The sequence below is a fragment of the Typopeltis vanoorti genome, chromosome 15 (genome assembly GCF_054136105.1).
Source record: "Typopeltis vanoorti isolate ZY-2024b chromosome 15, IOZ_Tvanoo_1.0, whole genome shotgun sequence".
NCBI classification, from domain to species: domain Eukaryota; kingdom Metazoa; phylum Arthropoda; class Arachnida; order Uropygi; family Thelyphonidae; genus Typopeltis; species Typopeltis vanoorti.
Genome location: NC_143563.1, coordinates 96,343,312 through 96,415,400, shown reverse-complemented (window position 1 = coordinate 96,415,400; position 72,089 = coordinate 96,343,312). Strand labels below are relative to the sequence as shown.

At 31.8% G+C, this 72,089-nt stretch overlaps 1 protein-coding gene across 2 annotated transcripts; it reads right to left on the bottom strand.

Annotated features, from left to right (window-relative positions):
- Window positions 1–23,475: 23,475 nt before the first annotated feature.
- Window positions 23,476–70,662, bottom strand: LOC150099006 (homeotic protein ultrabithorax-like). 2 transcript variants are annotated; one of them, XM_090404729.1, is made up of 2 exons: window positions 69,932–70,662; window positions 23,476–28,777 (listed from the first exon to the last, which is right to left on the bottom strand). In XM_090404729.1, exons 1-2 carry the CDS (start codon window positions 70,407–70,409, stop codon window positions 28,392–28,394), a joined length of 864 nt encoding a protein of 287 aa, XP_090260855.1. In that variant the 5' UTR covers window positions 70,410–70,662; the 3' UTR covers window positions 23,476–28,391. The 2 variants fall into 2 exon arrangements, with proteins under 2 accessions (XP_090260855.1, XP_090260857.1); XM_090404731.1 differs by having other exon boundaries at window positions 69,938–70,662.
- Window positions 70,663–72,089: the final 1,427 nt, after the last annotated feature.

Sequence of the window (72,089 nt, the reverse complement as noted above, 5' to 3'; positions counted from 1 at the left end):
TATACAGTATATACATATACACTTGTATAAGGATTGCACGATGACATATAGAAAATACGTGACATATAAAATTGATTCCATAGGGATACGCGACGAAAAATCTTCGCAAACGTCTCTTACTCGAAACAACCCCCCTCTCGTCTCCGGGGACATTCCTTCATTCATGAATAATATAATACGTCCTCTAGATATTTTATTTGATTTTCTATAAATTATTCCCCAGTTTTAGCGACGAAACACAAATGCAAAACTCCAGATAAGTTTCACTATCATGTATTTAGTTTTGAACAATATTTCTAGTTAGATTAACAATGCCATAGAAGCAACATTTGGCTGGACTTAAGAGAACTGTTATTTGTATAACAAAAAAAGCAAGAATTGTTTAATTAATTCCCAAATAATGGAGCCGAAAGGCTTCAGTTTGGCATAAGAGATATTATGACTTCGTCCATATTTTATAGTCAGATATAGAAATTTTCAATTTATTTCTACAAAAACTATAAAATATAGGTGAATCTATAATATTCTCTATTTTAATATTATAATATTTGTATTACCTATATTGTTTATGTTTTTCTATGACAACTTTTGTAAAACCCTTTTAAAAATATAGACGCGATTTATATTTCAATATCATATTGCGTTTTTTTTTTTTTTTTTTTAAATGCTATTAGTATATTCGTATTCGTACATTGAAAGGAAGCATATTCGGAAAACATAAGTAATGCATTTGCTAACATTATCAACAGATACGAAAGTTCTTGAATGATTATGAGAAAGACAATTCGAAACAATCCTGTTTTATGGATTTGTCGTATTTTTAGAATACTTACTCTTAAGTTTCATCTAATTATTTCACCTTAGGCTACTTTCTTTTTTGTATTAACGTATTTCAGTTTGAAAAATTAGCGGAAATCCTTGCTATAAGTTAACAAAAGCTTAGATCACGTGTCATCCGTTGAAATAAAAAAAGACCGCGGGGTGAATGAAGGTTACCAAAGGAACATTTCAAACAATAGCGACAGGATGAGATAAATTTTTGTCCATTTTTTTTTCTCTTTTCGTTAACAGTTCAAATATCTTGGAAATGACCAGTTAACCACCCTCTTATTGAGAGTGTATATGAACTTTAGGAAGAGGAGGAGACAGCGCAACTGAGTGAGGATGTAGCCTTTCTTTATGCATGAACATTACCATCTGGGGGTAAGGGAGGAATAAATATCGGGAACTATTTACGATGGCATTGTTCGCCCGTTCCGGATATCTGCTGGCCAAGGATGCTGGGAAGTAGTTGGGGCAGATGCATCCGAGTTATCAAGATGATATGGCAGTATTCCCTTCCTTTTAAGCAATAGAAATGCTATTTTACAAGGACGTATCGTTATATTTGGTTTTCTATGACTACCTGGGTCAGTTTAAGTGTTTGAACTTCTTTTCGAAATTATATTTCACACGTAAGTACTGTTTGGTTTGTTACTGTAGGTTTAGAATTGTTTCCAACAATGGAACATTTGTATTGTTACAGACAATATAGAAATTAACAATACTGTTAGCAGTGCCGCGTGATTTTACCAGTGATAATAACATAATAATGAGGAACCTTCAAACACGAGGACTGAATAGTGTGAATGATCCAGTCTTCAATCCTTGAATAAGCATATTTATTTGGTGCTCATCTAGAATTGATGATATTTTCCATTCTCAATAATTATATCAATAAATGATTATAAACTGAGAAATGAAAGCACTCTCCCCCCCCCCCCTTCACAAGAAAGTTTATATCACATTGGTGTGGTGGTTGCGTTAACCAACTTCTCACTTAGCTGCACATACTCTTTCAATATTCTTCAAACAAGTGATCTTTGCTACATTTTCTTTGGTAGCTTCCAAAAAAAAAAATATTTCACCCCCCCCGACGTAATTTTTTGCTTTTAAACTACTATAGATACTTTTTTTCTTTTTTAAAAAGCTATATTAAAGATATGTACATATTTAAGTTTGCTGTACGTCGATATTAAACGTACTTCTCCCTATTAACTTTTATCAAGTATGTTTTAATCTTACCATCATACACTTTGACAACAATGACATACAGAATTATAAAGTACTTATTAGGAATATCAAAGTTAAACTGCCTAACCACTGATGGTTCTTTATTGTTATTTTATAAATGTTTGAATGCCGTGCATGCAGCAATTTATTTAAATAATTCTAAACAATTGATCTATAAGTTAATTGTAAAAGAAATTATAATTAATTTTATTCTATTTATATATGATTATATTTTAATAATTTGCCTATTTAGTAGAATCAGTAGCTACACCATTTTTTTTTTTACCATATGGTAAAATAGGTCTACATGAAAAATAGAGGTAGGTTGGCGTTGTTTCTTTTATAGTATATGCTGTTGCTTTTTCAAATTGATATATAGGTTGAATATTTTATCACGGAGCATATTTTGACCTCAAAAAATATTTCATTAAGTAAATTGTGTGTTAACCTCTTATTATGACTTCCTTTAACGAAGATATAATTTATGGAGATACACAGAGCATAAATTACATGTTTGTGACACCCCATACAGACACTGGTCTGTAAATGTCTGCATACTACGGCTCAATAGTCTTATCTGAACAGTTGACATCCGGAAAGTTTACAATTTGTTCTCGCTATGCAAATTAGACTTTATTTGGTAGCTTCCAAAACGAACGATATTATATTATGCTTCCGTTGTACATTTTGATTATGTTAAATAATGTCCATTAGACAGTAAGAGTGTTGGAAAATAACTCATCCTGTTTACTGTTCGCTCGTGAACATAAACGCTTTTGAAATCTTGCTGGAGTTAAAGATAGCGAATGTATTTAAAGAACATTAGAAACAGCGTACCTTTAACTGCACTCTAAAGATGAAGAATAGAATTATGAACGAAACAGTTATTGAATCTGCAAAAGGAAACTGTTGGACGTGATATACTGTCTTAGTTGTAAAAATAATGAGCAAATGAAAAATAAAAATAAATAAAATGAAACATAAATCACTACCGTAGATTATTTTCTATTATCTGACTTGTCTTTGCAAAAATTTCAATTTTCTAGTGCATTTTTGTATTACAAATTTGCTGGACATTTACGTTAATAAGAACTTCCAGTTCTGATTAGTAACGAGTTACCAACACACCCAGCTTGACATTTCAATCATATTATTAATAGAATGGAACAGTATTATAGATAAATGCACCATTATTGTATAAACAGAAATACATTTACGTCTAAATGAAATAATTTTAGGATATACTAAGCGTGTAAGTTAGAGAATGCTTTTCTCTTAGCTCTTCATAATACCTGATTTTTTTTTGTTTAATGAGAAATGACCCATAAAAATTTGCAGATTTATATTCTAACTGCTGTATAAATAAATAATCCGGGAACTATACTGTAGAGACCAAATATGGAACTTTTCAAGTCATTTTAAAATTACAGTAAATACGAGAATCGTTTTGATTTTCCAACATTAAAATACTGTGGCAGAAGATGAAAATCATCCATTCTGAAAGATTAATCGGTTAAATACATTATAATAATTATAAAAACGAAAAAGGAGACAAGAATTATCCTCCGAAAACAAAACGCAAACTTCTTTGCATTAGAAAGTTGGGTAGATGTAGATATCCAAAAGTTAACAATACAAAGGTTTTCGTCTTTGAAGTTCGCTAAGTCTTCGAAGTGAGATTTTAATTCCTTATAAGAACTGGCTTAAAGAGACGAAGCAAGAATGCTTTTCATTTTCACCGTTTATTAAGTAATAATAACGTCCTTATAAGGACTGGCTTAAAGGGGCGAAGCAAGAATGCTTTTCATCTTCCCCGTTATCTGTAGAGGACAGTGTAGGGATAATGTGTTATTGAGCTATTAAAGCTCTGATCATGGCAGGAGGGTAACAGCAATAGCCGAGCCTCAGTTAGAACTTCATTGGCTACAGCATTGCCATCCATTACCCTCCAAGGGTATTGGATTGAATGAATCAATCACCGCATCTCACGGTCGATTGATTCCTTCAACAACATTTTTCCTAATAATTCCAACGTTGGCCGAGAGAAGCATCAAGAAGAAAGATTAAATAGTATTACATGTGGTGTATTTATATTACCCTCTTCTGTTAATTTTTAAATTTGAAATAACGAATAAAAAATTGAAAACTGATAATATTTTTCACATGCTTTAGTTGTATATAAATTTTATTTCCTTTTAACTCATGTCTAACTGGTCATGATTGTACAATATGCATAATCAATAAGAAACGTTATTTTTAATCTTGGATGCGGCCTTCTAATATAGGAGCATTCATGAAATTACAAACGACCACCTTCAAAATGAACTTTCGAAGGGATACTCTTAAAGCAGGCTGAGCGTTAATATTTCACTATTACTATTTTCTTTAGTCGAAAAATTTCTACATTCCATATTTCCATCACATCAAGAAAACAATGTGCGGGCTTAAAAATAATTTATATTAAAATTAAAATATTAAAAATAATTAATTCTTTTCATATTTTTAAAATTCTTCTGCATAATTTTAATTAGCAAAAGAAATATTTCTAACACCTTTTAAAGATGACAAAGACTAAGTTTAAAATTGAACAAAAGATATCTACTTCAGTAAGCATCTACAATTTGATGATTATTTGATGATTATGTATTATGACAAACATTGTGTGTATTTATAAGCATTCGTATTGCATTATCAGATGGTAAGGATAAACTGTTTGTTTACTATGTGGAAATGTTCTTATTTTTTATCGCAAGACCCAAAAAAACTTTTGAAATCAAAAATTCTGCTGAAAACGATAAAAATGTAAGAAATCCGTTTATAGCAGAGAGTTAGTAGATTTGCTAGAAAATACAAAACACCTAGCCCTCTTTCATATATTAGTTATGCAGAGTGTTTGTTTTAGTCTTTCCCAAATCGTAGGCGTCTACAAACATTTATAACCTTAACATGAAAGCAAGCCAAATAACTTATTTCTAACTTCTCGTAAACCTTTCCAATTGCAAAAGAGTATCTTTCATTTGATATTTTGTAACCTACTTTTGGTACTTTTACTTGTAAACAAAGACACTTGCAAATGTATAAATAGAGGCAGTTTAACTAAAAAAAAAATAAAAAAAACTTGTGTTGTTACTTTGTTTTCCGCCAGAGGGCGCAGTTCAACACTAATGGCTGACGGTATATATTGCCAGCCCTATTCAAATAAGCTGCCGAGACCGGTGTGATTGCACACCACCTGATTTATGGTTCTGGGCATCGAGGGGAAGTGGTTTACGACACTGAACAAAGGGGTTGGGCAGTGACTATGATATGCCCCAGGGAGAAGCTGATAGAAGGATGGATTTGTAGACACTCGCTATAAGTCCATTGGCTACAAAACTACCCAGTCTCCTCCCTACTTGGGTATCCATATAACATATAAGAAGGGAGGTGGTTTAAAACTGCAAGAAGTTTTATTTTGTTAAGAGAAATGTTAAATTTGTTAGATTTTCCTAACAATCTTATATTAAATTATATTTGGCTCATTAATAAAAATTATATTATAATTTAATATGTGGATTAACAATAACAATCTAACAAACGCCTACAAAACATCAACTAGTCAATCACAAAATATTGTCTGTAATGTCATATGAATTGTTATCATTTGCATTATATAGTATATAAATTATCATACCTTTGGTATATTTATAATACAATAATAGCTGAAGATATAAAATAATCTGAAGCATGGTTGCACTTCTCTTGTATTTGGGTATGCATTTTCTTATTAAAATATATATTTCCATCCATTAATTCGCTACAAGAAAGTAGGAAAAGTTAACCATGCCTTAAATTATTTTTGTCTACATCTATAAATCACGTAGTGTACAGAAAACAAAGAGGAACAGTTGTAAGGTAAATGTACTGAATTTTAATCAACGTCTCCACGGGTGTCTTTAAACGAATGTGCAGTGTCGGCATTTTAGAAAGTTTTCCTTGTTTCTTTATTATGTCAAAAGTCAATGACACCCCCTCCTACAAAGAGATATAAATTCTAAACAATAAATGTGTACTGTTGTCGGCATAAGAGAGTTATAAATGAGCACTTTTTATTAATCATATAGACTACAAAGAAATTTAGTTGACTTCATGCGTTTCTGAGTGATTTAAAAGAAGTTAGGTTATCATAAACGATTAACATCCCTAATAATTCCTGGCAAATATTTTATTCTCCAAAAAGCTTAAAAACTTAAGTTACTAAACTAATTTTTAAAGAATTTCAAATGAAGAATACTAATTCCAGTACTACCTGCGCGCACTTTGCTAATAAAATGCTCTACTCATCGAACGTTGCCACTAATCAATTATTTAATTAATTAATATATCGGATTTGTGAACAGTTCACAAAGGAAGGAATAAATGTTATAAATGTGAGTCCATTGAATTAAGAACCTTAAGGAAAATCAAAAAATGAAGTATTTATTTTTATTCGGAGATTGTCATAGGTATAAATTTAAAAACATTATTAGACGGAATAGTAAAATATTTTAAAATAATTCCTGACCATATTTTGAAAAAAAAACAACCTTCGTATTATATGGCTTTCTCTCATCATCATCACATCACATCTTATCATCATCATAGTCATCTTAGCATGCATTACAATCAATCACACATTGATTGGTTTGACTAAATCTATAATCCTCACTCTGCGTTAAGATCAGTCTTACTAACACTCATACGAATTACGAAAATTGTCAAAGAATAGGTAGGCTGACAATGCATTACACTGTACACTCACAGATTTCAGTCTAATTTGAGTCGAGTAGAGTACAGTAGACACACCATACTAACTTATTCTCCTGTTGAATGAGAACTTGATTGTTGGTATGTTGCATTTTTTATAGATGGTAATCTTTTCCCAAACATTACCTTATGCGGTTTTAAATATCTACGGGACTTACTTCAGACGAGTGTCGAAAGGATTGGGAGTGGGGGAAGAGTGGGATGACTCATCTACAGACCACTTTTCGTCCAGTAGTTTGGTACTATGAGTCATATAACCACTTCAGTCCTGGCTGTTGATAGCTTTTATGTGGTGTTTGAGCTGGAGTTCTACTGGGAGATATCGCCACGCTTTGCCCATCAGTACGGACTGTCCAAGTATTTAGAATGGAATTATGTGAGCTGATTCCCAACCTTTGAATTTGAATCTAATGGGAGTTTGTGTAATGTTCTAAAGATTTCCTTGCGTCTAAAGATTTCCCTGCCTGCCCTCCCTTCGTAGCTGTCTTTTTTTTTTATTTATTTATTTAAATTTCTTTTAATATCTTCCCATCTACTTTTATATATATGCAAGCCAATTAGCATATGACTGATTTATCACTCCTATCAATGATTTTTTGCTAGTTTTATTTTACTGAACTGAAAGGGGGGGGGGGCTCCTCATTCCTCATATAGGTTTTTAACCATTCGTGAGGAGGAGAAGATGTGAATTTAAAAGCAAAAACAAAATGGCAGCTATAAATTGACGCTCTCTAAATAAATTAAGTACACCTGTGGAATGACGTGTTTTGCAGCTGCTAAGTTTAAAACCTCGTGATGACTGAAGTGAACAGACTACTAGTGAAATAAGCACATATTATAGTCTTCTCGCCCACTATTAAAAATATTCCTAATTTTTCTTTTGTAGATGTAACAATAGAGATTTGCATTAATATCACGTAATTAAGTTTGACTTGGTGGGTGAGGGATATGAGTACATCTGCTGTTTGCAAAAAGAAAAAAGTAATGTACAACCACCTGGAAAATACACATGTACACTGTACGACAATATTCCATTTATAGTGATATAAAATATGAATAAAATATTCGTCTCTTGACCATGTATGAAATGATTATTATCAAGCAGGTGTTAGGAATAAACCATTGTTTTATAAAGGTAATAATATGAGAGAAAGATGTAAATTATTTAGGAAATAGAATCCCAACACATAGATAGCCAGTAATAAACCTTGAGGAGAGATAACAAAGTGTGATAATTCCTCGAGGCACTTGCCTCAGGCGTATGAAAGTGTAACAACAAGTATCACAAAAAAGCAGTGATTTTTTTGAGGACATGACCTATAAATATTTTTTTAAAAAAATCCGTTCTGAGACAAATGATAATATTTTGCTACGAACACAGAATATTTTAAGAAGGGATATAATTAGCATTTTGCATGGTTAAAAAGAATACATAGTCACTGCGCCGCTGAAAAGATCATGTAGGGCTTATTGCCGAACATTTACTTAGTACGAATGTGAGAAGATCGAATCTCCTTTAGGCAGGGATGAAGAACCTTTCATAGAGAAATATAAAATGACCAAAGTTAAAAAAAAATGTCGTGGCATCTGCTACGTCTTTAAGATGCCGAAGTAGCTTATCTTTCTATAGAGAACGTATATAAACATGATGAAAACACCAGCACCCCCTATTTCCCTATGTTCAGTACATTATAACAGGTGGATCAGCTTCATCCACTTCGTCATCAGAGCAATAAGATGAAATACATTAAATGATAAAATTGAACTTGGACACGCGTAGATGGGGGATGAATCCATTTTAGACATGATTATCAACCGTGATTTTTATGACTACACTGCAAGGAAGCAGGAAGAAAAGGGAGACAATAAATAACTTTGCCATTACGCGGTCTGCTGCCATTGGAGCGACTTGCCTAATGGAGCCGTTCGAACCGCTGAGTGAGGAAGCGCATTAAGGTTCCTAAATAATGCACCCATTAGGCAGATGCCTTCATAAAGCTCCAGCTGAATATTTACAAGCCAGTAAAGGAACACTTAAAAAGAAACTAACTTCTAATCAACGGAAAGGCTAGTGGTTATAGCGTGGTGTTGTATACAGAAGATACATCCAGTGACTTGGTAATTCAACCACGGAATCCTTTCTCTAAGAACTACAAAGTTGAAGAAATGATGGAAAATTTTCTTTTGTTATGAAAATATATAACTAATTACAATAAAGTAATAAACTGTTCACTGTCCTCCTCTCTCATGTTTTTTTTTTGTAATTCTAAGAATTTGACACTGTTGACAGTATTATTAAAGTTTACATTATTTTTATGAATTAAATTTTATTGTTATATAAAATAATAATTTAATTTATATTTCAACAAAAAATTTATATTTCTTATATTAAATAACTTAATTTTTTCCTTTTTAATTGAAAAATATAGAATAAACCATTAAACTTTTGATATCAAAATATTATATTTAAAATAGAATGGCGAAAACTTAAAGGGGCGAAGCAAGAATGCTTTTCATCTTCCCCGTTATCTGTAGAGGACAGTGTAGGTGTTATTGAGTGTTATTATTTAATTAAAGCTCTGATCATGGCAGGAGGGTAACAGCAATAGCCGAGCCTCAGTTAGAACTTCATTAGCTACAATATAATGAATCAATCACCAATCTCAGTCTCCTTCATCACCGTGATTTCAGCTTTCGCCATCTATTTAAGCCAGTCCTTATAAGGAAGCTGAAATCAAGATATAGAAAAATAGAATGTCCTTGGAGGGTAATGGATGGTAATGCTGTAGCCAATGAAGTTCTAACTGAGGCTCGGCTATTGCTGTCACCCTCCTGCCATGATCAGAGCTTTAATAGCCCAATAACACCTTATCCCTACACTGTCCTCTACAGATAACGGGGAAGATGAAAAACATTCTTGCTTCGCCCCTTTAAGCCAGTCCTTATAAGGACTTAGGAGCTGAAATCAAATATTCTAATAGGCTTTTAATTCCCCAGTACGGGTCTTTTTGTCCAAGTCAAAGTTTAGAAGATTGTGAGGCAGCCATCTTAGATCACTGACAGAGCAAGGTTATCTTAGGGAAAGAGAGAGTATAGCAGAAAACTGCCTCCATTTCGTAGTCCCTAACACTACATGTTATTGTCTAAAACAGCGAGTTCCACGGTTGATTTTCAAGGTTAAAAAAGTTTCAAGGAGGTGTAAACCCTACTTATTTGTGTCAAAGTGATCAACTTAGTAACTAGCTGAAAAAGGCTTAGAGAAGTTCCAGCAGACATCTAGTATAACGATCTTTTTTCTAGCCATCTAGCGCTATTGAAGTAAATGTAATTTCCGCAGATACACATGTACCAAAGCATGTCGAAAATTTAAAAAATAAAGTAAAAGAAACTTGTATGAAAGAGAATATAAATTAATTATTATTATTATCATTAAAATTATTTTTATTATAATAACTTATAATAAAAATAATGAAATCAAATTTGCCAATATATTAATAATATAAAAATAACCCAACTCCACACGTTCCATGTCAATCATATTAGATTTATAATATCAACATATTATAATAATACCAACATAGAGAACTTATATCGCAAGATTAGTAAGCTTATTAAATGTATTATAATTATAGTATATTATGATATTAGAGAACGAAGTTCCAAATATTGGCTCTCAAATGCTTCAAAAGAGCCCAGTTTTTATTTATTTATTTTATTTTAAATTGCACGAAGTTTTGAGGATTCATGGATGTGGATATTCAGGTATTCTATATTATATAATATAGACTATTATATAATATAGAATACTGTAAAAAAACTTTGAGGAATATTAAAACAACTAGAATAATATGTGAACGCACACACACTTTAGACGACTATAACCAATCTGTGAAATTTGTGTTCACATATAAAAATTATGTTTTAATTTTAATTAAAATTAAAACATCATTTTAATTTATTCTAAATTAAAATTATGTTTTTATCATATATCTATACTGTCAGTAATATGAACTTCATAACATACAAGAAAATTGTATATAAAACAGAAATTTTAAATAAATTCGAGTGCAGTGAGAAAAGTAAAACTTTGTTTTTAAAGTTTAGTGTTTAAAACTTTTTGAACAAAAATCTAAAGGAACTATTCTATAAATTTAAATATAATTTATTATGCATAAATTAAATATTTATTGCAAATGTACGTTTGTTGAAAACGATTTAAAAATACAAATTTCGTAATGGATACTGAATATGTTTTTTTTTTTTTTTTTTTTTTTTGCCCTTATGCCTCCAAAGTAGGCGGTGACCGTTTCTCTGAGAGTCCACTTACTCATTTCTTGGAGGAGGGAACACATGACAAAGGCAAAAACTTGATTCGTCTGTTATTTAGAGTAGTTGATAGATATGCATTCATGTCGGCTGTTTACTGAAAAAAGGAATGGCTTCTGAGAGTAGAAGCTCCATCTGGGGACAAATTACCTAACTATTTATAATGGCGAAGATGATATTTTTATGAAAAATTAGATTAACTTGAATTTAACTTGAGTCTAAGAAAAAAAGTTTCGTTTGGCATAAATTGAATATTAAGCGGTAAGAATTAAATATTATTAGTGAAAACTGAACTAGATGTGTCTCAAATAATTATTTTTATTTTTATTTTTTTTTCTTCTCAGTTTGAAATATTTTTACTGCACTGAAAATCTCAGTATATATCACTTTGAAGTGGTGGCTTATTTTTTATTGAAATAATATACACAATGAAATAATTGTTGAGTATTGATTTACATGTTTTTCGTAGCAGTCATATGAGTTTTCATTTTGTTCTATACTGGGAAAAGAAATTCAATGGAAGCTTAACACGGAATAAAATATAAATAAAAGACTAATGAATCGCATTTTCTTTAAAATATCGACTTACATCTAAAATACATATTATTAAATATCTCTAAAATAAAGATACGTCTTAGTACTTTTTCTCCACTAAAATATAGAGAAAAACTGAATAAAACTATAAACATATACTACATAAATTAAATAAAAAGAATATTAAATTAGTTTTATTTATATTACATTTATTTATTAAACAAGTACAGCTAATAAATACTAATAAACCATTAATTAATATTAATCATTTTTATATTAAAATTTGCCGTTTTGTTTTGAGCGGTGGGAGGAACGATGAATCGACCATGAGATGCGGTGATTAATACCCTTGGAGGGTAATGAATGGCAATGCTGTAGCCATTGAAGTTTTAACTGAGGCTCGGCTATTGCTGTTACCCTCCTTCCATGATCAGAGCTTTATATATAGCTCAATAACACCTTATCCCTACACTGTCCTCTACAGATAACGGGGAATATGAAAAGCATTCTTGCTTCGCCCTTTAAGCCAGTCCTTTTAAGGTTAAGGTTCGGAGTAATTAACACCATTTAGGGATTACTAGATATCAACTGTATCTTATAAAACTATAAAATAAAATGCAAAACTAAGATATAAAATGATATATTTTATTATATGAGACCATATAACATAAAAAGGCGCTGATTGATAAATCTTTAATTGACATGAACGATTAATTGAGTACTATTTTTGTAGGCTAAAACATTCGAAAGAAACCTTGAAAAAAAAAAAAAAAAATCAAAGACAGATCTGAACGAGGATCAGGAACCAGATGTTTTGTCGGTTACATCCCCAGTATTAGTGCTCCACTAACTTTTAATCTAGAAGCTGAAAACACCTGTCCATCCTGTCATTAAAGAGACAGTAACTTCTCGAATAATAGATAAGGTATAGCCGAGGGACTCCCCGTTATGAATACCCATAATAAACATTGAAGCGTTGTTACAGAACTCCATCGACCCAGAGGTAGTTGAGATAACAGTCCATAAAGCGACGTTTAGCTGCAAGATGCATTTGAAAGCTTTCACAGAGAAATGCAGGCACAACGCTTTGGCCAGTGATTTTCACCTCATAAAACTAACGTTAGTTAGGCTTTGTTTCACTCCACACAGGGTTCCGTAAGCAGTCAGATAAGCGTCTCTCTCTCACACACTTTCTCTCTGTCAGTCAAAAGACTATTTCCATTACCGTGCTGTGGCATTTATGTTTAACCGATAAGACATGACTTGACTATTAACAATCCCATAGCCATAGGCTACCATCACTAGAATATTGATAATAGAAGCTACCTGAGACAATGCACACGTTGTCATCTATGCCTGCCTGGTTCTTTTGTTCGCTTTTAGGATACTATATCATGTTTTTTTTTTTTTAAAACAAAAAAAAAAACAATGAAGCTATGGAATTGACTTTTAAAATTCTCATACTTTTTTAAAAAATTTCATCGTAAAATTTTTAAAAGGCGTAGAATATTGCTTCTGAAAAAATATTTTCCAACTTCGTGGAAAAGTTTTCATGAGAGAAAGAGGGTGGGGAAGTCCCTCTTTCAATAACAAAATTAAGTTTGTGAAAAGTCAAGTTACTTCGCCGCAATGACGACTTCGTGGAATGTGATTAAAAATCGGATTCCATTGTATTTACATACGGATTATGCTACAAGATTTATTCGAAAACAAATTCATCTAATCATCTCTTACACGTATATAACAGAAGCAGTTCAGTTTCTACCGAATCTTCCTCCCTTCTCAAGAATCATTCCCCACTGAACTGTCGAATATGTAAAAAATAAATAAATAGATCGACTCGCCTACATATTCATGGTTGCTCAACATTTCACTCATATCCAGAAAGAGGAAACGTTCTCATGAATTATTTCTAGGGCAGTAACTATTAGGTCATGCGGAAGATGCGGTCCAGTAAGGATGTACTACATTACTAGATAGATATGTTCTCTGTCTTGATCTACTAGCATGGATCACGCCTTGCAGTCATGAACTATGAATAAATAGTCTCATATATTGAAAAGAAAAAACTTGTAAATGCAGGAAACCCAGCAATTAATAGAAAGGAAAATATACAAAATAGTTTACTGTTGCAGGATAGCATCGAAAAGTTGTCCCAACACACAGTTTTCCTATTATTGTTCTGTTGTTGCTTTGCACCGTTCTGAAAGAAGTCGTGGGGAGAGTGGCTGTTTACAATTATTATTGATGGCATGTTGGTTACGAGAAAATCGTTACAATCTTTCATAATGTTGACTAATAAACCTCAGCAAAGATGACTTTGATAGAAAAATCAAAGTCATCAAAAGTGAAAAATAAAATGTGGTTTCGCTCCACAAAAAAAAAGTGGCGGGGGGAAGAAGAGTATTAAAGTTTCCTATTAAACTACGAGTCTGTTGACTGTTACGCGATAGTCTCTGGATCTTTGAATATCCTCTAAAATCACGATTAGTTCTCACTGAACAAGAAGCGTTTAATGGGATGAACGAACAAGTTATCAAATGCTCACTAAATTTTATTATATTCCGTAATTATCAACATAAAATAATTATTTTAATTACGAAAGCGTCTAATCTTTGGGATTTATCTGAACCATTGCATAACTAAAATATTTCGTTCTTTCAATGCTAATTATTTACAACAATAAAACTGGAGCATTTAAAAGTCTTTATCGATAATGTTTATTTCGATTCCCCTTCAAAATGGAAATGGACTTTGTAGTTTCTTTAGAGATAAGAGGCATCCATCCCTTCAGTTTTTGAAACAATCGGGTCTCTGTGTGGGGGGGGGGGGGGAAGGGGGGGGGTCATAATATCTTTATGAACCTCGCGCTGATGCCGAGACGTTGCTGGGTTGTCACGCGCGCAATGACGTCACCAAAAAATGTTTATCTAATGGAAGTACATGGGGGGGAGGAACTGCCTGACTACAATCTCTATACATAATCTAAATTCTTCTAACAGTAGAAACATACATAAAATAAATAAATAAATAAATAAAAAGTTACGCAAATGTCCTTTATAACTCTTCAATTCATATTCGCTCAACATTAAAAATCATTAATCCTAGCAAAACTACCGCACACTTTTTTATTAATGTTATTATTTTTTTAGCATGTTTCTCATTTATAGCGAGAGGTGTGTTGTTTCAAATGGTTTGTATTCTGAAAATTGATTAATTTCTCGATATATAGCAAACAAATTACTCTTAAAATAATCTGAAGGCCCAGGTGCATGAATTTATACATTCCCAAGTATAATGTGGGGATCGTGTCCTCTAATCGCTTACCCCTGCTAACGCTAACATGAATAACAGCATAAAAACTCGTAAAATCGTGTAAAAAAATACTTCCGCGTAGACTTTACAAACATCTTGGAATTTAATACTAACATCAACGATATTTATCGCAACTTGACTGTTCGCACATCTAAACCTGATCTTTTATTCATCTGAATCTCAACTGGAATCCTATGTGACAGTTATCTTCCACTTTGCACAGTTCATCATGCATGACGTCTTCCGCAAGGTGTGAAAATGGCTTTTGTCAGGTCGTATATTCCATGTCAAAATGATCTGTCTTGGAATCTCCTTTATATTACCTGCTTTGACTCAAGATTTCCTTGCCTCATTTTGTTGCCTTTACCGCTCTCCTAATTCTGAAGACCATACTGACCTTCTTGATTATCTGACTCGGAAAGTTGATGACATACAATGTAATCATTCCAACTGTAAGATAATCTTCTTTGGCGATTTCAGCGAACACAGTTTTGATTTGCTCCCCTTCTCGGATTTCACAGACCAACCTGGTAGAGAAGCAGAGAAGTATGTGCTGTCAGTAATCATCTAATCCAAATTGTTAATATATCCTCGTTATTCTTCCAACGCCCTGGATCCTTTATTAATCAGATTTCTCTCCAAATACACCAACTTTCCAGCTTTTCTCTTGGCAACTCTGACCATAACTTGTCCTTTTTTTCCACCCCCGCGCAGATTTTTCTATTTCCTAGTCAGTCTCTGCCTTTTGTATTATGCAGCATAAATTCAATGGCTCAAATTTAAAATTTCAACATCTAGCTCAGCTTCTGGTCCCTTACCAAGACTGTTGGGCAAAAGTCTGTCGTACTATGTCTCCATTTCTCTTTCATTCTGATGGAACAATGGCAACTTCTCCTAAATACAAAACATCAGTCTTATATTTAGTCTCTTGGCACCAGTATTCTCCTCCTACTGTTGTTTAGACGACCAATGAAAATCTCCTCCTGCTATTCTACAAACCACTCTCAATATGCCTTCTCTGATCTTTCAGCAGAAAGACATCAGAAAATAAATCATGTATTCCTTTACAATCTGTTATACCCATCTAGCATCTATCTAACAGCATGGAGACAAACTTTTGTCAAGCCTTTTCCTAAACTAAGGAGATAAAAGGCTGCCATCGAACTAACATTCCGTTGCCCTCACATCCATGAAGTGATGGAGGTCATTAACAACCGGCTTCTTAACTACCCAGAGACCCATTGGTTAATTAGTCATCATCAATGTGGATTATACTTCTATAATCCAGATTGATGGATTATAGAAGTATACTTCCTAACCTTACCACTTTTGAACAGGGCCACGGAAAGACTTGGTGAATCGCTTGAAGTCGCTCTTGTTATTTCCAAGGCATTTGATCGAGTCTGGCATCGTATCTTCTTTCCAAGCCGCCGTCTTATGATCTCACCGTACCCTTTGCGAGTGCATTGCCAGCTTCTCTGATTATTCATTGTGTGTCGTGATAGATGGTTTCTTGTCATCTGATTTTTCCATCAACCGTGGCGTACCCTAAGACATCGTGTTTCACGTCCACACCTCATCTACATGATCTCACTAACGTCCACTTCAGTTCGTAACTTAAAGAAGAGAGGTATACTCAGTTTCTCTTTGACATTCACAAAACCTTGTAGTTTTGTGAATGTCAAATTCTTGATTTAAGATTTAATTAGGTGATTTAAGAACTTGTTCAGATAACTGAACAAGATCTTAAATCACCGATCTTCTAATCATTCTCAAGTGGAGAGCGACGATAATAGTGAAATTCAATGTTATTACCAAAACACAATTCTGCCTTCTTTCACGGCATTCTTCCACACTTTTGACAACGTTCAAGTTTAAAACTTCAGCATGTGCGGAGGGAGAGAGAAAACCCCGCATAATACTGACTTCAAAGAATGAACGATTAGTCTCATTATTTTCTGCGAAACAATTCTAACACTTGGTGAGATCGGTTTTCTCTTCTTGGACTGGCTTTCACATCTTGCCTATCCAGACAAACACATTACGTCCATATCCTCTTCAGTCTTCAAAAAAAGTTTGGTATTCGCTTTCACTCTAAACATTACTTTTCTTCTGTTCAACACCCATCAGTCTGAATGAATGAAAACAGCCTGTAACTTCCCACTGCTGGATGAAGGCTATTGAGGAAAGGTTGGTTCTACTCCCATGGTAACCCACTCCATCTTGGGAGAGTGGGTCACCTCTCTCAAGATATACATATTTGTCTTGATGAATGTATGAAGGTGAAAGACAATCACAAACATCCATGCCCACGGCGGGATTCGAACCCACAGCCTCAAGGTTGGAGAGCTACTGGTCAACATATATTTACAATTCAGTTCCGAACTCACCGAACCAATTTCTCATCCTCTTCTTTCTTTTCCTACACTTCTGCAAATTGGAACTATTTTTCCCAAAAAGTATAACCTCCATCTCTTTAAGAAACACATTAATAAATTGCTATTTTCTCTCTAATCTCTTGTTCAAACATGGCAGTGATAAATCCAAAACCCTCTCGCATGTCATGTAGGGTTTATATAAGAAAAAAAAAAGAGAAAAAAAATCCGGAACTAAACCGGATTGCTATTATTTAAAAAAGCGTAATCTAAAGTCTTACTTAATCATTGCTTAAAAAAAAATAAAAAAATAAAAAAACCTACAAATCACACGTGATATACAATATTAGTTAACGATTTAGAATTATTTTTTCAAGTTTCTGTACACACTATTCGTGAATCCTTTTTATAAGAAAAATAAACGTGTTATTCTAGTTTTATGCTGATTGCATCTGCGTTTTCTCTTCTTTCCCCATCTAAATTAAATTTTGGTGCTCCGCTGGATAGTGTGCGGAGGGAGAGAGAAAACCCCGCATAATCCTGACGTCAAAGAATGAACGATCAGTCTCATTATTTTCTGCGAAACAACTCTAATATCCCCGAAGGACTGTGATTTACTGAGTTCTGTCTTAATAAAACACTACCCTCTTCTCTCTAGTCATGACTGAAGCCATCTTAACTCTTTATTGACCATTTCCTAATTAAGTTGACTGTTTCTCATCCAGCCTTGCTCATTATCTGGGAAATGGCCATATGTCACATAATTACAGAGAAGAGCAAGTGAGTCTGTAATTCTCCAGTGCCACCAGCCAACACAGGGACAGAACATAGACCATATATATTGCAGGATAAAGAATAAACACCATTAACCCTTTCTGAGATAATTGTAAAACTTTTAAGGTTAAGGGATTCCCCTTTTACGCGAAACAGCTGTAAGGAAAATGAGTATTAAGGGATTGCGGCTTGCACTAACGGTAAGTTTCTCCCTGAAGAACAGCAGGACGAACTCAAAGATTTATTCACAATTTCCGGCTCTTCTGTGAAAATTTTCATTCTGTAAGGCTCAGTATACGGAAATGGAATAAAAGCATTTTTGTTAAAGATTTGTCCAGAATAATTATGAAATAAGAGTGTAATTTCTAATATTTCGGAATTTAAAATCAATATATTTAAAACATCAGTTCTGGGAACAAGTGTTTCATTATTGGAATTTTGTCAAGCATGTTAAAATATCGCTTTTTTATTTTGTATCATTAACTGACGACGTACATAATATACTCCAGGGGGTATACGCGAGCAGAATGTATTGTTCGCATGGTAATGTGGAAGTAGGTGGTAACACCCATCTTCAACAAAGAAACAAAACTGTACTATTACTTATAGAAAAATCACGCATAGTATTCTGGACTTTTACAAATACGTTATTATTAAAATATAAAATTTCATTTTGTTTTGTAATTTCGAAATGTATTAACTTATTCGATTTTTTTTTTTTTTCAAAATAAAAAATGCATTAATTATATTCTATTTTGCATTTCACGTTTTACCCACAACAAGTGGATAAAACTAAATGTTGCACCAGCCTAATTGGCCGAGTCCTTAGCGTTCTAATCCCCCATGGGCATGGATGGCTATGATGTATTTAGGTGGGAGGTGAATTTCATCTGGTCTGACAATACCGCCCTGCTTATTGGAGGCCCCAACTCCCCCAATCTTATCCGGGCTCGGGACTGGCATATGGCTGGGAGGTATTCATGACTGTAATCCATGTGTGTTCACTGGGATAGTTCGTCTGTTCTGGGGGACAAAAACCCCGAGTTTCCAGGTGAAAAAACCTTACTTCCGCATGAAACCGGCTAACTCACCTTTCGTTGAAAGAGACCAGATAAAGTTTCTTCACGTCACTGAATGGAATCGAACCCAGGTCTTTCCGACCAAAGGACTTCGTCTATATTGACTGAGTTACGGAGGCTCTTTGTAAACTGTACTGGACACTAAAATTCTTTGAACCTTGAAAAAATAATAAACTTTCATATATAACATTTTACGATTATCATACTGATCTATACGAAACAGGCTGTACATTCAGAATACGTAATATTTATATATAATTTACGGAGTGTAAAATTCGTTTCGGCCCCTTCTATCCCTTTCTCGGGTTTGTTTTAATTATCACGGTTTCATTTCTTTAACGATGTTGGTCACAGTTGAACTGTGATTGTTCTGTTGCAGCACAAATTAACTGACAGCCATACTTCAACAGGAGTCTAAATTTAAGTCATGCTACACTTTGCTACCACAACTAGCGTTCATCTCCTTTCCTTATATCTTGATGAATACATGCAGCTTGTTACTGGCATTCGAGACGACCGGGTATGAAAATTAATACATTTGAAGAAAATGCCATACGCAATGCTTTTTTTTGGGGGGGGGAAGGGATTTGCATGGCACATAGGCGCGGTATGATATGATTTTAATTTCCAGCTTATCCTGATAGCAAAAACGCTGCATTCTTTTTGTCACGCAATAATACCTTATCCTTATAAGGACTGGCTTAAAGGGACGAAGCAAGAATGCTTTTCATCTTCCCCGTTATCTGTAGAGGATAGTGTAGGGATAAGGTGTTATTGAGCTATTAAAGCCCTGATCATGGCAAGAGGATAACAGCAATAGCCAAGCCTCAGTTAGAACTTCGTTGGCATTGCCATCCAATCACCGCATCTCACGGTCAATTACTTCCTTAACAGCGGTTATTATTATTATTATTATTATAATTATTATTAATAATAATAATACATACTATTCCATCAGATCTAAAAAACAAAAAGGTGTATTATTATATATTAAACAAATTCTTGTTTTTAAAGATGCAGAAAAATAATTTTAATATTACATAATATGTTATAGTTTACAAGAAAATGCATTCTTCTTTCAATTATAAAATTAAAGAAATAAGGTTCTGAACGGAACTAATCGGTATTGCAATCATTGAGATATAGAAAACTCAGCTTTACTTAATTCTTTATTCAATCCGGTATTGAAGCATGTTCTGCATTGCGTGAAATATATACGATAACCTTTACACCGTGACATTTCAAATTATTGGCATACGTTGGTCTTCATCACCAAAGTTTAGCCCTACTTATACAACTTAACTACTTTTGGCTTTATTCCAAACCTGCAAATTGTATTAAGAGATGTAAAAACTAAATCATCTCCTTTTCTTTCTTTCCATTTAGATCTGTAAAATGGTGGGATTCTGCTCACCATTTTACATGTCTGATGAACACCCTATTGTTAATAAAAAGATCTTATCACAGTTATCACTTGATCATGAATTTTGCAAAGATATTTCAAGGAAGGAAATTCGAAAATGGGTCCGTCCTACTAACAGTTCGACTATAAACCCAACAGATAGCTGAGTACTATATGTGGGGACAGAGGGAAAGAAGACTATTTATGAAACTTCGCATTTCTCTTAAAATATAAACACAAGGAATGAATTAAAATATTTCCACGAATTAAAATAAAAATATATAAAAATAATATTAATTTATAATATTATTTATTTTACCTATAAAACTTGTACTTCTTTAAATATCAATTCTCTTTTATTAAAGCAAAAATAAAAATAAAAAGCGAATTATCTAAACACACCAAATTTAGATTTTTATATAATTATTATATCTGGAACATGAAAATTAAAATAAGCATTTATGAGAGACCGGAATGGATGAATCAATCGACCGTGAAATACGGTGATTGATTCATTCAATCCAACACCCTTGGAGGGTAATGGATGGCAATGCTGTAGCCAATGAAGTTCTAACTGAGGCTCGGCTATTGCTGCTACTCTCCTGCCATGATCAGAGCTTTAATTGCTCAATAACACCTTATCCATACACTGTCCTCTACAGATAACGGGGAGATGAAAAGCATTCTTGCTTCGCCCCTTTAAGCCAGTCCTTATAAGGAATAAGCATTTATAATTATGTTTTATAATTCTCATAATAGGTATTCAGGGAGGGTAATGGATGGCAATGCTGTAGCCAATGAAGTTTAACTGAGGTTCGGCTGTTGCTGTTACCCCCTGGGACGCAGAGATTCAAGAGTATGAGTTCGCTCTCTTAAGGTTTTTGCCTTATGGGAGCAATTTGAGTCTCCGGGGAAAGTGTTTTCCGGCCCGACCCGGTGAGAGGCTTTGTCGGTGAATGCTTTTCTTCGGAATATGAGCGGTTCTGCTCGGTGGTGGTGGGTGGAAGGCCATCACTGAGTGGAGCCAATGCTGAGTGAGACGGTCTTTCGACCACTATGGAGTGGTCTAGGGATCTTCTTAAATTTTTTAGAGTTGGCTTTACTTATACATCGCCAGGGAGGATATTGGATGGCAATGCTGTACCAATGAAGTTTAATTGAGATTCGGCTGTTGCTGTTACCCCCCGTGGCGCCGATATTCGAGATTTTGAGTCGCTCTCTTAAGGTTTTTGCCTTAAGGGAGCAATTTGAGTCTCCGGGGAAAGTGTTCTCTGGCACGGCCCGCTGAGGGACTTTGTCGGTGAATGCTTTTCTTCGGAATATGAGTGGTGGTGGTGGTGTGTGTGGAAGGCCATCACTGAGTGGAGCCACCGCTGAGATGGACGGTCTTTCGCCCACGATTGAGTGGCCTAGGGATCGTCCGAATTTTTAGAGACGGCTTTACCTTTAAATATGGCAAATTTTCCATTTTGTATTTATAATTGCTCATTCCGAAGGACATTGTCTTCACATACGTGATGATGTAGTTAAAATCTCCATAAAGAATTCACTATAACAGGGTATTATTTGGCAAGTTTTCCATTTCACATTTATATATACGAAATGGAAAAATTGAACCTATAAATGCACATTCCGAAGGACATTGTCTTCACATATTTGATGGTGTAGTTAAAATCTCCATAAAGAATTCACTATATATACTGAAGAAGGTAATCTGCCTGATAGGTAATTCTGTCCAGTCACTCAGACTGTTTCTGCATTATTTCTTTTAAATAGGTATGTGCTATAAATTTTGTGACTTCGAGTGTGTGTGTGTGTGTGTGTCTGGGGAAAGTGTCAATATACAAAAAGAAACGTTTTTAATACAACGAATGAGGCGAGTATTGCTCACCACAGCTAAAAAAAATTGCAAGATAGCAACTGAACAAAGTAATAAGATAAAAACAAAAACAAAAGCAGAATTCGTATTATCACCTATACTCAAGTCAACTGCGCATGGCTATTATCATGCCTGAATCAATCAATGGAATAAAATGCACTGTTATAAAATTCTACAGTAGTGTGACACAAATCTTGGATTTTAAATAACCACCTCATGTAAAAGTTACCGGGCAGATCGTGTGAGCTAATGTGGTGAAGCCATCGGTTCATTATATTGGGTCAATGCTTGCCAAAGATGGTCTTTAACATTCTGGTCTGTTGGGTGCTACACACTCATCAACATTTTAAAGCCATTATTAATAGTACAAATGTTTGCACACATCAGTCGCTAAGCATATACTTTGAAAAAGAAATGATTAAAACAAATAAACATGGTTATTTCAAATACGGTACTTATCTTTGCTGGCCATTGAACATCTAATAACTTTATCCAGCATTTAAGGAATATTGAAATTAATAGATCCTTATTCACCCTGTCACATATGAGGTTCATGTTCTTTTTGTAATACATTTTTCACTTCAAACGTATTGCTATTCTTAAACATACGTGTTGAGTAAAAGGTGGGGAATCAAGTTATTTGTATAAAGAAAAAAAAATCATTGTCTGAATAGATTGACCATATCCTGAACTCTCCCCCCACCTCCCAAACATAGCCACCAAATTGCTCTTAAATAATATGTATGAGGGAATTTGCACTAACTGGACCTGAAAGGTAGACAAAACTAAACCATTTTTGCTATATTGATATTACATCTGTATAAATTTCGGTGTTAGCACCAATTCGCAATCCAATAAAACAATATTTTTAGCTTAAAATTCCATTTCAGTAGCTTGTGTTACGTTTTAAATCAAACAGAATAAAATCAATGCAAACGGAGACGATAGTTTCAATTACAATCTGTATTTTGTTCATAATTCACAACACAAATACATACATGACAAGTAAACAGATGTCAAACATGCACAAGATGAATGTAAATACAACAATTGGAACCCGCAAAAAACTACAAAATGATTTGTTCTTTTTTTTTCTTTCTAAACAGACTGTTTCTATTAAGCTTAAATAATATGACTGAGCTTTGCTAAATCCAATTAAATATAGCATTTTTTCCCCTTTTGGCATCTATATTAATATATATATATAATATAATGGTTTTTTCCGACACTATTTTTTTTTTCAAATAAGCTCAGTCATACAAAAATATGTAACGCTCGTGTTACCATGGAAATATAACAATGTCTCTGTAACAAGTGTTGGAATTATTTAAATTCGTTATGAATGAATTGCACTGGTTAACTTTGATTCAAAACTTCATAATTAAATTAACTTTAACGGAAAATTCGGTATAAGAGAAAAACTGCCCATCTTAATATGAATATATCATCTTTAAGGTATGTAAATCTTAACAAAACAAATGACCACACATGCTAGCAAAGTTATAAATGGTCCGTCATCACAGATTTGCCTTTCATTTTTTTAGGACAACTCTTAAATAAGACAACAATCTTCTTATTTATACGTATATATATAAGAATTCGTTTTAACAGAATAAGTTTGAAAACTTTGACAATGTGATTAGCAATATACAACATATAGAAAATAAAGAAATCTTTCAAAATATTGTGGATACACTTCAATACGTATATAGAACCGACTAATGATTTTACTTCCTTCAAAAGAAAGCAAAATCGTTACGTATAATTGGTAAGGATACTCATGAGAGAGAATGCTAGAGAGCGAGGAAAATGATTTGTCTAGTTGTGGCTTGCTGGTTTTAATTTTTATTTGACAAATTCGTTTTTTTCATTTTTATTCTTTATTAGATGCATTCAGTTTAACACTTAAAAATCATTTTGTGAATTACACACACACACACACACACACACACATTTCTCCGTTCAATTTTATTATATGCATTTACAGCCTGATTCCCCCCCCCCCTCTCTATCAACAGCTTACGTGCCATATTGAAATGTTTATATTTTCTGAGGATCGGTACCAGGTTGTGAACCACACCTTAGGAAATGCTGGTCTAAGTCATTTTGAGTGTGCCTACGTTATACAGTAAGATCGACTGAATCTAACTTCAGTTATCTAATTAAATCTAGAATCTATTTCTGTTATTTTTTCTGTGCTCCATTATTGTTAATTAGTTGCAACATGTTTATTTTAGATGCATATGAAAATTTTATGCGCGGGGGAGAGGGGGATGAGCTAGTAATTTTGAGTGTAATTTTGGAGACGTCACCAAAACTAACTTTTTAAAGAAGTCTTAACCTTAAAAAAAGCTTTGCAGAAAATATAAAAAGCGAAGAGAATAAGTTATTCTGAAACCATATTAGTAAATAATAATTGCTAGAAATAATGGTTAATAACAAACAGAATTACAAAAACACGTTAATAAATAATAATAATAATTTTAAAAAAGGTCTGAATAAAATTATTTTCCCACTTAACAGCCGTTTAATTCTTAAGGATTATAAAGGCAAAATAAAACTCGACCATACTTGGCTACCCAGAGATGGTAGTATCTGTGCAGAAATCTAACACTAAATAAAATATTTCATATTTCTATATTTAACCTTTTTTTTGGAAAGTCATTTATTTCTAAAATTCCATTTACTTATTATTATTATTTTTTATTTATTTATTTTGTCTTCGTTTAGAAATTAGACAAATCCTCTCTTATTCCTATTCTAAAACAATAATAAAAAAAAGCTCTTAAGTATCTCCGAAAATATCAAGCTTTAGGAGAAACCAATGCTTATTAATTAACAATAACTTTATATTATCTATATAGAAAATAATAGGACACTCGGACAGGCTGTTCCATTCATACGTAGCTTGGTTATTATTTTTATTAATTTAATTTATATATTTTTAATTATTTGTATATTTTTAAAATTTTTGAATATTTTTTATTGTTTTCTTGTAAAGCTAATTTTAATTGCATTTTCAGCTATACACCTTTAATTTTTTATGATAAAAAATATGAAAAATAAAAACTTCGAATTGTTATTATTATCAGTATGTTATTTAGAGATGTAAATTCGATTTATTTATTTTTGAAATGTTGTTATTATTATATTATATTATTTAATGCATTGACGAAATTTTAATATTTTTTTAATCACACAGGATGAAGATCTAACACCTGGTTATGAATGCTTTTAATATTTTGCGAAGTTTTGGTGAAGAAATATTTACAGAATCAGTTCTTCAGATCATAATCATTGACTAGACGATATATTCGGAATATGTTCGTACTTTCCCAATAAGATTGTATGTAATACAATGAAGTATTTACTAATTTAATGTGCACAATTCCTGCTAGATTTTTCAAACTAGTAAACAACGATTTATAAAAAAAAAAAAGTTAATGACTTTCTATAGAATTATTCAAAAGGACTTGCTCAACCGTATCATTTTAGTGATCATAACTAAAGTATTTCTTTAATTAATACCCACATCACAATTATTTCAGATCAATTACGCAGGAATAGTAACCAAGGTGGGATAAAAATGCTTTACTGGAAAAAAAAAAAAAACTGACTCACATCTGCACTCATTTTAAAACAAACAAACAAAAAATGGAATCGAATGTTTTAATACATGGTAAAATATCAGAAAGGCAATAACTAACAACATAAATAAGTTATATTTATTGAAATCACAGACAATGAGCTGTCGGTCTTAATGTACACTTAAGTTCATGAGAAGAAATATATGTTAAAACAGGATATATTAATATAAGTGTGATGTAGTTTTAGCATAGTATTATCTGTTTTCTTTCCAGGAAAGCCTTAAATTATTTTCATAATTTCTTACAATATATAGGAAAAGAAACACTACGTAAATCAATCTATGAGGTCCAGATTTCAAAATGGCTAAATTATAGTTGTCCGAATTATAAAATCTTTTACAGTAACAATTTAATAATAACGAACAATAACATAAAAATTAAAATAAATATAAATAGTGAATTTACATCAACAGACGTTACCATTTAATATTTTTTGAATATTAAATGGTAGTATTTTTTCAAAACCTTGATATAAATAGTGAATTTACATCAACAGACGCTACCATTTAATATAATATTTCATGAAAATTAAATGGTAGTATAGTATTTTTCAAAACCTTGATATAATATAATATATGAATATTAAATGGTAGTAATTTTTCAAAACCTTGATATAATATTTTCTCAAAACCTTGATATAATACTAAATGAATTCACATATAAATCCACACGGCATAAAACTCATTTAAACTGTCATGAATGATATATTAAATTAAATCATCTAAAATTTATTTTTCTTTATTAAATTCAAAATCATTTATTAAAAGAAAATTTTTAAAAATTGTAGAATTTAAAAAAATATTCTATTTTAATTATATTTGCTAGCTTGTTTTATATATACTTAGTAATATGTCTTATATGAAATATATTAATACAGGCAAAATAAATTAAATTGTGTAATTGTGGCTTGTAATGCCTTCAATTTTTTGAAAATCATAACTTGAGGTAACGTTAAGGTAGGATTTGATCCTTTACCAATTTTATTTTTCATTGAGAGAACGAATGATATACATTATGGTTTTATAGTTTGAGTGAAATTCCTCTACTTATTTTTTATATATTTACTACTTTAAAATTGACTAAAATAACAACAAACAAAGAAAAATTAGGTAATAATTTTAGAGAATAAATATTAAGCAGTGCCTTTCTACTCTCATAATAGATATCAAATTGATTTAAATATATTTATGCTAAGAAAAATATATAACTTCAAAAAACTTTCATAGCCATATGTTGACCCTCATATCATTTGATATAAAAAGCATATTAAAATATAGATTTTCAGTCAACTTGAGTATATTTTAAGAACTAGCAAGCCACACTACTGGACTTCTCTAACAACTCTCCCATATAAATGGATACGTATGTATTTAAATATCACTACAGTTTGAACCCTTCAGTTTTTTATGCATAATCGACAATATTTTTTTTTATGAAATGAACGAAAATAAAAACGAGGGGGAAAACGATGTTTTAAATAATACTAGACAAAGGGTGGGTCACAAACTACCGACAAAGGTGGCGAATTTCTAACACTGCTCTCTACAACAGAACAATGCATTGTCAGTGTTTAAAACCAGGCATATGATGATTACAACTAAACACTACGCATCATGTCCCACATGCTAAATCACGAAACTGGTGTTTGTACACAAGAAAATATTGAGATGGCCACTTATGATCGACAATTGATATTCAATAGAGTCATTTCAAACTCTAAGTCGTAGCATATGTTATATGAAATATCAAAGCAGGAAAATAATGACTAAGAAGCAACAGCTGTTTGAAAGTTAGCATCGTTTCTTTTAGTTTTAGTTAAGGACTCCATTTTAGGAAAAGAATTCAATGCGCTTGCGCCAAAATACGAACTCAGTCGATTGTTTTTTGGTGGCTTTGAATAACATTACAAGGAATCCATCTCAATTAACAAAACTGTATATACTTGACCTCCCTTGCTTTTATTAAAATATTTAAAATAGGCTGTTCTTAATGTTTGCAGAGAAAGTAAATTCTAAAATGAAAGAAGAAAAAAAAGATATTTATCGCCGTTATTTAACACATGCAAATCGCAAGTACTCTAATGGTAAGGGTGAGGTGGTAGAAGCATATTTTTATAAAATACCAGACATAGAAATTACGACATGCCAATCATGTGACCATCTCACCTGTCTGGGACCAAGATGAGGGAGCGATAGAGAGATAGATAGAGAGAATATATCTGCCTTACGTTTTGCTTCCTGTATTAGATGTCTCACTGGTTCCCGGCGCTGTAGATGATGCTCCGGATGGCTGTTGAGCCTTCTGTGGTTGAGACTGCGTCTGGCTCTGTTGTGCTTGTGCTTGCTGGGGTTGCGAAGCAACTATTTTCGCTGCCTGGGCCTGTCGTTCTTGTTCGTTCAATTCCTTAATAGCTTGGATCTCTTTCTTTAGCTTCATCCTCCTGTTTTGGAACCAGATTTTAATCTGTCGCTCCGTGAGACACAGAGCATGCGCCATCTCGATTCGTCGCCTTCTGGTAAGATAGTGATTGGTGTGAAACTCTTTCTCCAGCTCCAACGTTTGGTAGCGCGTATAGGTCTGACGGCCTCGGCGACGGAGACCATTTGCACCTGTACGAGAGAAATAGAGAGAGAGAAAGAAATATGCAATATTTATTTTTACTCCGAAGAAACACCTGCAAGTAACTAGGCATAAATTCTACATTGCCTCAAAGTCAGTCTAATATTCATATTTATCATTAGATGTTTAAAGTAATAAAGAAAATACAAGTTCGTTCTTTAATGAGGTGAACACACACACACACACACACACACACACACACACACACACACACACACACACACACACACACACACACACACACACAAACCAGAAAAAAAAAAAAGAGATAGAGAAAAATTGCGACTGTGATTAACAAAATAAAAATTTAAAAATAAAAATAGTTCTATCGTATATAAAGATGGCTTCGAATTCTCTTGGGATCTGTAGATTTGAGACCTAGAAATGGATATCATACTAAACATAAAATTAAAATAAAGAAAGTAAAAAATAACAATACTAAACTATAATTCTAGCTATCTCTTGCTAATCTTCAGCTTAATAGCCATAATGCAATTTTGAATCTCTCACACCATAACTAAAATTTAGAAGAAAACCTACAAAATGAAATTGCCACATTTTATTATTAATAATATTGAGATGCGGTGATTGATTCATTCAATCCAATACCCTTGGAGGATAATGGATGGCAATGCTGTAGCCAATGAAGTTCTAACTGAGGCTCGGCTATTGCTGTTACCCTCCTGCCATGATCAGAGCTTTAATAGCTCAATAACACCTTATCCCTACACTGTCCTCTACAGATAACGGGGAAGAAGAAAAGCATTCTTGCTTCGCCCCTTTAAGCCAGTCCTTATAAGGATAAGGACTATTATTAATAATCAACAGTGACGTACTTGAAAAATGACATTGCTTTTTGTTTATTTATTTTTAATCACATTACGGTGTTACCACGTTAACAAGATGTATAAATAGGAACTTTTCATTTTCTAGTTGCGACCATGCAACTATTTTTGGCATCGTTTTTTTTTATGGCTATTCTATTTACTAAGATAAATGCTATAATTATCATATGGAATTGCAGGGTGGGAAAAGTAATTTGAAGTAAAAGAGAATAACAGAAGTGGGGACAACTGAACAGCAACAGAAACAATACTATTTTTCGCATGAGTCTCACGTATGATCAGTTTCCATAGGTACATTTATGATACATTTTATGCAACATGCATGCAAAACTTCAATGCGATTAAAGCGCATCATAAAAACCTAAGAAAATACTACTACTATGGGAATAGCTCAAAACATTTTGGGAGACTTCAGTGCCACATTCCAAATTCGAGAACAGCATAATAAAGTTGGATGGATTTGATTTTTATAATGTTAGAGCAGTTGTACATTTTTTTAAGCTTAGGAAAGTAGGGATGGGATGTGTTTGTGCAAGAAAGTTAGACGTGTGTTTATGCTAGAAGAGGAATGCGATATCGTCTGGAAATCTGAGCATTATAATAAAACAAATCAACATTTACAATTTCTTCATGGTCAATGAGTATTAAGCACACATTCTCTAGCTGGAAAAAAAAATTAACAGATACGAAATAAACATTCGCAAATATTTGAGGACCTATTTGACACACACAATTCTGTTTACTTAAAGTCAAAGGATTGAATGATTTTAAAACTGATATAATTTTAATTCGATATTTTATAACGTATCTTCACTAATCCTGCATGTCTCATATTATTTGATTAAATTATTTGTTTCAATACTAATCACAGCATCTTGCAGAATTGTACAGAAATGTTTTAAAAATATTTTATGCTCTCTTTTTTGTTTAGGTACTAATTGGTCAACTACATTCAAATAATAAGAAAATTTCTAGTGGATTGGATGATTGAAAAAAAAAAGTACTCTATTTGAAATTATTGATATTTGATTTTAAACACTGTGAATAACGAACTATATACATGCACTATGCAAAATATTTGATGCAGTTCCAGTATTACATATTCAATATTCAATATTACTCTTAATTATTGTTATTTCGTTACAAAAGTATTAAATTCTCTTATAATACTGTCGATAGTTTTCATAATTTTGAAATGAACTGCATAAAAATAAACCATATTATTAAAGAAATATTAAAGAATAATCTTTGTATTTTGCAGTTAATCTCAACCTGATGCAAAGTCGAAAATGGAAACCGCGTCTCCAGTAAGTTACAATATTCATATTTAAAGGGAATTCTCACATATTATAAATAAATAGATACTTATGATTATTTGCAAGTAATTTTTGTCATTTACATCTACAATTCCAGAAGATAAATAAATACTAGACATTCCAGTAGTGCTTAGAAAGAGTATGGGATAATTCAAAATGAAACAAAATGAAACAACAACAAAAAAAAAATCAGAATCTATTATTTTTGTACATAATAATACTGCTATGACTGATTTCGTAGAATGTTCGAAGAATCAAGTGTAGTAAATGCTGTACACTGAAACCCATACACATAAACGTTATTAAATATTGAGTTTCACTAACCAGATTAAGCCTTTGCATGTCGACTCATTCAGAGAGGGAAAATCCCTCCCCTCCCCTCCCCTCCACACAACAATAACATTAACAGAAAACCGATTATTTTCCAAGTCTTGTTGGGAGAGAGGGATGTTTCTGTGTAAGTTAAGTTTTGATATATGTTAATTCTATTTAGTTGCTGATGGCTGGATAACATTGGCAAGCATTTGTATATTAATTGTAGACGAGTGTTTTCACTGAGAAATTTTCTTTTGACGGAAGACAATCTCTTACATCATATGAGGCTGACCAACTCAGTTTAAATGCTACTGGGTTTTTTATGGATGAAGTCATCGTTTGATTTCAACTCATCTTTCCCTTCACTAGTGTTAGGTTCAATTCCTTGCTTCTGAGGAGGACAAGGAAACAGGCATATAAAAGATCTGACCACAAAATTAAAAACTCTACTACCATGCAAAACTTCCACATGACTTTAGTAAGATTTGATTTTAGCAACAGTTTTAGAATAAATTGGAATTCACGTCTGTTGCAAAAAAAGAAGTTTCCAGCCTTTTTGCTATCAGGTTTCTCCTCAAAACTATGAGACTCCGAATAGCACTGATTACAATAAGGACCGAACTCAAATATGTTTTATGAATAAGATGTTATATCGGGTTTATGAAATACTGAAAAAACGTAAGAAGGCTAATAAGTTATGTGTAATAGTAGCTAAATCAAACCAGCGAAAAGACATTGAGAGTAACATAGGAATAAATATCAACAATAACAGGAATAAATATCAATGAAAAAATATTGTAAAGATTAAAGAAAAATAGAAACATTAAAAAACGGAGAAAAGAATCAAGGGATCACAAAAGTGACAAAAACTACTGAAGATATTCTGGATGTCTCGAAAAATTATGTTGAAAAAGTAGTTTAGAAATTATCCAGGAGAGTCATGAGCACATTTCAGTACTGGCGATGAAAAAAGCTACGAGAAACCTGAAATGTGGAAAGTAATAAATGATATTCGATCAGAAAATGTACAAATATGGAAGTACAAGAGTGACTTGCAACTTCAAAAGGCCTTGTCAGCAGGTCGAATTCCAGATGATTGGAGCAGAGCTCTCATAGTACACGTCTATAAAAACTGAATAAGAGAATTACGTTGGAATTTCCCTGTTAGATGTTCAAGGCAAGATTTACAGAAGCATACTTAAAAAGAGATTTATTAAGAAGAAAAATTATGGAAGAGAAACTTGAAGAACAAGAAGCTGGCTTCGGGCTAAATAGGGGTTGTCAGGATCAGATTTTTATATTTAACAAATAGTTTAGAAACCATTAAATACAACAAGCATCTGTATGCAAACTTTGCCAATAACATGGAAATGACACCTGTTCGCCACTTTTAGTGAAGAATTGCAAATTAAATATGTAAATTAGACTAAACAAAGTTGGTACGGTAGGACGTCAGCTGAATAAATTTATATGGGATAAGAGAGAAATTGGTGAAACACTAATCTCTAAAAGACACTAAAAACTAAGCTGTACACGACATTGTTCAGATCAGTTTTAACTTTTTTTTTCTTTGATCAGACTAGATACAAAATCAACTCCAGAATCATTAAAAATGAAGATTTTAGGAAGGAACTTGAACATTGTTAGCATTCAAGAATGCGTGAGTAGAATTAATGTGAGATGGTATATAGTTACCTAAATAATATGGGAGAGATAAGGTTGTGCAAAACAAGTGTTTGATGCCTGGATGAAAGGAAAAAGATCCAGAGAAGAATGATCAAGGGGGATGAATGCAGTTAAAAGTGTCTTAGAAAACTGAAATATAAGATGTGACACTATTGCATCCATAACAAATAACAAATTAACTCGGAAGAAAATTGTTGACAGGAAATTACTAATAATACAAACTTAATCACGATAGTATTATCTTATTCTGTACGCTCATTTGAGTATACGTATTAGGAAATCATGCTTTCATACTGCGTTACTATGGGATACTATAATTTAAGATTTGCCTATTGCGATCCGCAGATAGAGAAACGCTGTCTGAATGAATTCAAATATATAAGTTTGTAAGAAATCCTTTCTCTCTTTCTAGGTTAGTTAATACTACTCCTTGTTGACTACATGTATATTTTCTATTATTTGTTGACTACATAGGACTCGGTTAAGGCGTGGATTTTTATAAAAACAAAACTGAGCATGATTGTATAGCTTTTAAGATACTCGTTTCTAATCCTTTCTTTGTAAAAAAAACAAAACAAAACAAAACTTTCTTACGATATTAATTCGTTTTCAATGCAGAGTCACTTCTGATGGGATGTCTCGCAAACAGCTATGAAAGCGAAGTATGTTTGATTGAGGATTATGATAATCCTCATATTTATGATAATTCAGCATATTCTTACACAAACTGTATGCTAATTATAACAGAATGATGATGGAAATATAAACATATAATATATTATATATATAGTCAGATTTATGAATATACAATAAAGTAAGACTAGAAATATAAATGTACGGTTTTAAAACTTTTATATTCACTACTTGCGTTCTTTTAATCTAGAAATCTTCTGTTTAGAACTTCGCAGTTATTTTTACTAGTGAAAAATTAATAGAAGTAAACTTACTGATCGTAGATATTTGGTGATATATAGAGAATGTAATTAGAGATAATTTTTTTCTTCTGAATTAACAGATTACTTACTTTCATATCCAACATGTACATAGATACAGTTTCAGAATTTTTACGCATTACATCTTGATTCACTGAATATTTAATTCATAGTTCGGATCCAATTCAACTACTTCTAATAATAACCTTACAAGGCCAGTGGAAACAATGACATTAAACTAAAGCCACGAAGGGGAAAAAAAAATCCAACGTATGTCCGACATCTCTCTTTTCCAAAGAGGCAAGGACTTGTTTCATTAGTGGAGGCTCAGTACTTCTTCTCCGCCCCCCCTTGTTTCTTCTCTGACTTCTCTAGTTTATGATGTAGCCAATCATGATCGTCTCTGAAGCTATTTAGCCAATCGCAGGTCTCTAGGATTCACCACAACCAATAAGTGCTGGAAGAAAATTTATCACATAAAAGACCCATTTAGTGGTATCCGCTTTAAAAGTCGTTGCTTCCCTTTTTTAAAAGGGAAGCCATAAACTTTTGGATCTAAGATAAACAAAAGAAATACTAAAAGCAACCCTACTTATTTCTAAACTATCACTTCTATAAACGTTCAGAGAAAAGTAGATTTTAAATTCAACAAAATAGTTAAAACTGCAATATTTTGTACGTTTTTATAAAAAAATGCTCCATGATTCATTATTTAATTATACTTCGTGAATAATGGGAAAAAAAGTTGACTATATTAATAATATTCTAAACTAAATAAAGCTAATGTTTTCCATTTAGATACCTGATAGTGGAAATTTAGAACACTATGCTATTTTAAGATTAATTTTCATTATGGCCACATTTCTCTTGATAATATATTTTGAAATACGTCTTAGTATAATTATTTAATATAGTGTATGCGTAATATATTAAAAAATCTAAATTTTAAATAATAAAAATGATTGCATAAAAATTAATACACCATATGTTTTAAACAATACGTTAACCTTAAGTTTAATTGCATATCTGATTTCTATCGTTTAAGATTAAATAATGTTTGTGATTTTTGTTGTTTAAGAATGACAAATAAATAAATTTAAAAATAAGTATATTAATAAGAACGATAACTTGTTTTTTCTTAGCGAATTTTCTGAAATCGCAGCTTTTTTAATCCCCAATCCAGGATTAGATATATACATTCTGCACCATTTTATTCGGCAAATTAATTTTTATTCCCAAATATTTGTTTTTGCAATTACAAATTTTGTTTATAATTATAATAATATAATGACATTAAATCAAAACTATGTGTTAACGCATATTAATGCTTTCATAATTTATAAAGTTGGACATGCGTAACTATTTTGTCGCGAAACCCCACAATACATGGGGAAGCATGAGCTAGGAAAGTCCAATAAAAGTGCCAAGGGTCCCTATTAAAACTATTAAGGGACTAATCAGAAGAAGTTACTAGAAGAATATGTATGCTGGAAGAAATGGGAGCTATTAAGGGGAAATTTCTGCACTAAATAAATCTTTGAAGAACTATCAAGGCTGCATGTGATATTTATTATTGATTTATTTTAAAAAATGTCGAAAACTTTTAGGTTAGGTGGCGCAGAATCATTTGTACTAGTATGCAGCCATTTAAAAGGTCTAAACTGTAAATGTTACATCAAGAATGACTATTAAATGATATGACCGAGGAGAAAAATTATGTATTTTATTTTGTTATTTTCATTTATTTATATTTGTGATTCCAAATTACGAAAATTTTAATTAAATTGAACTTAAAATAATTCACTCAAAATGACTTATTAACTGTATTAATTTATATTTTATCTCAGTTTTTTTTATTTCATTTCACCCCCCCACCACCACCATATGAACAATTTCAGTGAATTTTAGATATCGCAATTTTGTATTATCACCAACAAAAACAGCTGTAGAATGCAGTCCTTTTCAGGTTAGGAAATACTATCTGTTGTCTGTGTTATCCTAGGGGAAATATAAACGATAATTAAGATATAAAACTTTTCAAATTATTTATCTTCTCTTATAAAATAATAGTTAATATTGTTTTTGTAAAAATGAAATCTTTAGTAATTTTTATAGGTAAATTTTTTACCTCATTAATTTTATTTAATACACCTATTGTTTATTCACTTATAAAAATAATAATCTTAGACATTGAGATAACGTTTACTAAAGAAGAAAAGAGAAAGTCCTTTTTAGGACTTCCAGGGTAACAAATGGCAATGCTGTAGCCAATGAAGTTGTAATTGAGGCTCGGCTATTGCTGTTACCCAGCCATGACTAAAGCTTTTTAGCACAACAATAACACTCCATCCACACAGATTTTCTTCATTCAGATGACGGGATAAAGAGTCAAGGACTCAGTCCATCGCCCAGTTCTTTTAAGAACGTTTACTAAACTTTTTAACTTTAATTTTGGGGAAAAAAGTTAGAGTTTTCGAGTAAGGTACATTTCACCGTAAAATGTACTTTATATTCTAATATAATACAAAATATACTTTAATCTAATATAATATAAAATATAATATCACCGTGAAATGTACTTTATATTCTAATATAATATAAAATAAATTTATATTATAAATATATTCTGTTGTATACCATCTTAAAAAATGCAGCTGTTATTTCTGAGATTGGAAGATAATGTGGATAATTAATAAAAGATCAGAGAGAGAGATTCTGTATCAAGAACAAAGAAACGCTGTCTCTCCTCAGAATGGAATTTTGTGCTCAAGATTTTAATATTGTTTTCCGATATTAGAATATTGGATAAAGTTGGAATTGAGCCATTGCCTTCACCATATGTCGTAAAATTTCTGAAAAAGTTACGAAACTCGTCAAGTAGAAAAAAAAAAGCGAAGCTATTTTAAGAACTGGCGATCCCTTTGTAAACACTAGGCAAAAAATAACATTTTAATTAAATGATGTTAATTTACATACCTGTGTAAATTTTTTGTAGGTAAGAACTTGTCTCAAGACTTGATCACAGCCGAGACGGTATGCAATTAAAAGTGATGAGCACAAGATACCAACGACTGAATGCAGAAAATACATTCAGATGAATGAACAACAGCCGGCTCTCATATTTGTTGCTGGCTTACCACGCATATAAGAGTCTTTTATTATTTCTTTATTCTCAGTTCTTTCAAAGCCAAAATTTCAATTCACCTTTTCGGTGTTTATTTTAACATTCGTATCACTTTTTTTTTTAAAGTATTATGTCTGCATTCAGTTGTCCGTATCGTGTGCACATCACTTTTTAGTTGCATACGGTCTCGCAAGTCTTGGGTCAAATTTTTAACATTTTTGCCTTTAAAATTTTTACACAAATGTGTAAATTAATACCAGTTGGTTCTTCACACACTGTGAATTGCAGTAAGGTGCAATTCACAGTATGAATAATGAATAATGCAAACAAAAGTGCATATTTGTTTCATAGAAGACCTATCTTTATTCTGAAGTACATATCGTATTTCGAAGTAAAACTATAATATTATCCAAAATACAGACGTTAATACTTAAATATTCCACTAGCATCTGCTATCTCACTTCTAAAATAACCATACTTTCTCAGTTTAAAGAACTTTAATATCATATTCATCCCCAAAGTATCATCATTTCAGTATTTGATATCAAAACGAAACACTAGAACAACTTTACAGTATACTCCCCCCCCCCCTAAAGCATCGAACTAGATGTGGAATTTTAGAGAAACTAATACATAGATATGTTATTGCGGGAGTAAACTGAGACTATTTAAGGAAGTACAGAAAGAAAAATTCTGTAATGATGTTCCTCTAAGGTTGTAATGTGACTATCAGAGTCAGCGGAAATGTAACCCGTGGAATCAGGCTAAACCTGAGGATGTAAATTTGAAGCACTGGGAACTTGGACGCTGTTGACTGGAGCAGATCCAAACTTCATTCGATGAACTCAAAAGAAATGTAACCCGGCAAGTGATATATGATCAATGAGTGAAACTGTAGCGAGACACCAATAGAGAGAGAGAGTATCTTTATGCTTACATTCTAGGTCATATGGGGGGTAATAACAGTTGTATCCCAAAGACCCGAACCCCCTGCTATTAATTATTGGTTGTTATTATTAATCCACACTTCAAGGGCATAACAATTATACTGATTTAAAAACACGAAAATTTTCAGTTATGATAACGTACTGAACATTCTGATCGAAATCACAGTAAAATCATTATCTAAAACGTTAGCTTTTTCTTTAGCAATTGGCCTGAACCACTTTTAAACTAATATTCAGATTAGATAATATGCTGAGTTACGATTTAAAAATATAATACACGAAACACAATCATTTTTTCATTAATTTATTTCCAAGATATCGTTGAGCTAGTTTTATTTTATTTATTATTATGTTCATTCTAGTTTACTAATGTTATTCCTAGAATTTCCTGGTCTGAATAATAGAAGAAAGTTAAAGATATCTGTGGTTAACAATCTAAAAAAAAAAAAAAGTGGTTCAACCTATTCTAAGTTTGACATTTCGGACTGCAAATCTGAGAAATTCAATAACTATAACTTTGATTTAGAAACATGGTGATTTTGTATCATTTACTAATAAGTAAATAGTAATTAATTATTTGCGAATGTTTATTTTCAAATTCTCTCTTTCATTCCTTTTCTTTGTTAAACAGTGCTAACCCGATTTCATTTGTTAAACTAAATTTAGTTTAACAAATTTCACAATATTTATAAATATTGAAATTGAAAGCACTTTTCTTATATTTTGACTATATAATTTAGTATAAGGTTTATTTATAAAACTATAAAAATAATTTAAATAACTAATTTCTACAAAACAATTAAGTGAAATTATTTTATTATCTTTTGTTGCCAATAGTTAACTATGAAAAGCTTATTTTCTATAATTGCGGTAAAAGAGGACTCCTTTATTACTGAAAATAATATCATTATTGTTAATAGTCATATCGAAAAGAAGTAGATTTTCTGCAAAGATGATATGATTTTTTATTTAAATATAATTAGTATTAAAATTTGTGTGAAGTTGTAAACATTTGCAAATAAGACATCTGAAATATTAAGATAAACGAAGTAAAGATACAAAGTACTTCAATAGCTAATTGCAAATTCGTTTTAGATAACTTTCAAAATGCGCAAAGAATATCTAGACAATCTTACCTTTCTTAGTACAAGCTGTATTGACTCTTCGGAATCGATGTAATTAGATTATTTGTAAAATACTTTCAAATTTTAAATTATTTCGGAATGAAAATATTAATAAAACATTGCTGTTTACCATCTTTAGTAAAGGAACACCACTATGTTGATAGCATAAAATCAACTTAACATTAACATTTAATCAAAAGCTGAAACTTAAGGCTACTCTTATTAGTTTCTAGTAAGAGTCTTGAACTTAAGATAATGTTTTTGAAGTAGATGGGGAGAAAATGGAAGCAGTTAACAATTTTGTGCTCCTAGGATCCCGAATTGATAAAGATGGTTATTGTACTGAAGAAGATTATTACTCGGAAAGAAAGCAATAAAAAATTTAAGCAAGATCTTTAAAGATAAAGATATTAGCCTCGCAACAAAAATCAGAATCGTGAAATCAATGGTATTTCCTGTGGTACTGTATGGATGTGAAAGTTGGACCCTGAGAAAGAGTGAAAGGAGGAAGATAGATGCATTTGAATTATGGGTTTGGAGACGCTTACTAAAACTACCATGGTCTGCAAAGCAAACCAATAAATCAGTGATAGACAGAATAAAGCCAGATTGCTCCCTCGAAGCTATGATCATTAAGCAAAAATTGTCATACTTCGGACATATTATGCAAGCAAATGACAGTCTGGAGATGATGATGCTTGCTAAAGTTGATGGAAGCAGGAGAAGAGGAAGACCAAGATTTAGATGGGTGGATGGAGTTAAAGAAGCAACTGGAGTGCGCTTGGAGGATCTGAAAGACATGGTCAGGGACAGATCTGAATGGAGAATGTATGTTCATAGGATCACCAGGAGTCGAAATCGACTCGATGCAATATAACACACAAGAGACTCAGTATCAATAGAATAATATGGTGGGCCTGAAATATTCAATTTTTTGTTTCGATCACACAATTTTCAGCAATATAATTATGTTAAAATTATATATTGTAATATCTCCTCTAAGGCTGTATAGAATTTAAGAAAATTCACGTAAGACGATATTCATTTGTTTACTTTTGATGTCATCAGTGTATTTTTATTGGCAAAATTGATAATAATTTTGTCTGATAGTGATTTCTCATTGGTTGGAAAGGTTTTAATGAAAATTGCTATTTAGAATCTCCATTCAAATTAATTTGCCGAATAATTTCGATTTTGACTTTTAATCGGACCATTTGTAGCAATGCAGTTCAAAGTTATATATCCACAATACATAAACCAAACATGGATAGATGATAGATAGATTTAAACGTGTCATAACTAGGATTAACAAATCTTTAATAAAATATGTTGGAGGGGTGTCGTTTGTAAATCACATATAAGAGATTACTGGACATAATTCTAACTTATTTATTTTCCACTATTATTTTTTCAATGTTCGACTGTTGTTTTTAGTTCTCTTATCTAAGTATTTCTTTATTGAATTAGTTACAGTACAATAATTTTTCGTACAAGTGATCAACCTTGTTTCACATTCTTTATACTGTAGCTTTTATGCAAACTAGCCACAGAAACAGACTCATTCTATAGAGATAAATAAACTAATGTCATAGCCATAGTTGTACTGACTTAATATAAACAGCCTACCTTTTTCGCATAGTTCAGTGGACACCAAATATTTGAGGTCTTTTTTTCATCTAATAGTCTTTAGCAGGTTTTTTTTGTTGTTGTTGTTGGTTGGTTAGTTGTTTGTTTATCAATTCATTATTTTTGATTCTCTGAAAACCTATTGACCATACCTCTTTTGAAGATGTCATATTTGATAAAATTTCAGCCTCTTTATTTCTTAGACAGACAGATATAGTGACGAACAATTTTAGGGAAAAAGGATAAATACTTTCAATGTTTTTAATTATTGTTTATTATTTTTTTAAAGGAAGCTGCCATTTAATTTGTTATGTTTTCCTTATATGCCTCTGCAGTGAGTAAAGAAAATGTGCAATTCCCAAGATGTTTTCCTTATCGTCCTATTTTTTTCTTTTTTCTCGACATTGACTGAACAATTACAAGAATTCTCAGATTATTTCGTAATTACTAAGAAAATCTGAAAAACATTGTTTATTTCTTACTTCTTTCATTCCTTCTATCTTGTTTCTTACATATTATTATTATTTTGTTTGTTTCATTTTAAGTCATCTAAGCTGTATTATTTGCAGCATTCTCCGGGCGACAACAAAAATGTCAAAAATAAATGTGAGGATACATCATGCATGAGGCAAATCATTCAGCAAACTAGTCTGGAAGAAATTCAACTTGCTAATATGAGAAATTCCTTTCCTTTAGTCTGCAAGATTTTCTTCGTATTACAGAATAAAACTAACTGGTGCGAATGGTTACCGATTTTGTTCTTTGCATTTCCTACTATCCCCCCTCCCCCATTGATATTAATCTTATACGTCAGTTGTTTTCTGACGTGAATCTGAACGAAAAAAGACATTCGGCTCTCGTACAGTGAGCAGGCTAAAGGCTGGATAACACGGAACTCTACCATTTATCTTCCAGCTAAAGACATTCACAATATCCGTACTCGCAGATGGATTCGAATCCACAACTTATGATGGGAGAGAGGAGGTGCTATCCTGTGTACCAACCAGGTCTTATATATATATATATATATATATATATATATATATATATATATATATATATATATATATATGTCTATAAATGTCTAGTTTGTCTGAGTGCTTTCAAATATGAATTAACTGAACAAAAATATAGGAAAACTTCGGGAAGAATCTCAAAGATAATTCTGCCGCAAAATATGGAGGTAAACTTCACTATAGAAATGAACACCATATATTTCAGAAGACTTGATGATGTCAATATTGGATATCGTGACAGGAGAAAAAAAAAAAAAGAACGAAAGAAAAACTAAATGTGATAATTATAAAGGAATTTCCTACTGAGTGTCCTAGATAGTGGTTATATATTCTTACGACAAGGTAAAGAAATATCGAGGCCAAACTTAATGAACAAAATTAAAAGTATCAGATATAAGCTAGACTAACGGAGGTGGGATGGCTAAAATGAAGTTTACTTTAAAGACAAATTATTTGTATATAGAACAGTGGTCTCTATAGATTGTGTTTTTATATAGAAATAATCATTTAGAATTTTCTGAAAATGAAACTCATGCTGCTCCTTAAAATAATCGGGAGCTACCACCGTATTACCTGCACTCCAAAGTATCAGTTAAATAACTAATAAAGTAGCTGTTGCACGTAACAATGCAGAAGAACGTGCCTTATAATAACAACATGATAATATTGACACTTCATTGTACAATAGTATCAATCGAGGATCCAAGGAAATAATTAAATAAAAATATACATAAAAAATCCAAGAGAATGCAGATAGGAGATTAAATTCTTAGAGAACAGCAAACTGACGATGGATTAAATGAAATACCGAACAATAATAGAAGAATATGGAAGAACAGTTTCCATTGTAAATTCATAATAATAACCCGATGTTTGGCTACTGCATTGAAGGGCGATATAAATGGCGATATTTTCTACAATTATATTCAGTTTTTATATTAGCATTTCGAGCTGGAGTAAAAGCCAGTGATATTTTTTTTTAATAATAAAGTTCTAGTTCACAAATTTAGGCTTAGCGCTTTCCGAGATTTGAGTTGTCAGATGGATTAACACCTAAACGTAATAAACTCAGAAAAACAGTTCAGCAAATGTATTTCTCATCCTTTTATCCTAATGAAGATGTAAAACATCTTTATTTATATATTCAAATATACAGAACTGCTTTTATTAAGTAGTTCTATATATTGGAAACCATTCGTTTGTTCTAATATTTTACAGAGATGGTAGCAAAATAATGAACAATTATATTGGCTTGCTTTAACTATTATTTACTTAATAGGTTAGACGATAAAAACTAGCCTTCTTGTTTGAAAAGTAAAAGGCAAAAAGTTTAAAAGAAACCAGTGTCTTCCAGACGACAAGACCAGGTAAGCGATTTTCTTTTTTATGCTTATTAAGTATATCAGGCTGCCTGCTCCGACCGAACATCATTGCGACCATTTCTATGAATCTCTCGAACTAATAATTATTTTTCCTGTTTTCTATTATGGTTTGTCTTCTTCATGGCTATTGTTTCTTAATTCAATAATGTTCGTTTTTAATTGTATATTAGAATGGTATCTTGGTTTTTGGAATTTCATGCAATGTTTCTATAGATCTTTGCAAGATGTTTTCTGATTAATTTTGTCATCTGAAATTTGTTTATTTTTGTCGAGTAAAATTTATTCCAAAGGAATTTTGTTTCTTCCAAACTACCGTACGGTATTAACATGATTTAGTAAGCCAAAAGCACATTTGTTCATATTTCCGCCTATTTTAATGTTTATTATTCTATTTCAATCGCAGTTTATTATTATTATTATTATTATTTTATTTACATAATTGATACACAGTCAAAACAAGATATCATATAAATAAAAATTTGACTGGTGATACAGAACAATTCAGATTCTACCCAAGAATCTAAGAATAGTCTGTCAGGTAGCGTCGTAAAATATGGACTGTTCCAAGTAATGCTGTTTTTTGTAGTCATATGGGGTCACTTCATTGATTTTTAATTGCTGTAAATAGTTGGATAGCTTCTTTGAAGTTGCACCAAATGCACCGATAACTATTGGAATGACTTTGGTGTGTTTAAGCCAGTCGGCCAACTTCGATTGCCAGATCTCGATATTTAGTAATTTTTTCCAGTTCTTTGTTGTTATCACTCGGTACTGCGATATCGATTATCCAAACTTGTCGATGTTCGATAATTGTGATGTCAGGTCTATTGTGTTCTAAATGCCGATCAGTTTGTATTCGAAAGTCCCAGAGAATTTTTGCTGTTTCGTTTTCCAATACTATCTCTATTTTATGCTGCCACCAGTTATCAGAAGTAAAAAAGCCATATTTTTTGCATACAATTATTATTACTATTATTATTGTTGTTGATATTGATATTTATGGAATATCACACACTGATATTTATGAGACAGAATGAAAACACTCAAGTTTATATAATTGCAAGAGAATCCGACCTACATAGCCTACCAATATAAAACATTAACTCTCCACATCCTTAAGAACAAGATTTAAAATTACTTTAAAAACCATATCATGGAGATCTCAAATTTAGGCGAACATATCCAGTCAGACAATATAAACTTCAAGGTCTTTGACTCTTTAAAGAAATGGACAGACAACATTTCCACCAATACCGACTTCACTATCATACACACAAACATAAGAAGTATAAAGAAACACTGGCTTACATTGATAACACTGCTCATCTACACCTTGACAAACATAAATGTACTAATACTGATCGAAGTTGCAGTAAACGACACAGAAACATGCATTATTATTTAGGTAAGTCTGTACTGATTGATTTATTGGAGAAAATGATTTGGTATATCGGAAATTATTTCGAACTGTATTTATTTTATTAAAATTCATTTCATAGTCGATAATAAAAACGTGTTTATTATTATTATTGTTAGTAGTAGTAGTAGAGCAGTAATTGATTTTAATATGAATATTGACCCTACTGTACATCGGCACTCTAAAATCCTTATTTTCTTAACATTATTTCCATTACTTCGACACATATCTGTAACCTGCAAGTGTATGTATTCACACACACACACACACACACACACACACACACACACACACATACACCATACAAAGTGCACATTACCCTTTTGTAGTGTGGTAAGCTGTCTATAGAAATAGCCAGTAGTTGTAGACGCTGCTACAACTTCATGAAGATACTTCATATGAAATGTTTGTTTATGTAGAGTTCAATATAGATTCAAATAATATAATTTCTTGGCAAAATTCCATCTTCGTTTCCATATTAAGATCAAAGGTCTGTTACGAACCAGGCAAACTTTGCATTCATAAACCTAATTGTTGCCAAGAGCGCGCTAAAAGTAATTTCTGTAGTCTGCTATGTCTGTCACTGTGTATTCTTTGGCATAGGTTTGTTTTGCAAAGAGAAAATCCTGCCTACGTACAAAACCGGCTAATGAAAGATGAAAGCCTGTAAATATTCTTCTTGTTCAAGACGGATTCGGTTTCCTCCCTATGAAGACTATATAGTCTTTGCAACCACGGGATATCTTCGCTAATGACTGCACTCTGAAGACGTGTCAAGTATAATATATTAGTATTATGATAGAAAATCAGAGCCCACAGTCCGAGAAACACTAACTAAAAGTTAACCTTCGTGATCATCATAATTATCCATAATTCGTTTCAGCCTCTTATCTATATATTTTTCTTTTAAAATCCACTGTTCTGGATGAAGATATTTTGATTATCTTATCAAACTGTCTTCCTAATGAAGTATATTTTGATTTAAAAAAACAATCTTTAGCCAATAAACTATTCTTATTAAACAGTTTTATATCTATAGAACACATCTGACGTTCATACTGATCTGGCGCACTGAAACATGTTTCTATTTTATATAATTAGTGGTAAAGAAAGATAAAGCAATGCATATCGCTTAAACCAGGTCTCTCAATGTGCTAGTTTTTGTAGTCACATAGACGATGTCGTTACTATTCAGTCATAAACATCTGTGCAAAGCCCGGAGATAATACAAGTGAATGATTCTGTTTTAGTTTCTTTGTTCTATAAAAGGATTACGAAGTGTTGAGTAAAACAGATAGATGAAAGTAATAATTACGTAAGCGAGCAGTCTGGTAGTTCAGATTGGCATTTTTTTTCTATCAATGTCGCGACATGTAGGTTTTCAAAAAATGAAATGTCTTAAGTTGTTACCCAAATTCCTAATCTATCTATCTATCTGCATTTAGATGGCACTATATATATTATGACGATATGAAGAGTGATTAAAAAGTGATTCTCTATTTTGAAATTGAATATTTGAATCATGAAAACTCAGATTTATAGAAGCGTTTAGGGTTAAAACTACTCAACATGAGTTATTCGTTACTAAATAGTTTAACTACACCTGATCGCGCAAGTGCATTATATGAAGAGAAAAGTATGCTTTATAATTGATGCTATCAGTTGAATGAGCCTCAGGTAAAGGGATTTACAATCTCCTCAGAAATTTTTATTCACGGAACGCATTGGAATAACTGGAGCATGGAAATTGCTAGTTTTTGTCACAAACTTGCAGCATCCCGAGACTGCTAACACAGACGATGATCAACCATCTTTTTTGAAGAGCCGCTTCAAGATGTCTTCCTCCTTTAGCAAAATATCTTCACTATCATATGTTTTCTGTTTTAAAGAGTTTTTTTCTTTTAAATTCCCCTCCACAGAAAAGAATCTACTATGAATTTTGCAACTGCTCAGAAAATCAAGTTTTTCCTTAATTTTCTAGAATTACTCTTTTATGTATCGTGCAAATTATAGATAGGATACATGAATATCTTTTATGAATTGATAAAGAAGTAAAACGTAGAACAAACTTATTTCAGATTTCACCAAGTGCAGATTATTATTTGCGGTATTTTTTGGCGCAACCTTTCTTCAAATAGTTGTCTGAGAGAACTATTTTAGCGTTAAGAAAAACTGTGTGAAGAACAGAAAGGGGATGAAAAAAACAGACAGATAGACACACACAGAGAGAGAGGTGGGGGAGAAGAACAACTTTAAAAAAAATGTTAACCATAAAACAATAACTACGGGAGTATTTACAAAAATGTGTACAGGAAACTTTAGTATGTTACAGGATAAAGCGAAATAACACAGGATAAACAAAGGTATTTATACGAATTAAGTGGATATTGAATCTAACATTATTTCAAAGCCGAAATATAGAAACTACAAGAGTTTCGTGTATATAGAAACTATAAAAGTTTTGGCGGATCCAAGCGTAAGCAACCTTTCAGGACAGGGGAAACTCGTGGCAAAGGTGGAGTAAGTTCTGATCACTTTCCTTAGTATTCTCCATAATGCAAAGCACATCTCTTTGCAGACATGTATGACGCTATGCATTATGGGAAGATAATGCATAGCGTCATACATGTCTGCTATGCATTATCATTACCCGGTCACTACCCAGACCGGGTAATGACCCAAACAAAGGTGTTAATTAACTAATCTCTTCTGAACAGAATCACGAATTTTTAGGGAATTCACAGTGAGTAGATGTTAGGACAGGATAAAGCGAAATAATACAAGATTAATATTTTATAACACAATGAGTGGGTGGAATGTTTATCTAACTCTTAGCCAGAGTACTAATGTACTATAGGCTGAAAGAATAAAGCTATCCAAAGCTATCTGTAGTCACAAATGTGGATAGCATCTGTGGAGTAATAAGGAACTTTTTCATTAGAAATCAGTGATTGTTTCTATAGTAAGGAGAAATTCTATTTGCGACACAGTCAACAAACACAGAGGCATGTTTGAAATTCTTGATCTCTTTTGAGCTTTCGATATATCTGTTATTGAACTTTTCAGATCTCGTTATCTTAGAGGAAGGCATGAAAGTCATAATCAGGTTTCTAGATGTTTATCGTTGAATACAGAACCCTAACTCACCGATAACTTAAGTAACTGCATTTTATATACTTTTCGTCTTAATCTCCTATTTGTGTTTTCACCTTGCTACACTAATAAATTATTTCGAGAGGTTTACAAAACAGAAATTATCCTCAGATTTTTTTAAACTTGAAATAAGCGATAGAAGTGCAGTTTTAAAGATTACAGTAAAGTAAAGATCACGTGCCGTAAACACATTTGTTGTCCCATCTTAGAAATCAGCTTTTTGCTCGGTTTCCATATCAATTCTTATTTCATTGTCAAGCATCTCATAATATTGAGATCTCATATAAGATTTAGATTACCATTCTCTTAATTTTAAGATGCCATAAGCTGTCCGCATGTTATTACTTAGGTGATATTACTTGTAACAACCTGTTATAAAATTTCGGTTCCTTGAGATAAGCCATTTCAGTTCTCCTGTCTTTAAGAAGGCCATTTTACATTTTCTTCTATATCATCGTTTTCTTCAAAATGATGATGGATCGTAATTATTTTAATATTGTAATGACAACTCTTAACTCTGTCTTCTAATAACTGATGATCGCACCATTATTTCTTCTTTCTTGGAGAGTTCTTTCATTTACGAGAGTGAACACAATATTTTCTTTGTTTTTTTTTCCGATTTATGATTTTGAGATCAAATGGAAAACCCTTCAGTTGCATAACTATTCAGGAAAAAAATGGAATTACAAATAAAGAGTTTACGCATTGAGACAAGATCGCCATCTCTCTTCGATTTCACAATCACAGTGTTCTCCTTACTCGAGAATTTACTTGTAGTAATTTAGCTTATTTATTATTACGATCATATAAGGAAAGAATTACGCTCATAATTTTTCTTCCTCAAAAATTACTTATAACTATTTCGATATATTTTCAATCTGAATCAGGGACTTGGAATTTTTTTTTTTTTGGTAAAAACACCTAGAAACAGTAGACACCTCATTGTTCCTTGTAAGTAGATATTTACTGTATATCTTAGAACGATCTAAACTTGTCGTTATTAAACAAAGATAATACGATTATGATGTTTTGAAGTTAAAGAATAAAACCCAAGAACTAATACTTATAAAAATATTGAAATATGCCGAACTTTCTGGAGATGAAGTGCAAAAAAATTCTGTGGAGTTTTTTTTTTTTTTCATTTACTTTTTCCAACATTTTCATTTCATAGTTTAAGCTATTAAAAATAAAATAATGTCAACTAGAAAGGTGAAGAAAGAAGCGATTGGAAGAAGAAAATTAGAATAAATATTGATTTTAATTTTTAGAAAATATTCCTATTATTTCATCTAAAATTTAACTCTCAGTGAACATTCATAAAGAACTCATTTAGCTGACGAAGTACGATCCCCCCCCCACACACACCTAATGTTGAATAAATTCGCGTAAAATAAAACGATAAATGGAAAAGTATGCGAATAATTTCAGCTATGGAATTCCATGCAAATCTTTCAACATCAAAAATGTAATTTTTCATTCTCTTTAGTTTATTTTGTTTCTCCGAGCGCAGTTCGATCTGAAAGCACACCTGATATCTAAGGTCTGTTCGCTTTTTTCTGTCGTTTAAGTATTCCTTTTCTGCCTCTATCTTCAAAAGGTACGAAATAGTCAATCATTCTATTTGTCTGAGTTGGATGGTGTCAGGGCATGGAGATATAATCGTAAAACAGTCATCAAACACGAGGCGTATCTGATTAGAATATTTACTACCTGTTCGAAGAAGTTTATGACTTGTTTAGGAACAAGAAAAGCAAGCTATAAAAGCCTTGTTATAAATACTTGCGTCAAGGACCAAACGTTAAAGAAAGACATTTGCTTCTTAATTAATAGTAATTTTATTTATCTTTAGTGAATGCATACAAGGTTTTGATAATGTCTACGTACTGCATTTATATATGGACATTTAGTTATTATTCAGTTAAAAATTCTTTATATCTAGAAACAGAACTGAATGTCGTATTTTTTGAAGTTTTCTTGTAAATAAATTGCACCGCAATTAATACAACATAATAACTAGATTATAAGTGGATTAATTATCAATTGTTGCATCATTTTAACAGATTTCTTCATAAGGGAAGTTCACAATCCACAGAATAGCTTTCCGGTTATACATTTTTAAAAGCTTAGCATGAAAATTTTTGAAAAGCAATAAAAGAATCACAAGGAAAAATATGCTATCCACTCTTATCTCATCCGACATTATGTATATCTGGAATTCATAATAACGGAACGAAAGATTTATAATAATAACAAATTTTTGACGCCTAAATGATTTTCTTTTAAGTACAAAAATCCAATGGAAGTTTATCAGTGACCAACGTCCTATATTCTAAAAGATAATGTCTTGAATAATAATAATAATAATAATAATAATAATAATAATAATTTATTATACTATTTCTCAATCAAATATTCTCCTGGAATTTCAAAATTTTGATTTTTTTAAAAAAATAATGTTTTATTCAAAAGCGAAATTTTTTTCATCCCGGTAGTGTATTTCTGTTAAATTTATTCTGTTTTATTTTCAGGTCGCTTTTGTTTGTTTCTTACAGGCAAATATTACCATCAATGCACCGAATTTCAAAAGTTATCAGCGATATACCGTCAGGAGGTGTATAACTACCTTATAGTTCTTATAAGGACTGGCTTAAAGGGGCGAAGCAAGAATGCTTTTCATCTTCCCCGTTATCTGTACAGGACAGTGTAGGGATAAAGTGTTATTGAGCTATTAAAGCTCTGATCATGGCAAGAGGGCAACAGCAATGGCCGAGCCTCAGTTAGAACTTCATTGGCTACAGTAAGAATAAATAAAAAAATAAGGTATATCTGTTAACTTTCATTTTATGCAAATAAAATACTTTAAAACTAGTTTTTAAAAGAGAAATCAAATCTTTAATTTTATTTTAAATATTTTCTTATAGGCTATTTTGTAGTATATTCTAATCAAAAGACCAAGATTCAAATCCCACATGTAAGGAATATTTATAAGGACTTTTTCAAATGACTCAAATCGGCAGTCTCACATGGAGGTACATGGAGGTTGCAGAATTTTGTCCTTCCGTCCAGAATTTGATTTTTCTCTGATCTAAATAGACAAACTAGCCGGAGAACACTCACGCGAAGACATAAGAGAATATACAGGTAGAATTGCGATACTTATTAGGGAAATATAGGGAAAGGCTGATTGATAGCTGCACGTGCTGGATAAGTTTTCTTTTCTTATTTATTTTTGAAAGTAATCTTCTAAGCCTGAAAAAAAAAAGTGTTAGGGGGGGGGAAGAAAGAAAAGAAATGTGTTTAGATTTTTAGACTGATCTATGGAAGTGAGTGTCTTTAAAATCGGTTCCACTGGAAGCCATTCAGAAGTAACACATTGCAATTTAGAGTTGCCACATAAAAAATGAGACTAGGTGCTTCCCTAAGTTATATTGGCATTTGAAACAGTGAGGGCGTAGCTGTCTTTCAGACAACAATTTGACCTTACATTGACCCATCTCTGTTTGGGAATTACATTCATTGCAGATTACTATAACTTTTGATACAGCAGATTAGCTAATCTTCCTACATTTTAACGTTACGTATGCCAGACACAACCTGGAAACAACACAAAAGTTTCCAAATAATGGCTCTTGTTAAATGAAGAGAAACTATTTATGAAACACATTTAATGAGTTTTTGACTCTTCCAGACGGAGGGAGGAGCTAGTCCTCCATGCCTGCTGAGTTGATTGCTACGCAACTATAAATGACGTCACTAGACTACTACGAAATCTAAGCGCTAGTGTCACATTATGGTAAAAGATGGACAATGTCTTGCTAACAGCAAACAATAAAAAAGTGTGCTTTTTTGGCTCATTCAGAAGATTATTTTTCTTTAATAACTAAAAGAAATTCAAATCATATGCGAACACGAGGAAATGCACAAACAATAAGTTAAAAAAAAAAGAGCATTTTTATAATTCTATGAAGGTTTAACATATTAAACGTATTGCTATGTTAATAATTCATAAAAATGTTATGTATCAGTGTTATTTCTGTACCTCATATTGCTGGGAAATGTCTTTCGTCTTTAGTTTCTTTTTAGGTAAAGATTACGCATAGCTTTGCCATAAAACAAATTTATATAAAATATAAACAAATTCTATTTTATTGTAATTATAAAAATATAACTAATTTGTGTCTCGGAAGAAATTTCAGAAATTTTCAAAAAGTTAGCGATAATATTTAACGCACCTTTATTTTTTTTTCTTATTTAAAATATATTAAATTCATTTTTAGATTTTAGATAACATCGATTTTGTTCTGTAATTCGTGTCCTGATGTGCATTGTCAAAAGTTATTAGTAAAGATAAGTTTTAATCTTTTAAAACTGGGATAAAATTTTGAATTCTGAATATCTTGAAGGATATTTAGAATGGCATCATACTAGCAGAAACTCTGAGATTTGAAATACGAATGGCGTAGAAAATTTCAGAATAGGATTTGAGAGAAAATTAAGAGAAATGGCTTAGCCTTAGTACATTTAGATTTTTTAGATCAGAATCATTCTGATCAAACTAAATTGAATAGAAAGCAACGGATTTAGCATTACGCTAAATCTGTTGGATTTAGTGTTATACAGTGTTATAAATCTCTTACACATTATATTTTCAATAAAACTTAGTTTATAAATACATTACATTATATTACGTTATAAATACAAATTTATATACTATGTAGGCTATAATTTTATTCTGCCTACATATTTGACAAAGACAAGTAAAGTACTTACTACGTAGAACAACTATACTATTTAATTTATGACAAAAATATTAATCAAAATAGACGCAATGCATTTCGCGATTAGAAAAATCAGCTTTGAAAATTTTAGTGAAATAAAAACAAAAACACTATTCGAATTCAGATTTCTTAACTTTATTTATTTTTTATTTTAATCACGTTTAATATTTGAAATTGCTGCATGTGATTTAAACAAAGCAGTGTACACTTTCTAGCATAGAGCATTACTTTTACTTGTGAATTGAGTAATATTTTTAAACAGACATCATTCATGTCTGTAAACACCCATCATTCAAATGTTCACACAAAACTAACATTGAATCTAATCATTTTCATTTGTTCAGTTATGTTAAGCATAGGCCTATTTTCTGTTAATAATATAACAAAAAAATCTTTAAAATAGTAGAATAAATTAAATTCTTTTTCTTATAGAGCATGTGCACTTTCTTATATGCTATATAAAAGATTTTTATACAAAAATTCTCTTACACTGTATAAAAGATTCGTTCATAAAATACCGGTATTAAAATAGTAAATTAAAAATATTTTAATGTTACTCTTATAATAATATATAATTCATTGGGACTAAAAGTAATCATAACTATTGAACATTCAGAAGTAGACAAAATCAATTCTCGCCTTAAAAGAAACTGGCAGTTTTTGATATGTGCGTAAGTTCATCACTCTGATATCAATGACAATATTATCACCGCCATGACTAGTGTTACATTAATTATTCTATACTTTTTTATGACAAAAAATATATTATTCAAATTTAATTGCTTTTACACATTAAACTGCTATTCAAAAAAATAAAAATGGCTATTTTTTCATACACCTATATATTTCTCCGATTTGTATATTTTAAATAAAACTTAGTTTATAAATACATTATAAATATTATATTATATTATGTTATAATTACAAAGATTATCACGATTCTAAAGATTTGATATTTATGATGCATTTTTATATATTATTATATTATATTATTTTATACTATACAGTAGTAAAATAATTTCATACTTTCATTACCAAGATAATCACGATTCCAAAGATGATTTGATATTTATGATGCATTTTAATTTTATATGATAGATATTATACATTATTAGTAATTAATCTTTCTTCTTCCATTTTCTTTTCAGCTTTCCATGATGAAACCTCTGTTTAAATGCACGCGCTCCCTGTTAATGAAGCCAAGACAAAAGAGACAATGCTCATATTTACAGCTACATATTATAACACTGTATAAAACATGATCTGCTACTATATACAGTATAGTGCAGTATTTCATGACAGCAAAGTTAAAAAGAAGAAGTTAAAAATATAGAACCCAGACAATTTAATTTTGCATGGTTAAGATAAAAAAAATAGAGAATATTATAGATCCAGCCATATTTTATAGTCAAATATAAGCTTTTTAATTAGTTTGTGATATTACCCAATGTTTTGTTTAATGTAAAATTAATTTTCTTAAGTCATATTTGCTACGCAATATAAAATCCATGTGAATTATTTAAAACGATAATTTCAGCAATCGTTCGACGGGAGAATTGTTTACGTTCTTAAGAATTTAAGTCAAAATTAATTCTTCTGCGCGCCATCACCAGAATATTTCTGAGAAATGATTCAGTAAAGCTTTCTGAATATTCATTAAATGAAATGAGTGTATTAGCGGCATGTAATAATATACGTTTTTCAATTGTTTGGCAGCAAGCTATTATCGGTCCTCTTAATCTGTTAATATGCCATTTATATCATTTGCAGAGAGACATCAAGACCGACAATGACGCAAACGACACAATTATGAAGGGAAAAAAAATTAGAAGACTTGCTGTAGCTATTATTGAGTAATCCGGTAAGGATTACATGCTAATATTATTATACCTACTCTTTATGTAATGTTTCGATGTCAATGATTCAAGTTAATATTATTATTCCCATTCATAAATGTAAAATTGTAACCTATTAACTCAAACTAAAATTCTTTCAGTTAAAAACAATTTAGAAATGTTAGTGAAATTTATGTTTTTTATATAATTTTTCTTTATTTTTTTCTTTATATAATTTTTTAGTAAAATCTCTTTCACACCTTAACTTTAGTAATGTGTTAATATTACAAGTAGAACATTAAGCAAGTGATTTTTTCACACAACGGATAGATTACTGTTGTTATTGTCCATTTGTAAATACGAATGCAAATGTAATAGAACTGTTTCAATGAATATTATTATATTATATTATATAATAAATATTATATTATATATATTATATAATATATAATATATATTATATTATATTATATATTATATAATATAATATATAATATAATATAATATAAGGTTTAATGTTTTGCAGGGAAGTCTTCAACATAACGGTTGAAATAAGTAATACTATTACCTAATATTTATATACATTTAAAAAAAATAAGACTTGCGATGAATCTAATATTTATAATACTATTTTGATAGCTGTACTTTTATCATTAGACAAATATTAGAATTAAAAACAGCAGAAATTTTGTGTCTTAACAACAAGGTTTATAAAATTCATTTTATATTATTTTTATAGATACGTATTCTCAGCTGCCTTTCTACCAAAATATTACATACTAAATTTCAAACGATAATACTAAATTTCATGGTAAAATGAATACTGTTTTCATATTATCATTACAAGTAACTAATGAATAAATATGAGTTGATATTATGTGTACTGAATATTTACAGTTAAACATACGACTTGTGAAACTCAAAGCGTAGAACTTTTAAAACAAAAAGTAGCTTTTAAAACAAAAAGTAGCTTTTAAAATCAAACTTTATAACAAATAAGCTTTTAAAATGAAAGAGAGAGCATTTAAAAGAAGTCAATGCATTTTAAGATGCAAGAATTCAAATTATCTAACATTATGTTGCATAATGTTATATCCATTTATATTAGTTTCAGTTAAAGGGGGAAAGTTATTTCATACGTTTCTACAATAAAATGTATTCTTCGGACGAATTGTGCCTCCATTACAATCTTTTACAACAGTGGGCTCTAGGCAAGCAATGTTAGGGGCTTGGTGACTATAAACCACTTTGGAAGCAACGTACTTACTGATTATTGGGGAATCACCCATTGCCCTTTTCTAATGATCTCTGACGTCACTTGTGGAGCCATGGCAGCTCATTATCATAAACTTTTCACTTCATCATTGCAATGGCCTGATCTTTTAATATTATTCCCGCATAGAAAAATGGTTCGGAATCAGCACACACATAGCGCACCACGCCTTTCCACTGTTTATATTCGTTAGTAGTTCGGTTATCTTACAAGTTCGGTGTGTTGTTCACAGAATCTCCAGCGTCTGCTCCAAGCAGGATATCCGACAGAAGAAACAACATGGCGGAAGGCGAATGGCAGAATCTAAAATAGTTCAAAGACTTTTGAATAAAATCGAGGTAAGGGGAAATAACCTAATAAGATTTAATATGAAAAGTTGAGTTTCTGCTAAGGAAATCTGATTAGTATGTTTAATATTTATCGAATAGTATATTCCACTCACTTGAATAAAGAAGAAAAATGCTCTTGTTACCGTACAAACAAACAGATGCTCTCAATCACTTTTTCAGTTATTAAATTATGCATACCATTATCAGATAATTGCATTTTTTCTGTATTTTCAGTTTCGTTTGACTTGCGTAATATATCGGTTACAATAACTAAGGATTTGTATATATATATTTCTTTTGTCATAACACTAACGTAAACGTGATATGATGCAAAAGTTAGTTGTTCTCAGAAAGAAATACATTTTGGACGAGAAAGGCGAAATTTTATAGTCAAATAGAATTTGAAGTTTGGTAGGAATTGCCTCTTGCAATGTATAGTATGTACAGTGACAGAAAAATGGTTTTACTCACAAATTCAAAATTGTTACTATGACATTTATAAAGAATTGTTCTGCTAACAGAACAAAGATTAAAATGCAATACTTATTACATGCATATGTAATAAGTATTGCATTTTAATCTTTGTTCTGTTAGCAGAACAATTCTTTATAAATGTCATAGTAACAAAACTAAATCATGCTAGTCAAAAAGTCACGATCAGAGAAATTAGACTATACATAACCAACGCACTCTTATAAGATTTTTTGTTTTTGGATTGCACATATAATCACAATCAAGAACGATCCTGTAGAACAAAAACATTTTATATTTTATTACTTATGCTATTTTAAAAAACGTTCTCTTCATCTCGAGAATTCAGCATCTGAACATAAAGGAGTTATAACTGTTATTAAGTTATCTTAATCATACACATCGAAAAGTAAACATACTTTTCGTTGATTAAGCGATTCATGTTCGGCTAAACTATGCTAACTTGATCTGAACAGTTGTAGAAGAAATAAGCAACGCAGCTACTTTCAAAATTTCTATGAAGAATGACATACAATAGAATAGAATATTCTTAATTAAAATCGCATTAAATTCTAATAGTAGAAAATACAAGAAAAAAATCAGGAAGATGTTGCTACAGTTCTCTCTCATCCACAAATAAGAAATCCTAGATAAACACTGGAAAATTCAATAGAAAATAAGAATATTTAGCATATAATATAGCAACAGAATTCATAAAAATATCTTTTTCTTAAGAGTCTATTGCTATATTTATTAGTTTTAAAATTAAACATTAATTCCATTGCATTCTTCTACGCCATATATAATACGCCATATAATTATATTAGTTGATTTAATTCTCATATTAGATGACTCGTAGAAGATGAGAATCTTCTGGATAACTTATCTTGGAGATGAAACTCTCTAGATCTTTTTTCCCCCTATTATTAAGCAGCACCAAATGCTTCAGGATAATTGATGTCTTAAGAATAGAATTCTGACCAGTTACACATTTCACAAAAAAAAAAAAATAATAATAATAATAAAGAAAGAAAAACGCGAGTGCTAAATTTTGATCTGGAAGTATAGAGGAAAATTATAATGAAGATGAAAATGAACTGTTATTTTTCTAACTTTTGTTTAGGAGTGCTCCTTTTTAATGTCATTGGCTTTTTACTCAAGAATTCTTAGGGCATTGCAGATGTATTTTAGAGACAAAGATATGTAGCATAATAGAAGAAAATTCGCACATACCTTTTCTTGGATTTTGTTGCCTGTCTTCTTTCTGCGGTGTGCATACTTCTGCTGTTATGGTGTTGAAGGTAGGAGGGCTTAGGCAATGTGGAAGATTTTAATTTAAAAAAAACCGTTTTTTTTTTATATTTTAATTTATATTTATATTTATTTTTAATTCTCCCACATTGCCTAAGCGCCCCCCCCCTTTCAACACCATATCAGCAGAAGTATGCACACCGCAGAAAGAAGACAGGCAACAACATCCAAGAAAAGGTATGTGCGAATTTTCTTCTATTATGCTACATATCTTTGTCTCTAAAATACATCTGCAATGCCCTAAAAATTCTTGAGAAAAAATTCGATGACATTAAAAAGGGGCACTCCTAAACAAAAGCAGGCAAAATAGCCGTAAAAATAATAGTTTTTGAGAGGAGTAACATGGGAGTTTTCCCAGAAAAAATACCTATGAAAATGAACCGTTATTAAGAAATGCTAAAGAGGCTTTTATTCTCTTAGTATGTGATTGATAGTAATTGCAGAAAAAGCTAGAAAACATCTCGAGTACATTACCGTTATTAATAATGTTAATAAGTTTCACTATTTTAAATTATTTATGACTTGGTTAAATGGATTGTTTAGTTTTTCTTTTTTAGTTTTATCTCTTAAATTCAAATCGCCTTGAATTTGTGACTGTTTGGTTGTTTCTTTATTTTCTATGATGGTTTTTTTTTTTTTTTTTTTTTGAAAATGTGTCAGAACTGTTCTCAAAAGAAAAAAAAATAGATTTAAAGAGCAATGAATGATCTTATTATATCATCTGTCAACTATATATATATATATATATATATATATATATATATATATATATATATATATATATATATATTAGGATAACCAAGCAATTTTATATGCTTGGTCATTTTAGCTCCTAATCCCAAGTATGCAAACAATTAAGTTTGCGCCTGAAACAAAGTTCAAGTCTAAAGATGGTACAACACCAGGGCAACTCATTGTAAAGGTGGTTAAAGCTTTGATCACTATTCTTAGTATTTTCCCATAATGTAAAGCACATCTCACTAGAAGATGTATACTGCAATGCATTATGGGTGGGGTCACTACCCAGACCGGTTTCGACCTTTTTTGAGGTCTCCTCAGTGAGTAGCTAGACCCTAAATACCAAGGTTTTAGTAATACAAAGCCTTATCAACTTTACCTATATAAGTTGCAACAAGGTGTATTAAGTTTTAATAAAAATCTCTGGAGGAGATATTGATGGGAATAAATTTTTAACTTGGGTATATTGTATATTAGGATAACCAAGCAATTTTATATGCTTGGTCATTTTAGCTCCTAATCCCAAGTATGCAAACAATTAAGTTTGCGCCTGAAACAAAGTTCAAGTCTAAAGATGGTACAACACCAGGGCAACTCATTGTAAAGGTGGTTAAACTTGGATCACTATTCTTAGTATTTAAAAATTTATTCCCATATATATATATATATATATATATATATATATATTAAGAACATGCCAACAGTTGGAAATAATGTGGAGAACGAGTGAAATACAACAGATCTTATTTAACATGGCTATTGAGTTTAAGCTTTTAATGTTATAGAACTCGGTCTGAATTATGAATAATCCTTTTATAATAAATAAATATATATTTTTGAAAATGTGTTGTTGAATATTCTCAGAAGGATACTTTTTATGCTCAGAATGATATGCATCTACAAATCTAATATTTTGATTCTTAGAAGTATGCCGTAATGACTTATTGATATGAATAGTTGTTGTTTAAGAAGCGGGTTAATTCTATAAGTGTCTAATTTTCCAAGTATTTGACTTATATAATTATTATGAGCTGAAAGGGACTTTTTTTTTCTCTTTAGCGTTAATCAGCAATCAGAAGTAGTTGAAACATTAAATAAGATATCTGTTCTGAATATCAATTAGCATAAAATTTATTTATTTATTAAGTTTAGGCATTTAAAAGCTAATAGACACATTATTGCGATGTTTGGAATATGTTCTTGAGTAGTTTTTACTGTGCAGGGGAGTTATAGCAGTGTGCAACTAAATGTCTAACTTTCCAAGTATTTATCTTATATTTTTTGGTTGTTTCTTTATTTTCTGTGATCTTGTATTCAGAACTTTTCTCCAAAGAAAAAAATAATGAGATTTAAAGAACAAGATTCTTTTTATGCTAAGAATACTCAAGCATTTAAAAATAATCTAAAGAGGTAAAATACAATCGATCTTACTCTCAAATCAAATCAGTAACATTATATTAATTGTTATAAAAGTATTATATTAAAAATAAAAAGGTTTATTGAAAGAAGCTACATTTTTTATATAAAAATATTTGAGAATAGCATATTATTTATAATTTTTTTCAATATTATTTTATTTAAAATTATAATAATTAAAATAATCTTAAATTGAAATGAACCAGTTACTCAAAGAGAGTAAGTGCTATGGCACCTTTTTAAAATATCGTAATATAATGCATCGGTTTCTTTTAATAAAATTCATTAGGAATGTGATTACTTTTCAAATAATCCATTCTGTTTCACCAGTTTGTTTAAATTACATACGCGTGATTTATACGCTTTTTCATTGTTAAGAATACTCTTAAAAATCCTTTTTGATTTCATAAATTGATAGAAAACATTGCACGTATTTTTAATTAAAAAATATGTTACTGAATAAATGGAATTTTTCTCAGAGGATACTTCATATGCTAAGAATGACGTGCTTATCAAGAATCGAATCACTTGATTTCCTAGAAGCATCGTAGTGACTTATTGATAAAAATAGCTGTTGTTTAAGCAGTGGATTTAATTCTGCGCCTCACTTTTAAGTAGTTTATATTATATACGTAATGAACTAAAAGGGACCTCTTTTCTTTAGCGTTAATCAGGATAAGAATCATAATAGACACATTATTGTGATGTTAGGCGTATGTTTTTGAGTAGTTTTCTATCACATGTGTTGGGACCAGCAGCGTCTGTGTGTAATTGTTATTTAATTAAAAATATGGCTGCTAAAACCATGAAACGAACGTGTTATGTCTTCCACTTGTATTTCCAAATTGCAGAGAAAAAAAAAAACATCCTCGTCCGAGAGGCTAAACTCATCAGTTAAGAGATCCTAGAAATTAATTTAAACATAATTTAAACTTTGGTCTTTCCAACCGAAGAGTAGTGTTGTTCCTCCAAGCAGTTAATTGGTGGCGGGAAAAAAAAAAAAAAAAAAAAGGGAAAAAAAATCTTTCAATATTTCAAATTTTTTAAGTCTCTTCTGAGGCTTAAAAAATTCTAATTATGATATAAACAATTTTTTTATGTTATTTAATACTGTAAAAGTCTATTCTCCCATTCATAATTTTAATATTTTTCAACTCGTAAGACTGTATTTTCATTTGGAAAAATCCCAACATGCCAGGAAATTATTTCTTTTTGGCTTCTAAAGTTGTAAAAAGAACTCGGCGATGGACTGAGTCCTTGACTCTTTATCCCGTCATCTGAATGAACAAAATCTGTGTGGATGGGGTGTTATTGAGCTAAAAGCTCTAGTCGTAGCTGGTTAAGCTGCAATAGCCGAGCCTCAGTTAAAACTTCATTGGCTACAGCATTGCCATCCGCTACCCTGGAAGTCCTAAAAAGAACTGGGATGTTCCATTTGAGTTTTTTTTTTTTTTTTCCAATAATCCTTTTTGGCTTCTTTCCTTATAGTCCTTATAAGGACTTGCTTAAAGGGGCGAAGCAAGAATGCTTTTATATAAGGTGTTATTGAGCTATTAAAGCCCTGATCATGGCAAAAGGGTAACAGCAACAGCCAAGCATTGCCATCCATTACCCTCGAAATATTGATCACTGCATCTCACGGTCAGCCTTTTTGGCTTCTATATCCATAAAATTTAATTTAAAATGTATTATATGAAAAATAAAAAGGTTATTCAAATAAGTGATTTGGGGTAGCAAAGTAACTAAAAATAGTATATTATTTATATTTTATTTAATAATCTGAAATTAAGATAGTCATTGACCATTTATTGGGAGTAAATTCTGCACATTTTCTTTAATAAAATTCATTAAGGATATGAATACATTCATTTAAAAAATAATAAATCTATTCTACGTTATCAGTCTGATTGTTTGCTGTAACTGACATGTACGTGATTTGTAATACCTCCACCCCCTCCACCATTCTTTGCGAAAAAGAACCATTTAAAATCATTTTTGATTTCATAAATTGATAGAAAATATGAAATGTATTTTATATACTTCACATGCAATGATACTTAGAATTGTTTATAACCGCTATATTAACTTCTACTTCAGCAATAAATTGGCATTTTATTCTTAGCTATAAAACTCTGTCGAAGATGATAACTTGTATGGTTTAAGTTATTTGATCCGCGCTGTCTGGATCATTTCTCTCTGACTTCTAAAGACTAATTTAAAGAGAAAAATTCTTATAAAATACGCTTTCGAGGAAAAAATTCTTCACCCGATCCATATAAAGCTCTCTAGAAGTTCATTTTTAGGATCAATAAGCTATTTTTTATCTTAATATATAAAACATCCTGCATTGCCTTTTAAAATGTAGGAGGGCCTTCCTGTACCTAGTATATATTTAGATTCTCAGCTCCCTGTCTGTGATATTATCCTCTTGAATGTGTGTGTGTGTGTGTGTGTGTGTGTGTGTGTGTGTGTGTGTGTGTGTGTGTGTGTGTGTGTGTGTGTGTGTGTTACCACCAGGACGAAAGAGAGAGACCAATACCAGATCTCACGCCAGTGGATCTCTTGGGGTTGAAATGATCACTTTACCGATCAAATCTGATCCAAATGGAATTGCACGCGGAAGGCGAAATTTCATTTTCCTTCGACCAGATGCTGCTCGAAATGGGTTATTGATTTCTAGGGGCCTAGATTGACCGTCCACTCCTAACATAGGTAGCTGTAGTGTGCAGTCACCAACATGAATTATGTCACATGACAGAGAGCTAATGTAAGGTAGACATGTTAGTACTCTACGTTAGTACCATAGGGAACTTTGCATCCTCTTTTTTTGTTTCCAATAAGTGAGTTTTCTTTTTTCCTAATGTATTTTTTGCCATTGAGAGATAACTTTCCTGTGGTCTGTTGAAAAATTAAAACCACACTTCGAAGGTCACCTTAGTGAATATATATACGCATTTTAGTAATGCTCAGAATTAGTTTCTGCTCTGTTTAAAATCATACAATTTAAATAGAAATACACGAGCCTTGATTGCAGTTTACATATAAACATGACATATGATCAATCCAAAACTTTGAAAGAAGCATTTTTTCTTTCCTAAATAATGGACTTTATTATTTAACTTATATGGTGTTTTATATTGTTTTCAGGAAATAACTTTACATTTTAAATAAATCTATTATACCTTTAATATTTAATATTTTGTTTCATTTTATTTTATATTTTAAATTCTAAAATATACTTTTATTATTTTTTGGTTTTTTATCTATAATCATTTCAATTCTTTATTAAGGTCTACATCAGCTCATGCTTCAAAAGCGAAATTATTACCACGGCATTTAGATATATAAAACATCAATAATTTATCCATTTATGTCCAAGAACTCTATATCCAAGTTTATTAAACAGTACTATGGAAATTAGCTCCACTCTAGTGTTTGATACCAACTCAACAACCATATGTTCAGGTTGTTAAACATAAAGATCAAAACAAATAAAAATAAAACTACATTAAATGCTTTTAAAAAAGTTTTTATACACGAAAAACTATTCTACATATTCTGCGATCAGATTCCGTTGGTATTAACCGATGTTTGCGATTAACAAGAGAATGCTTCATTACACTGTGAGTGTGTTCCGTAGCAAATGAGTAGAATGCATAATTCAGACAGGAAGCGAAACCCCAGTGGAGACAGACGTATCTGTAGCTGCATTAGAAGTGCCGATGATCCCTTATTAAGTGGGTGGTAACTATACTTGATTAATTGGACTAATGAAAATATTTCGGAACATTCGCAATTAGCTTCTTTCTTTGCTTGTACTGTGCTACCATGACGTAGGATGCTCATTAAATAAATGATGTATTTTATGCAAATTTAACGAAGGGAATGCTTTATTGTAATCATACAATCAACACTTAATTACTGTAGTGTGGATGGTTAAGTCCGCTTCTAGAATAACGTTCTTCTAACACGAAAATTTTGGGCAACTTTAAAACGCGAATCCATGAAAGAATATTTCGAGAATCCACGAAAAAAAAAAAAAAAAAAAGATATTTTTCATCTATTCTATCAGTCTCGACAAGACACAAGTCACAACGATCCAAACTGCGCATTAGAATTGAGATTTCAGAACATAATTCGATCTCAAGTTAGTGATCACACGTTCTTGGATGTGTTCATGATTTAGTTTTGGAAGTAAATGTAGAAACATTTACAATGATATCATACCTACTATTGTACAGATCTTTGAGGGTTACTTAGTTTAATATGTAGAAGGTGAAGCAGAAATTAGCCTTGAAAGAAAATAAACTTGATCGCAACGCGTGTGGGTAAGTTTCTTTTCAAGGCTGGCAGCCGAAGAGATAGATGAAGTGTTGGTTCTGTATAATGAAAAATGTCCGTGATATAATGGCTTAAAACATTAGCACAGATGTTTTTTTACTAATGTTTTATTATGGTTTTAGTATCCAGATGAGCAGTGGTCGTTAATTCCACAAACTAGGAATATTCTGACAAAAGTTCAGTAGCCGATTTATAAAGAGTACAACAGTAGTCAATGACTCTATTTGAACTTAGCATTAGTCATGGGTATTTCTGTGATATAATCTCTGATATATAAGTGTCAACATGGTAGCCTCTAAGTTTTGTTAGCAATCTTTTTAGACAGCTCAAGGTTTTTCGCCCAACTCTAATACACGTTTCAACCACAATATACCGACTTATCTTCCTTAATATAGAAGGACTAGCATGCGTGTCAAAATTAATTTAGTCATGACTATTGGATCTAAATCAAAATATCTTCTATTTTTGGCTGTCCCTCCGATTAAATTACTGTTTTTATTTGTGTACATTTGCTTCGTTTTTATCCAGTAATTCATTGAATTTATAGACCATTGACCCTGTAGCAATGAAACCAAAATCTATACTATGGTGTCAACACAATGTTTGAATTTTAGTATCATTAGGATGGAGATCCATCCTAAAAATCCGATGCCTTAGCGTTATTTCTTTTCATTGATTGAATTAGTATAGAGGAATAAATTTTGGCGACTTACTCTGGATTTTTGAACAAATGACAATTTTATTTAATTAAAAATTTTCAGATAATTTCAAATTGCAAAGCGACTTCATACAACTTTCTAAAAAAATAAAAGTCTGAATTCCGATAATCAGTGTTAAACCGATAATGATACTTAGAAAAAGCAGATGTTATCTCTTTACCACCTATAATAAGAACGCATTTTCCTAAACCCACTCAACGCTACCAGTATCTTTAATTTCTCGTCCACTCATTAGTTCAAATATTATGTTCCTGCCGACCAAAGCACTCTTAACATAAAGAAATATCCATCCTAATGATACTTGCCGTAAAAGAGCATAAGATACAGAAATTAAATCCTCACCTGTTTCTTGTTATTGAGAATTACAACATCCCAGCAGAACAATAAACGTAAGTGACATATAAATAATTAAAAAGAAATTCTTGGTAGGCTGGAAATTCCCCTTGAATCAAGAAAATTGCGCTAGAAATACAGCATAAGCAATGTTCGTTGCGTGTCCGTAGCTTTTAAATAAAAATAAAAAAAAATTACAAACTCTACTTGTATCAAGTATGGTGACGTATTTCATTCTCCCTCCTCTGTCGAAAGCATGTACTTGTGGTTTTTTTCCACGGGGTAACTATACCACGTTGAACTGATCTTTGTTCGTTTTGCGCATCTTTTCTCTAAAAAATTTATCAGTGGTCAATGACAGATATCAAATAAACTGTAGTCAGTTATGCAGCAAACAAGATCCGTTAAATATGGACAAAAAATATGGCGATGAAGTTGAATAAACAAGCTATGCAACGTAAGTTTTTAACTGTTAGTTTTATGACGTTATTTAAATATAACTACATTATAAAATTTCGCGCATAAAGAAATTGTTTGGCTTCAAATAATTTAGCGTTTTCAACAATGAATTTGCTCATTCCATTATTTTTTCATTGTTCAAAAATTAGAGTAAGTATTATTGTATTCTTGGAGAGACATTGTTAACATCGTATTCTTGTGTAGTAGAATATAGTCCATTGGTGTATAATGTTACAAACAGAACTGTTGAGTTTATAAGACATTTTGTTCTTAAAATAGTTGTTTCTAGAAATGTTATTAAATGCCATTATAAAATAGTTATTGTTTTTTTTTTAGAAATATTAATCTAAAGTTAGCATTTCAATTTAAGTTATGAAATTAATAAAAGCATGGTCACTTCCAATTATTTTACTAATAAATAAAACCAATAAACCAATTCAAAGCACACAAAACGAGTATAATAACTGGATATAGTACGTTAAGAACTTATCCATATCGAGTCTAATAAGTAGCTAATTCACAAATGGATATGGGCATCCACTTTTAACTTATAATTTTATGTGTATAACTTTGATTTTGAAATCACACCTAATCTCATTATTAAACATTTTGGTATGATCATGAATAAAAGCCAAACGATGAATTTGATGCATCGAATTCATAAGCCTTTCACACAATGAATTGTCATACGTTCTTTATATGATGTCTTTTAAATTATTCTTTATATAACAATTGAATGATTCTTAATAATAATAATAATAATAATAATGATAATAACAATAATTATTATTATACATCGGTTACATAAGTTGCATTATTATGTTCTATAATAGAACATAACGTTTTTTTTTTTTTTAAGCGTTTTAACATTCTTGATAACAAGACTAACCGTAAACCTCGTTCAAACACATCGAATTTGAATAAGAATGTTTCGGATTAGTACAATGTAACGAAGTAGTGAGATATCTACATCTCGAATAGTTTTAAAATGTCAACAAAACCATTACTATTTCAGTTGTCTAAAGAGTGCAGCCAGATGAAGCCAGGGTTAAATAATTTATGCCGATTGTTTTATCTTATTTATCTATTTTGAATGCGCGCGCACTCACACACACACACACCTTTCATTTTCTTTCTTTTTTTCGAATATCATAGAAGATGGGTGTGCAATCATAAAGAACTCTTTCTAACTTGGGGGATGGGAGGAAAACGAAAACGAAATCAACGCCAAAAGTGAAGGAGCCCCCATTTAGAAAATACGTCACGTTTAGAGGCGCAGGTTTCCATCAGACTTAGGTAGTAGTTCCCGCCGAGATTCCAAGCTACGATCGACATTGTTTGGTCCACTAGAGAGAACAGCCTTGGCAGGTTAGAGATAAGGTTTGGGTGATGGATAGTACTCACTTAGACACACAGAAGATACTATTTCTCTGTGCTCTGAATGGATGTACTTCAGTGGCAATAGACAGACAGCCAGACAAGAACAATAAGTCAGACAAAGCAAATCTCCGAATTCTTGTAATCTTATGATTCTGCATCGCTAACTTCGATAATTACCTTTAAGTCCGAATGAAAAGAAACCGGATATAGTGGCAGTATTAAAGAAATAACAACACCTTTTGTATCTTAGCCAGTAGATTGTGATCATACGATACACACAACAATGATAGCCAATAACAAAGAGTAATGGAAATTCTTGTTGGTTGTGTCGGTAAACATAAGAAGAATGCAGTCAGTCGACTAACTTCATTGTTGAAGAAATTTATTAAAATTTGTGCTTCTATTGTTGTCGATTTTGTTTTCAAATTAATCGTTGATTTCTTTACCTCAACAATAAGATATCTATGATTGTTGTCTGATGATATCATTGTTGAGTGTGCTTCCTTGTGCATTGCTTTTAACAATTAAATTTCAACAATTAAATCACTATGCTAATGAATAATAGCTTTCAATAACCAGAGTATACTCAAAGCATGTGAAATTACTACCTATTACACAGTGACAGAAAATATAATTCAGAAAATTAGATATTGCATGATAAAACACATCATGCTACAGAATTCAGTTCTCCGTATTATCTTTGAATTAAGCTCTGTTTTATGAGTTAAATAAAATAAATAAAGTAAATTAAATAAAGTAGAGATTAAAGCATAATATAGTGTATTGGCACGAATATATGAACCATAACTAGAAGGATGCAACGTATCCTTTTAATTATGATTGTTGTTATGATTATTCTGTCCTGTTTGCTTGTATAACCTTCTAATAACACTTCTTCCATTAACTATCAAGAAATATGTTTATTAACTAGTAAACAAAGTCGATATAATAGCAAAATTCGCCAAATGACAGCATCAGTGGTTATTTTGGCAATACGAAGAGTGTACACTTCTTAGGAGAGATTATATACTCTGTCGCACCACACACACACACGATTTTATTAGTTAAAATGATGATACACAAATCTGTACGAAACAAAATAATACAAAACTATGTCATCTGCTATCCATGTACATCAGTTGATTCCCGAACAAATTTGCGTTGTTCAAATGGTATTATTAATAGCAATATAATTTATTTTGAAATTTATTCAAGTGTAATATTGAAAATTATATCCAGTACATAGAATACATCAAATAATAATAATAATAATAAATTTATTTGTGATATCATCATCCAATCTATCATTATTTATCATATGTCGAAATACATCATTTAGACATATGATAAATGTCTTTCGAAACAAAAAAAAAAATTAATCTGATGTGAAGATTTAATCTTAGATTAAAATCTCGGGATTTTTACCTGATAATCAACCTTGGAAAATAAAATAGATTTTATTTCCTATTTTGAACTTCAATACAGTGAGACATATTCAAAATAAATAATTGGTTCAAGTTAATTCAAATTTCAAATCTTAAACCTTTTTATTTAAAATTTGGATTTTCCTAATATGATATGAAGCATAGTTGATTAGTAAGGTTAAGAGTTTGGTCATAAAGGGTGTTAAAAAAAAAAAAAATTCATTTGCGGAATGGAGCAATATTTTTCTAGACTTCGATTTCTCCTGCCCATTTCTTGGAATATTATTTATATATATACTTTTTATAGCAGATGATTTCCACTATACATTTGTGAATAATCAGCAGTAGAAGCAAACCTAAATAGCTCATCTTGATTTTATACACTTTATGTTCTTGATAGCGCGGACGAAATGGTATCTGAGTAATATTATGATTAGTAAAACCTGTAGAATTTTTTAGATGATGGGGGGGGGGACATTAAATTATAATTATTATCATTATATTCTAGGCATGCAGTTCATTCCATTACTGGTATACATTCATTTCGTGTATCATTTTATAGACAAAATGGTATATTTTTATTCGACTAGAATATGTTTAATGTACTTTTAAATAAATATTTTGGATTGGACTTTTTTAAAATGTATTTTTTTCGAGTGATGAATTCATCGAGTATATAATTTTTAACGATATGAATTTTTAAGTCTTACTAACTACTCAGTTTATTCGGATATTTCTTTACTCAGTTTATTCGGATATTTCTTTAGAATTATTCGGATTAGCTGTGTTTTATGATGGACTTTTTACGCCATTAAAGACTTCTTTGTTTTATCTTTAAGTTTAAATAGATGTCATTGTTTCCTCAACCATGACACCATCACTATCCCCCCCCCCTCGACCACCATTATCTACCTAGCACTAAACAAGTGCAATTGGAAAGTGGGGTGGTCCTCTTTTCACAAGCGATGAAATACTGCCTCCATTAAAATGATACAACGGAACCTCTGTTAAGTGGGTTGTGATGGGCTAGTGACAAGAGCTTTAAAAACACTCTCCCCCCCCCCCAACCAAAACTACCTTCACGTAACAGCTGAGATTTGGGAGGTATTATGGGGAGGGTGGAATAGTTTTTACGATCAGAAATCTCGTGCCGAAACTTTGACGTAGAATGACTCTCTCTGTCGACTCCGGCAGCTTTCACTACTACAGCCATTCAGGTCAAAGCGGCCCTTGTTGAGAGTTTACGATCTAGGGGTGCAATAAGAGCGTTATTTAAAAATGGAGGGCACGCAGTCCTAACGCCTGCTAAAAGAGAGAGACCGCTAAAGATCCACAGAAGAAGCGATAGAGGAAACAAAACAGGGAAGGAGAAAAGGGTCTCTTGCTGAAAATAGATCGTTCTACGGACATCAAAAAAGTCTGTATTTAAAGAAGGACATCAAGAAACGACTTACACCAACCTGCTATGGCCATCCACGGATAGAAGGCGTTAGCTGGAGCTTGTGCCATACTTGCGGGTGGGTTTTGACAGCATGTCGTCCAGGCATCGGTAACACGGGGTGTTGTCGGATTGTCAGTAGGAAAGGAACGCATAGGATCGCTGCTGATGGTCGTCGGTCGAACGCCAGTCAGAGAACCCGACGGCCAGTTCGCCATTTCTTTTACGGCCTGGTTGAAACCATTCTGTTCTTTGGCCAAACACTCCGGTTTAAAAATAGTGGAGGCGTCACTGACCGCCGAGTAGATCTTGCACGCGGATGCTGCTGCTGCTGCTGTCGAACTGCTGCCGTCGGCGTAGCCGGAGTCGTGTGCGGACCTGGCCGCGCTTGGCTGAGGATACGGCGGCACAAGAAGACCTTGCGGAAAACGATACGGTTGATCGGCCGTTCCTTGGCTATTGTAAAAGCCGCTCTGATCAAAGTAGGAGTTCATGATTTGCAGCAACCACCCTTGAGCCTTTCCACATCGGCTTTTGAATTTGTATTTTTTACTCAACTCAACGTGTTGGATTAAATTTGGCCATGGCCGCTACGGCACCTCTCTCTGCAGGGTGTTCCCGGAAAGCCTAGATGGGCCAATCAGGATGCTTGCTGGAAGACGTAGAACTCTCCTCTCTTAGTTGTATCCTACCGCCATTGAAACACGCGGTCTCGTGTTTGCTTGTCAGCATGCATTTTTTTTTTTTTTTTTTAACATAGTCGTTTGGAAGCCTAAATACACTCCGATAAATATTTCGTTGCATTACGGTTTAGTTGCTATGAAGATACGTCAGTTGACACACAGCCGTTGGTTATAATTATCAATGTCTGGTAGGAGACGTGAACTTCGCTTTTGCGTTATTTTTTTTCTTCTTCCCTTCTCTCTCTCTTTCGCTCGCTCGCCGAATTTCAATGTTCATATAGGGCTGGCCATTCTCAGGCCTAGCAATGCGTCACCCTGTCAAGTTTGGCTCACTGATACATAGCACTGCTAGCGCGATCTGAGTATTGGAAAGAGAGAGAGAGAAAGAGGACGCCCCAATCTATGTGTGTGTGTGTTCTGTCGATCTCTTTCTGTCTGTCTCTCTTGCTCGCTTAGCAGCAATAGCTAAGTTAAATAAACTAAAAACTGTTTTCTAGCACACCAACGTAACACAAGTCTCAGATCTCGGTTTGAACGCTATGGCGGACGAAGGTAGGGTTAATGGGAGCAAATGACGCAGCGTGTTATAATAATATAAGTTTAAGACTTCACATATCACTACCGGTGACGGATAATGATCATAAATGCTTCAGTCAACGTTTCTGAGTGTGGCCATGCTGTGAATACTAAGACATAACAATACCGTGTAGGAAGGGTTAAGTGCTCAATAAAGAATTTGGAGAGTAGTAGCGAAGAGAGGCTGAATGTGATTTTTATGGGATGACTTAGCTTCATTTAACACTATGTATCCGAACCCCCCCCCCCTTTGAAATATCAGGAGAGTCTAATCACTCGACGCATATAATGTTTGCAAAGTCTGTTTATTTTATCTGTCTTAGCACAGGTATTTTATGGTATAATAATGTCTCAGTTGACTCAAGGTAATAGCTATTAGGAAGGTAATGGGCTTTTAAAGCGACGCCTGGTGATTGTCGTTGCAAATGAATACTAGGAGAAACCTTTCAACGGAACCCCTCATTGGTGGATATTTAAATTATCAAGTGTTTAGCTTTCTAGTAGGTGGTTGGTTTCTTATCTAATAATACAACTTTATTTGATGCAATCATAAAATTTAACTCACTAAATAATTGTACGAGTTATCCTACCTTCCCTTCCTATAGTTTGAAATAAAGGACTAGGACGCCAGCTCCCTACTGAACACCGTTGATAACTGGTACTCGCATTCGGAAGTTGTATCATAAAATACAAAACAGACGATAGTCGATGTTAATTTAGAAGATGCATTGATTTATCGTCACTAGATGAAGATTCTAGTGAAGAGAATCATCTGATTTATCATCACTGATAAATCAGATGATTTATCAGTGATGGTAGATTAAGTTACCACATGCATAACACGATGTTCACAACAATAATAAAATGATAATATGATTATAAACATTCATATATTTATGAAATTTAATAAGTTTC

Excerpts from the sequence above, each read along its gene's own strand:
- LOC150099006 (XM_090404729.1), bottom strand. The coding sequence starts at position 70,409 with ATGAACTCCTACTTTGATCAGAGCGGCTTTTACAATAGCCAAGGAACG. Across the intron at positions 28,778-69,931 it reads GATGGCCATAGCAGGTTGGT|GTGCAAATGGTCTCCGTCGC; the intron begins GTAAGTCGTTTC and ends TCTCTCGTACAG.